This window comes from Schistosoma mansoni, chromosome 7 (genome assembly GCF_000237925.1).
Source record: "Schistosoma mansoni strain Puerto Rico chromosome 7, complete genome".
NCBI lineage: Eukaryota > Metazoa > Platyhelminthes > Trematoda > Strigeidida > Schistosomatidae > Schistosoma > Schistosoma mansoni.
Genome location: NC_031501.1, coordinates 806678 through 868285, shown reverse-complemented (window position 1 = coordinate 868285; position 61608 = coordinate 806678). Strand labels below are relative to the sequence as shown.

The following is a 61608-nucleotide window of genomic DNA, read 5'->3' as shown; positions in this document are numbered from 1 at the left end:
ATAAATGGACCTCAGATTTATGATTCATAATTCGCCAGGGGATACAACACAACCACCAATAACTCATCCACATATCCATTCAATGTAACGACCACATACACTGATCAACTACACTACACTCCAGTCTCTACATATCACTCATTATTCATTCACACAGCCAACAGATACATAGATAGATATCAGACAACATCAATCAACATATCCGACTGAATCCAGTGTCTGTCTGATCACCAGATTGCTTCTTCATTCAGGCAGAACTGCAGTTCAATGCAAATTCTCATTGTCCATTAGTCGTCATTGCACTTTTCCACTAGTCATCATGAACAGATTGAACGTGGTGTACATGTCTGTTGTGGTGGTCGGTGGTGATATGTTTACTTGACGACTATGTGTTTGTTCGTGTATCTGGTTGTGGATGTGCACGTGGTATTGTGACTGTGTGTGATTGGTGTATGCTAATGTTTGACTGTCCTCCATATGACTGGTTGGTTGTGTTGATAGAGACAGTGTGTGGTTGGATGTGTTTCATGTGGTCTGGTTGTATGGTGTAGAGGTGAGGTGATGTGAGGTGATGTGATGTGAGGTGATGTGATGTGATGTGAGGTGATGTGAGGTGATGTGATGTGAGGTGAGGTGAAATAGACTGACAGTGTGTTGGATAGTGATGATAGTTGAGTTGATCAAGTGTTTGTGAGATAGTGTGTGGGCATAATAATGAATTGATGTGAATGGGAACAATGTGTATAATGGTAGTGTATGTAGTTTTGGTCGGTGGGATTGATGGATGTTGTAGTGGTAGAATAAATTTTAGTAGTATTAGTGATGATAGTTGAGTTGTTCAAGTGTTATCTAATATTATGTAGACATCAATGTCAGTAACGATGACGATAAATATCATTTCTTTGTTTGTTTGGAGTTAATCGTATTGAAGTTCTCAATAAAATGACATCATAATCCTGATGGGAGATCTAAATGCTATAGTCGGATTGAGGAACACAGGATATGAAGATATAATTGGACTACATGATCTGATTGGCAGGAACGAATATGTTGAGAGATTTGCAAATACATGTGCATTCAACAAATTGGTTATAGACGGCACAATATGTTCACACAAACACATACACAAATCTATATTGATCTCAACGGACCACACCACAGAGAACCAGATTGATCATATTTGTATCAAAAACATTTTTGAAGGACAATTGAAGTTGTGAGAACCAGGAGAGGAGCTGACATAACTTCACATCACCATCTGATTGTGGCAAAGATGAAACCGAATCTAAAGAAACACTGGACAAACAGCATTACAAAGGTTCAATACAGCTTTTCTACGAGATACTAACAAACACAATGAATTCAAGATATTTCTCAACAACAGATTCCAAGCTTTACATGATCCACTGAAAGAGGGAACTACGATGGAGGACAAATGGAAAGGGATCAAAGAACTATTAACTTCAACGTGTCAGGAGGTTCTGGGACCTAAGAAGCATAATCATAAGGAATGGATCTCTATGAGAACCCTGGAATAGATTCAAGAAAGGAAGAAAATGACAGCAATTAACGAGTCGAACACGAGCAGAGGAATTCAAGACACAAGCAGAGTACGCAGAAGGAAACAAACAAGTGAAGAAGAGCATCAGAGCCGACAAGCAAATATACATGGGAGAACTAGCAACAACGGCGGAAAAAGCTGCAAGGGAAGGGAATATAGATTAACTTTATTGATACAACGAAGGAACTCTCTGGGAGATATAGCGAACCGGAGAGACCAGTCAAGGACAAAGAAGGGGAGATAATCACGGAGATTCAAGAACAGAGGGGCAGAATACTTCGAGGAACTGCTGAATAGACCAGCTCTATTGAATCCACCGGACATCGAAGCAGCACACACTGACCTTCCTATAGACGTCACTCCACCAACGATCGAAGAAGTCAAGATGGCCACCAGACAAATCAAAAGTGCGAAAGCGGCAGAACCCGATAATATACCAACTGAAGCACTGAAGTCAGACATTGAAGTAACTGCAAACATGCTTCACCTTCTATTTAAGATTTGGGAGGAGGAACAAGTGGCAACGGAATGGAAACAAGGATACCTCATCAAGATACCAAAGAAAGGAGATCTGAGCAAATGTGAGGATTACTGAAGCTTCACTTTGTCGTCAGTTCCAGGAAAAGTTTTCAATAGTGTTGCTGAACCGGATGAAAGATGCAGTAGACGCCCAACTTCGAGATCAACAGGCTGGATTCCGTAAGGATCAGTCGTGCACAGACCGAATGGCGACACTACAGATCATCGTGGAGCAATCAGTTGAGTGGAATTCGTCACTATACATCAACTTCATTGACTATGAGAAGGCGTCTGACAGTGTGGACAGAACACTATGGAAACTTCTTCGACCCTATGGAGTTCCTCAGAAGATCGTTATCATTATCCAGAACTCATACGACAGACTACAGTGCAAAGTCGTGCATGGAGGACAGCTGACAGATGTACTTTCAGTAAGGGCCGGAGTCAGACAAGGCTGTCTACTCTCCCCCTTCCTCTTTCTTCAGGTGATTGACTGGATTATGAAGACCTCGACATCTGAGGCGAAGCACGGAATACAAAGAACAGCTCATAACTAAGTAGACGATTTGGACTTCGCAGATGACCTAGCCCTCCTATCCCCTACACACGAACAAATACAAACGAAGACAACTAATGTAGCAGCAGTCTCTGCATCAATAGGCCTCAACATACACAAAGGAAAAAGCAAGATTCTCAAATACAACACCGAGAACATCAACCCAGTCACACTTGATGGAGAAACTCTTGAAGATGTAGAAACATTCATGTACCTAGAAAGCATCATTGATGAACAAGGAGGATCTGATGCAAATGTAAAGTCAAGGATTGGCAAAGCAAGGACCGCATACCTACAATTGAAGGACACATGGAACTCAAAACAACTGTCAACTAACTTCAAAGTGAGAATCTTCAATACGAACGTCAAGACAGTTCTACTGTACGAAGCTGAAACGCGGAGAACTACTACATCCATCGTCAAGATGGCTGTAGTGTCAGTTGATATGTTAAGCCCGTATACTTTATTCTAGCTTCTGGAAAAGCCAATTTACCTACCCATCATGAGTCAGGTTTTGACCTAGTTAATTATTCACATATTAACCCTGACTATTTTTATATGAACGTATGTGTGTACACTTCTCTTCCTATTCACCGTGTATGTAACTTATTTTTTATCTGACTATAAATATCGATTAACGCTTGGTTAAATTGAGTTGGCTTACCCGCCATCTCCAATGCGTGTCATTTTTGCTTCACTCTCTTCTATTCGCTTCATCCCTCTGATTTCCTGTCGAGATCAATGAGTGTACAAAATTTATGTATTCAAAATCCATTCTCGTATTTGACTTATTTAACTCCGTTATTCACGAACGCAGATTAAGTCATGTATTACATACGAGGATAGACAGGATGTATATTTTGACAACAATCATTCGTACGATCTCATTGGAGTCAGATTAAGGCCTCTACAAGTATTTATAAACAGTTGTCTACGTGAAATACTCAATATTTACTGGCCGGATACTATCAGTAACAGCATTTTATGGTAGAGGACAAACCAGCTTCCAGCTGATGAAGAAATTAGGGAAAGACGTTGGAAATGGATAGGACACACATTAAGGAAATCACCAAACTGCATCATGAGGCAAGCCTCAACTTGGAATCCGGAAAAGAGGAAGTCCAAAGAACACAATACGTCGGGAAATAGAAGCAGATATGAAAAGGATGAATAACAACTGTAAGGAACTGGAAAGGTTTGCCCAGGACAGGGTTGGATGGAGAATGCTGGTGTTCGGTCTATGCTCCTCCACGAGGGGTAACAGGCGTAAATAAGTAAGTCCCCTATATTCACAGACATATTTTGGCTTGACCTTGTGTAAATGTTATTTCCTATTTTATGGTGCAATGCGGTCTGTTTGGCTGGTATATAAACCAAGTATGTTTGAAATAAATAATTTGAATAGTGAAAACTGGTATTGGTGTTCTGGACTCAACAAACAGGGCCAGACAGAAATAGGATCAATAAGGACATCAAGCTGCTCATACCGGTCGATACGTCATTGTTATAGCACAGTATTAAGTCGTATTCTGATCAACGAGTAAATCACGTGATAAGTAGTCGGGGTTAAAGTCACAACGGTTACAAGTGAAACGCAAGTCTAGTTGCTTATTAATCAATCAATGAAAACTATCAATATGATTGATAGTTTTCATATTAATCAGTTAGTCGGTCATTTCACACGTATACATTTGAGTACTTAGTTTCAGGATATACTAAGGATTGGAGTGATTTATACTACTAGGTTGATAAAACTATTTTACGTGGAGCAGAGTTCGAACTCGAAACTTGACAGTATAAACAAAGATGGGTAGTGGCTAGCAGTGGAATCCAGGACACGCGTTTCATCCTATTTGGGACTCGTCAGCTGGATTTATCTGCATCTCAGAGTTGGTGTTCACTCTGGGACTCCAGCCCAGTACCTTTCGCTTCAAACGAAGATTCGAACAAACAATATTAATTGAATTTGACAGTATAAAGTTTAAAACTCCTGACAGTTGAGTTATTGCTTCCGTTCAAAATCTTACCACACTTTATCACTCTCATTTATTATTATTCTTCTACATGAAAGATTTTTTTCTGGTCAGCGTTTTTTTAGCGAGTTCGTTTTTCTACGGGATGGGGTCACTGACCCCATGCCCAACCCTCCTCCTTTACCTGGGTTTGGGACCGGCAGTAACTCTAGAAGAGCTACAGGCGGAGAATGCTGGTGAGCGACCTATGCTCCTCCACAAGGGGCAACAGGCGTAAATAAGTAAGTAATTACATGGAAGAATATCGTTAATCTCAGAATAAATTCATTTCAACATTATTACATCTACATCTATATATAGAGCAATAAACTCATGTGTTGAGAGAGAAAAAGAAGTTACAAAAGCGAACTGTTTTCAAAACCATAAGCAATAGATACGTTGAATATCTGAAAGGTATAACATGCAAAAATAAACACATAGAACGATGTAAATTCTTGTTTCATTGATACCGGATAAGGATCAACAATGATTAGTGTCAAAATATTGTTTTTTATATGTTGAGAGAGAGAAAGTGTGTGTGTGTGTGTGTGTGATCACAGATCTAATCAGCCTTCTTGTTTGTTGAACCACCACTTTCTAACATCTGAAGACGATACTAAAAAAACAAGAACAAAGAATTTATCATTTAAAATAACTAATTCTAATTTTTATTATGAGAAGGGGTTTTGTGGAGATTTAGTATTTTCATAGTTGAAAGCGTGAGTCAATTGAAGATAGATCACCATGGAAAACCTGGAAGCACTGGATGGCCGTTTCGTCCTATTATGGGACTCCTTGCTTTCAACTATGAAAGTACTAAATCTCCACAAAACCACTTCTCATAATAATAATAATAATCATATGCTCACTAGTGACTGAATTCGAGAGGTAAATCCATGAGTTCTACTGAGAAGCAGTGACCAGTGGGATATGAACTCACTGAAGACAATCAGTGAACGGTTGATCAACTTCGTGGATTGGTTGGAGTTAGACATAAACACCATGGGATGCCGGCTCAGTGGTCAATCGGTTAAGTGCTCTGGCACGAGACTGGTAGGTCCTGGGTTTGAATCTCGCGAGGCGAGGTTGTGGATACGCACTGCTGAGGAGTCCCATAATAGGACGAAACGGTCGTCCAGTGCTTCCAGGTTTTCCCTGGTGGTCTAGCTTCAATTGACTCACGCTTTCAACTACTAAAATTATTTTGTTGACTACCATCAATATATATATATACAATATTAATACTGTGCTATAACAATGACGTATCGACCGGTATGAGCAGCCTAGTATCCTTATTGATCCCCTTTCTGTCTAGCCCTGACTGTTGAGTCCAGAACACCAATATCAGTTTCCACTATGCAAATCATTTATTTCAAACATACTTGGTTTATATATAGATATTCATTGAATGAGTAGTTGACGAATATCATATTTGTTTAGTCTTTTTAATAATGATCGAATTCTATCGATCATTTGGGTTGTACTTAACTAGTTTACTTAGTGATTAATTAAGTACAAATCTTTATACAACAATTATAAGGAGTGAAATAAAATAAAACTGCAATATGAAGAAGCTACACACATTGTAATCTAGTTTAAACAATTTATGATAGCGAATTCAACAATTGAATCATCATTTAGTGTATTTTTATTTATTTATTTACAACACATAAATATTGGTACAAGGGGGCACCAGATGCATATGCGCCACACAAATCTCATTTGATTTGTGTGAGGGCTGTGATACTGCCCAGGTGCCCAAACCGAACCAGGTGGCTTTCTTAGGGGGCTACAACCGGAGCTTTTGACCTAAAGGTCTAACCCACAAGGCAGTGGAGCATCGTAAGAAGATGCAGTCCCGTGGTAGCCGGTGACCGACGATTGATTCATACACCATTTGTCCCCTCAGGATCCTGGAGCACCATTGGTTTGGAATCAGGGTTTTCCAACTCTCTTAGGTCGACCCTCCGTGTTCACCAACCCGGTTAAAGCGTCGGGCATTTGCTTTTCGTCCTCTCAATTTCGTAAACAAAACCCCCGCCACGGGAAGGCAGTGAGTAAAACTTCCCTTGTTGAGGCTGTATACGCGTGGCCACGTGAGAGCATTTCGAGAGGGAGAACGAACTCTTCCTACTCTCGGCCGTACCAGGGCATTTGGGGGTATCATTTAGTGTAACCTGAATATATAAGAAAATAAACCTTTGGAACCAGGAACTAAACTACAAGCAAACTAATATGATCTATTTATTCATTTACTTATTTCAGGTATATGTAAATTGTGGCACCAGAATAGTATACTAATAATACAAAGAAAGAGGTAACATTCTAAGGAAAAAAAAAGATGAAGAACGAGTCATGTATTTGGTCAATAATATTTAATCATAAATAAAATTGAATTTCTGAAAAAGTTACTGTTATATCCTGGTGAAGACATAAGTACGGATAACTTCCGGGATCTATTAATGGACGATTATTCTACAAATATTCTTATTGTATAACTATTGAGTAATTAGATTGTCTATATCTATATTCATCCTATTATAAGCTTCATTTCGACCTATGGATTATTATTATACGATTTACTGTCCCTAAATTATATTCAGTTTATTGATTATTGTATCCCACGTTCACAGCCACATTGGGCTTGATCTTGTACAAATATTATTTTCGATTTTATGGTGTGATGTGGTCTGTCTGGTATGTAAACCAAGTATGTTTGAAATAAATGACTTGCATAGCAGAAGCTGTCATTGGTGTTCTGGGCTCAATTGGAAAGGCTAGGTGGATAAAGGACCATTAAGGGCGCCAGACTGCTCATACTGGTCGAACGTCATTGATTTGGTACAGTGTTAATATTAGACAAGTCGTATTTTGATTACTGGATGAATCACGTGATAAAAGCCGGACATAATATCATAACGAATTGGCAACGGCCTTCTTTTATAAAGTCATAACAGTTACAATCAAAATAGTTTTCTTTCTGCGAATACAATCTATCTTATGTTCACGAAGAATATAACAGAAAACTACGACTTTTATTCTGAGCTACCTCAGATGACGTCATTTGCTGCCAAGTCGCACAATATCTAAAGGTCCCAACTTAAGAGTCATAAGAGATCACAAACCGTATCTGTAAAACAGAGCTATCCTTCATACTATTATATCAGATCCTAAACTGACCACCTATTAACATACATTTCAAACCCTAATATGCTTTGATATTGTATTGAACGAGAACACAGGCGGGGACAATTAAATGCATTTCAACACAAAATTACTGAATCTTTTGGTAAAATCTGAGAAGCATTCAGTAAACAATTCATTTGCAAAAGGTCAATCAATCGTCTCAGACTGCATTTTTTCTTCGCTTTCACACCAATCATCCACTGTTTTCGTTCTCTTCTCTTCAATCTTCTTGACCTCCTGCCATCAGGCATTTAGTTACAATTGAAGATACATACTACATATAACCGTCAACATCAGTAACACACACCACAATGCGACCTCCATATTCTCTCATATAGCCACTCCCCTGTAAGTCCTACTCACTGCCTTCCCGCAAACCGGTTGCTGTTCACGAAGTCAAGAGGACGAAAAGCAAATGTCTGGATTTAAACTAGATTAGTCGATACAGAGGATCTACCTACCTACCTACCTACCTAGGGTAGTTGGAAAAATCTGATTCCAAACTAATAGTGTACATGGGCTTCAAGATCCTGACGAAACAAATGGAGTATGAACCTAATATTGATCACGAGCTACCATGTGATCGCACCTCTTAATATTTCCACACTGTCTTGTAGAGTAGGCTTCTTGGACAAAGGTTTATGGAATGGCCTCTAGAAAAACCAACTGCTTCAGTTTAGTCAACCGGACAGTATTCCGGCCCTTATACAAATTGAGCGACTTTTGTGGCGCATATATATTTTGATGCCCCTTTGTATCAATGTTTATGCATTTAAATAAATAATAATTAAAATAATACACGGTAATTTTATATAGTTGAGATCATGAGTCAATTGAAGCTAGTCAGTCAGTCAGTCACAACGTAGAACTTCGTACGTACGTACATCAGTTCGAGTTGCCATACCACATTAGCACAGAGATGCAGTTGTCGATTCAAATCCCATAGTGGTAGAAGTAGTAGGAGTATAATCAGAAATCCAAAAGATTAGGGTTTAAAGAAATTAAAGCTAGACCACCATGGAAGCACTGGACAGCAGTTTCGTCCTATTGTGGAACTTCTCAGCAGTGCGCATCCACGATTCCGCCTCGCGCAGTGTTGAGGAGTCCCACAATGGGACGAAACTGCTGTCCAGTGCTTCCATGGTGGTCTAGCTTCAACTGACTCATGATCTCATGAAATCCCCTTCTGATAGCACACAGTATTTAGTGAAATATATTTAAACCATCCCTATTACCACAGGTCAAAGTATTTCAATTAAATATTTTAAAAAGCTGTTGATTACTTTGTTGTAGAATCATTACAAAACATGAATATCTCTTTGTAACTTACTTGTAGTTTTTGGCATTCTTGTGTGACACGATCGTATTCAGTATTAGTTTGAAGAGTTTGTTTCTTTAAAGTTTCTAAATCTTGTTTAGTTCTTTGATGAGCTAATATATATAGATATATAGATACAAGATTAAGTGAAAGAAAACATTCAACTCTAATTAATAATTAACTCAAAAGGATAAAGTATTATTTACAAAATGGTTTCCCACCTAATACCATGCTCTTACATGGCCACGTGTATATAACCTCTGCCAGCTAAGTCCTACTCACTGCCTTCTTGTGGCATGGGTGTTGTTTATGAAAATGAGAGGACGAAAAGCGAATGTCCGGCGCTTTAATCGGGTTGGTGGACACGGAAAGTCCACCTAGGAGAGTTGGAAAACCCTGATTCAAAACCAATGGTCACATGGGCTGGCTCCAGCATCCTGTGGGAGCAAATGGCGTATGAACGAATTCTTGGTCACCGGCTACCATGTGACTGCATCTCCTTACGATGCTCCACTGCCTTGTGGGTTAGACCTTTAGGTCAAAGGCTCGGAGTGTAGCCCCCTAAGCAAACTACCTGGTTCGGTTTGGGCACCCGGGCAGTATGACAGTTGGCACGAGAAATAGCCACAAGGTTTCCTGGAGACTGTCTGCAACTACCTACCACATTATCCGTTTGGAGTTCCCCCGATTACTGTGATTAATTGTAAGAAATATTGGATGATACGACTCAGAATCAGTCGATAATGTACAGATACATTTAGGTCTTCATTTATCCCTAGACCTTAGAGTTTCCAAACTGTGTTTATTATCTTCTTATTTTGCAAAATAATACAAAATACACAACATATGTGACCATACAGTTCAAGATCAGAACTAACCTTTTTCTTCAGATTCAAATTTCCTAGTTAATTTCGCCAATTCATCTTTCAATGCTTCTACAGTATCAGGCTAATGAACAAGAAAGGGAAGAATTTCACAGATTATAGAAAGCTATATTTAAATTATATGTAAAGAAATACATATATTTTGTGATTTGAAAAACACTTTAAACAAACAGGGGGTTCAAAACTTTAATTTCATATACGACGTTTTGTAGTTTTTACTAGAACTGCTAGTTGCTTAGCACTAACAGTTAAACTCGCCCAGAATAGATCATAACTAGAGTCCAACAACCTCACCACAATTCACACCGAAGCACACAGTGAAGCAAAGAAAGCTAGCTCCCGATTGAACCGACATGAATTTGATCTTGGCCCCTAGAATCGTTCCTCCTCTCAAAAATACGGGTCCAATTTGCTAGCTTCTTTTGCCGACACCTCGATTTTCAAAGGCTGTATACCTTAAATAGCTGCTGTAGATATGAGTATGGGATGCCAGGAAAATTAAATTGCCTCTCCTTTTATTGCTTATGGTCTACAATAAGGTTTTGGATACTATAAAGGTGATGCTTTATGCAAACTACTCCATGTCTCTGGACAAGCCCATTTTAAGGAGTGGGTAGATTGCTGGCAGAGAAAAAAAGACTCTTCCTAGAACTCTTACCGATGTCTTTGAGGTCGATCGCGCGACCGCACCGGGCTCATTTAGAATCAAATACCCAAAATACACCAATCTTTGTGGTCAAGGTCGGGAATATTAACTCGATTTCCTTTCGGTACAGGGGGCTACAATGTAACAGTGCTTTGCAAATCCCGCAAGTGAATAATGTCAGAAACCCCGCCTCAGTTCTGATTTATTTAAGCACATAAACATTGATACAAAGGGGCATCAAAATATATATGCGCCACAAAAGTCGCTCAATTTGTATAAGGGCCGGAATACTGTCCGGTTGACTAAACTGAAGCAGTTGGTTTTTCTAGAGGCCATTCCATAAACCTTTGTCCAAGAAGCCTACTCTACAAGACAGTGTGGAAATATTAAGAGGTGCGATCACATGGTAGCTCGTGATCAATATTAGGTTCATACTCCATTTGTTTCGTCAGGATCTTGAAGCCCATGTACACTATTAGTTTGGAATCAGATTTTTCCAACTACCCTAGGTAGGTAGGTAGGTAGGTAGATCCTCTGTATCAACTAATCTAGTTTAAATCCAGACATTTGCTTTTCGTCCTCTTGACTTCGTGAACAGCAACCGGTTTGCGGGAAGGCAATGAGTACGACTTACTAGGAAGTGACTATATACGTGTGGCCATATGAGAGAATATGGAGTGGGAGAGTGGACTCTTTCTACTCTCGACTGTATCGGAGCATTTGGAAGCATTCTATAATCTTAACAATAACAACTGTGAAGTACAAAGTAATTAATGTATAACTAACTAGATTACTTGGTTAAATCAATAAGACACAAAAAAATTTGTGTGGCAAGTTTGTGAAGATGGTGGAATTGCACAGCTTATATCATGAATTGACTGCAGCGAGACGACCAATGAAAATCAGTAGGCATTTCATACTAGTATGGAGTTTCACAGAAGTATCGAAGTGCGACCTCACCGAGAATCATATTCAGAACTGGTAGGTCTGATCATGAAACTGCCTCATTGTCCTTCCAGAAAACACTACTAATACAAAATTCAGATGGAAATTTTCCATATATAACTAACAGTTTGTTGTCAACCTTCGATTTGATTGGTTGTTTTCGACACTTGTTTTATTATTTTAGTAAAGTTGGATAGTGTTTAGCAATGGAATCCATGATGAGTGTTTGTTTTATCTAGGACTCACTTGCATGCCAAAAATGGATTGGTCAATTAGTCCTTAATATCATAAGAGGAAGATAAAAATATTTACAAATCGAATTCATACTCATTGCATAATCCAGTGGCTATTTGGATTCGGTACCTGTACCTCTGTGGATAACGGTTTGGTACTGGGGGCAAATGGTATTGAGTTCAAATTTCAGTGTGAAGATCAATACTGGAATGTAGCTACATCAGGCTGATGAATCCTAAGAAGGACGAAACGCATTTTCTGGATTCTACTGTTACTTATCACTAAGCTGTTTATAGACACCTTTAAATTAATCGTAATATTGAAGCGACTCGCTTAGGGTGCACACATACCAAAAAAAGAGACTGATCATTGACAGTCCTTAATAATATCAATAAGATATTATTTGTCCTATCAATATCCTATCAAGTAGCTTCCCACTTGACGTGATCCTTGACCTTATTTAAGATTTTTCTAATTAATCAATAGTTTGAATAGATTTCCATAGGTTTATTAAACACTGGTTGACCTGAATACCAAGCTTCTAAAAGTGTTGTCAAGACCGGAAAATCGATCGAATGGATGTTCAGGTGATAACGAGACGAGTGTAAACAACAAGCAGTCAAGGTCAAGGGCATTAGAATAAGCTGTTATGCATATTTAAAGAGATTAAAATACATTACTATGACACATTTGGAATTTTCTGCTATCAGCTTCCAGTTTCAATTATCCGACTATCTAATCTCACATCTAAATGATCGTTAATGTTGTTGATTGTATCCATTGCTAAATGTAAGTGCATCTTATGTGCTCACTAGTCTGCCAGCTTACTTTTTCTCTTTCAAATCCTTCCAAATATTTTGCTCGCTACACTTCCCCTGTAGGTCAGATGTGATCTTAATAATAAATCTGATCAATCAAACATTGGCTAAAAGATAGGAACACATCGTTAGTTAAGATGTGGTTACATCTTTTTAGATGGGGACATACTATTGATTAGAAGTGTGGCTTTATCTTCTAAGGAACAAATGTGCACATATATTCTCGATCCTATTTTGTCAATAAAACTTTCTTCTCATCCGATTAGTTGGTCTAGACTTGAGTATAGAAAGCTTGTGTACATCAGTATAAGTACTCGGAAAGCCACACAACATAATAATAAAGGCTGAAAGTTACACATTGCTATCAGAACCTTGCGCTAATAATGTTATCTATAATGCCAATGAGAAACATTTATAGTCCAACCAACCAGCTTATGTAACATTTCGATGATAATAAATAAACTTACATATATATCTTCCGTATCACTATCAGTGACTTTTGATTGATCTAACAAACGTTGTGCTGCTGCTGTTGCACTTTGAGCTTGTTTAATACTCGCCTCTTCGGAAGCTGACATTTTGGCATGTTCCGAAAGTAAACTGACAAGACGATGTAGTACACTTGAAATATGAAAATCAGTTACAATCAGATATAATGAAGGTTTAGAAAAGAAATAATATGAAACAAAGTCATCTTCTTATAGGTATTACTGTATTTCAAACAATGGTGCCTAGAATTTGAATAAAGAATACGCGTTTCATCCTGTTTAGGACTCATTAGATGGATGTAACCACCGAGATTGGAACACAGTACCTTTCACTTCAAGACACTAATCAACTGCAATCCATAGAATCAACAAGAACATTCGAACAAACATTACAAATGATTTAAAATTCACCTAGTTGCACAACTCAGTGGCTATTCACATTCAGTTTAGAAGTGGTTATCTGGAATCAGTAGCTCAGTAGATAAGGTATTGGAGACTTGAGGCTAAAGGTACTGGGTTAGAGTCCCCGTGTGAACACCAAGACTGATACAAGTAAATCCATCTGACGAGTCCCGGAGCAGGATGAGACATGCATTTTAGATTCCACGGTTAGTCATATACTATATCCACTAATTGTATAAACTGTTTGAAAAAAAAACGACATATTTTACGTGACAATTACAGAAAAACATTGGTTGAAGTTGGAGGTGAGATGGGAAATTCTTCAGTTTTTTTTTCTATAATATTCACAATTCTAAGAAATTATCCTACCTCCATCGACTTTTATCAATCAACTTCTAAGACATCGTTAATCTTGACTAATTCTTCTCTTGATGTAACTTTCTGTGTATCAAATTCCTAAGCTAAAATCACATCAGATGGTAAAAGAAAAATCAAATTTTAATTAACTCATCCACCAGGTACTTGAGTATGAGTCTCCTCTTAAGTGTGAGAGCTAGTGATACTACTCGATTGCCGGAATCGAAGTAGGTGGAGCGAGATCTGGATCTGAGACCTAATGGCTGAAACTCGAACATCTTTCGGTAGAACAAGTCTTTTAGAGCCTACAAGTTGCAATCAATAGGAGATTAGGTTGAAACTAAGAATTGTAGTAATGAAGTGATAAAAATAATTCTGTTACACTGACCATCATATATTAAAAACAAACGGAGGTAGAAGCACAATGGTTATGACAAAACAAAAGCACAATTAGTAGACTACAGACGAATAACGCATCGCTAGTGAGTTGGCTTTTATAATAAAGGTGCCTAAATTATTTATTTATTTATTTATTTGAACACATAAATATTGGTAGAAAGGGGCACCAGATATGTATGTGCTACACAGTAACAATAAGAATGTGAAGATATGAATAATGTAAGGTGCGTATAAGAAAAAGGGGAACAATAACGAACAGAAATTAGTATATGATAGTGAAATAATAATAATGATGGGACAAGCAGTTCAGTTAGCAAAGGTAAAACCAGAAAGAATTCTTCCAGTTAAAGAAGATATGTTCATTTATTATGAAGAAAGCAAAATCAAAGTAAAATAGGACCGCCACCGGTTTCTATTCCGAGCCATATTTGATAACGTCTCTAGCCACTGTGTAGCACCATTTCTAGGACCCCAATCAGGGAACTGGGAAGGACCAACAGAAGCCAGCCCTTTGTAGCTTTCTTTCATACCACGACACCATGTCATACACTGACCACCTTTCCGCTTTCTCCAACCAGTCCCAGCGTCGGTAAATAATGCACGACGTGGAATTCTCTGGGACGACACTCGTAGAACATATCCAAGGGATCCAATCGATTAGTGCTGTCTCAGCCCTAGCGCTTAATGAGACAACAACGCCAGCAAAACCAGACGAAAATGCCACAGGGCCCCCTGATAAACGCACGTAAAACAAGCTTTTCAAAGTGGCAGATAGAGAGCGAATTTGTAGTACTTCACTAGAGTCTTGAATACGGGTCTCGGATAGACAACAGACGTCGATATTGACTTTTTAAAGACATAGCCAGCCCCAACTGTTGTCCGATCTGCATTAGTGTGCGAACGTTGAAGGAAGCCAGTTTGAATGGTGTACGTGGTTTCAGAAAGAGTGTTTCAGCATTCGTATTCGGTGGTAACATTCAACTTTCGATCAGTCAGTGACTGGAGATCGTTTAGGTAGGACAAGGTTTCCACCATGGGCGAGCTGTTGTATAAGTCAGAAAATAAGAATACACAATACAAAAGATCTTGTCAGAAGGCACAATTCATGATCACCTAGATGAAGACTGATCTTAGTAAGCTGTATTCCAGTACCCGATATTCCGACTACAATCTAATCACTGGTATCATTAAAAGTTTGACTAAAAATGTTCGATGGCAATTAATTTATACATTAAAAGTTCGCCTTTGGAAAAGGTCAAAGTAAAATTAAGTGAAAAAAAGCTAACTTACAACCACACGAATAATGAAAATCCAGTGATATAAAAATTACGTTGAGCACGGAACATACGCATCAAGTAAAGAGATTCTGTTTCTGGACGCATTTCATGAGGATGATCTTTAATTGAATTATAGGCTTGTCTCAGTACCCATACATTACGAAGTGCTTCTATGAACAAAATTTCAAAAAAATCGATAACACTTATAAGATGGTATTATGTACACAAATTACAAACAAAATATTCAAAACAAAACAATCACTATACACCCTTGAATAGGAGGATTATAACTAACAGTCAAATTCGAGACTTGTTGACTGAATTTACCTTCATTCTGAAGCTGATATTCAGGATACTTAGATCTAAATACATCTAAACGATGAGTCCCAAATAGGACGAAGCGTGTCACCTAGCTATAATCTATGTATTCTAAATAACTGGAGAACAAATGGCTATATTAACGCAACAGAGACAAGATACATATATCCTAACAAAGATTGATCAAAAATCAATCTCGAATAACAGCAATGGGATAATACAAACTCTTAGTAATAATGATATAAACATACAATTGAATATAACATCATTCTCTTAGTTAACCATTTCATTTTTCGATTTCCCTCAAATGCCCTGGTACGGTCAAGAGTGAGGAGAGACCGATCTCCCTCTCGAAATGCTCTCACATGGCCACACGTATACAGCCTCTGTCAGGAAAGTTCTACTCATTGCCTTCTCGCAGTGTTGTTTACACAATTAAGAGGACGAAAAGCCAATGTCTGGCGCTTTAACCGGGTTGGTGGATACGAAAGTCCATCTAGAGGAGTTGGAAAACCCTGATTCAAAACCAATGGTGAACATGGACTGGCTCCAGTATCCTGAGGGAACAAATGGCGTATGAATCAATTGTTGGTCACCGGCTACCATGGGACTGCATCTCCTCACGATGCTCCACTGCCTTGTGGATCAGATCTTTAGGTCAAAGGCTTAGGGTGTGGCCCCCTAAGAAAACCACCTGCCTCAGTTTGGGCACCTGGGCAGTATCACAGCCCTCACACAAATCAAATGAGATTTGTGTGGCGCATATGTATCTGGTGCCTCTTTGTACCAATATTTATGTGTTTAAATAAATAAATAATAAATCATTTCTCGATTACAATACTTCTTAATATCCCATACTATATACCGAAAAACTATAACTGTACATTGAATTGACTAGGTACTTATTAAGTTACGAAGTCGTAGAAAGGTTTGTTCAGTTTTTGTTTTAATTTTGATTTCATACAACAACGTCATTTCGAATATGATATTTCATCATATTAATTTAACATATTTCCTTAGCATTTTTGGAACCGTTAGGTGTCTTGTACTAGTTATCAATTCATTCGATATTTAGGTATAATAAGTTGTAAATTACTTGAGATGAGGGTCAATGTAGAAGCCTGATATGTATGGATTGACCCAATTCGCTATATGAAATTAACGCAAAGAGTTGAAAATAACGAAATCAGTAAAAATGGCATGAAGATAACCTATTATCAATGCTTCATCAGTCAATCAGCCATTCATATGCAACGTAGAACCTGGAACGCACGTCCATCAGTACAAATTGTGATACTGCATTATTTTATTTTTATTTAAACACATAAATATTGGTACAAAGAGGCACCAGATACATATGCGCCACACAAATCTCATTTGATTTGTGTGAGGGCTGTGATACTGCCCAGGTGCCCAAACTGAGGCAGGTGGTTTTCTTAGGGGGCCACACCCTAAGCCTTTGACCTGAAGATCTGATCCACAAGGCAGTGGAGCATCGTGAGGAGATGCAGTCCCATGGTAGCCGGTGACCAACAATTGATTCATACGCCATTTGTTCCCTCAGGATACTGGAGCCAGTCCATGTTCACCATTGGTTTTGAATCAGGGTTTTCCAACTCCTCTAGATGGACTTTCGTGTCCACCAATCCGGTTGAAGCTCCAGATATTCGCTTTTCGTCCTCTCATTTTCATAAACAACGCCCCCGCTCCGAGAAGGCAATGAGTAGAACTTTCCTGGCAGAGGCTGTATACGCGTGGCCATGTGAGAGCATTTCGAGAGGGAGAGCGGACTCTCCCCACTCTCAGCCGTACCAGGGCATTTTGGGGCAATAGGTGTATTTAGACTATATATAAAGGTAAGACTGTCATGAATAAACCATTAACAAGTGTTAGAGGGAGATTAGTACTTTGTGATAAAACGCACTTTCTGTAGTTGAACTGTTGAGGGAAAGGAGAATCCAAAATAACGTAACTTCTACGTCTGGTATTTAACAAGACATAACTAAGCAAAGTGTTCAAGGACTTAACAGATTTACAACTCTGGAATTTATCTTATTCAACTAATTACCTAGGCTGCCAAATGATTTGATACTAGAGAAACAAAACAAAATATTTCAGGTATGGGAAATCAACCCCAGTTAAACAAAGAGGAGTAACAGATGACACTCCGAAAGTATCATCAAGAATTCCTAGACACTGATTCTTATTTGCCCCATGGGATAACTTCAATTTATATGAGTCCTCCAATAGTAATTTGCATTTAAATGCCAATAAAACCTATGATATACATTTTACAAATTTCCGATCGGATTATTAAGAATAAATCTTACGGCCTTCTCTTAGAAGATTCGCCTGTCAACTCTTTATCTCAAATATCAACCTGAGTAACCAACTAACAATAGTTTCACAGTTATCTCTAACCAAGCATGATATAAGTAATGACATCCGTAACATCAATCCACGAGCTGAGATGTAGCCTTACTTACGCCTGTTACCCCCGATGGAGCATAGGCCACCAACCAGCACTCTCCAACCCACTCTGTTCTGGGTCTTCCTTTCTAGTTCCATCCAGTTCTTGTTCATTCTCCCCATATCTGTCTCCATTTCTCGGCGTAATGTGTTCTTTGGTCTTCCTCTTCTCCTTTGCCCTTGAGGATTCCAGGTGACGGGTTGTCTTGTGACGCAGTTGGCTGCTTTCTTGAATGTGTGTCCTATCCACTTCCTGATTTCTTCCTCCTCTGGATTCTGGTTCGTTCTCTCCCACAGTAGGTTGTTGCTGATAATGTATGGCCAACGGATCCGAAGTATTTTGCGTATACAACTGTTAATAAACACTTGTATCTTCTGAATGATGGCTTTCGTAGTTCTCCAAGTTTCCGCCTCATACAATCGAACTGTCTTAACATTTGTATTGAAAATTCTGACTTTGCTGTTGGTTAGCAGTTGTTTTGAGTTCCTAATGTTCTTTAATCGTAAATATGCTGCTCTTGCTTTGCCGATCCGCGCCTTTACATCTGCGTCAGATCCACCGTGCTCATCAATGATGCTGCCCAGGTATGTGAAGGTTTTTACATGCTCCAAAGTTTTTCCGTTACGTGTGATTTGATTGGTGCATGTTGTGTTGTATTGGGGAATCTGAGATACAGTCTCAAGATGATAAAATACATTCCTGAGACCATCGGTTGTTTATCATGTACATTTAGTCGATAAGCTTTGACAATATTTACAGCTTTTTGTGAAAAATGAAACAAAAACATATGTTTTACTTACCAGCTAACACGCATACCAACATTACGAGAAATAAACGAAAATAGAATGATGATTTTTCTGAAATCTTCTGGATTATGCTGAATTTGAAGAATTTGCTCCATCTATTTCAAAACAAAATGATAACTAACTAGACTTGGAATGTATGTAGATCTTACGTTTGTGATGAGAAGAATGGAAGAATCATCAGCAGAACAACGAACATTTCACTATACAAGAACGCTACAACTATATGCCACAACATTTTTAATTCTTTTAAAAAAGAGAAAAGTGGAGAAAAAGCAAAACAATAATATTACATGACACAGTAAGTGTAACATATGGATTTAAAAAACGTCAGGTAATTTTATAATGATTTCTTTATGAAATGTTCATTTCTATAGCGTTTAAGTGATGTGTAACAAATAATAATGTTTACAGCGTATGTAGACAAACAAACAAGACAAATATCTTTGAGAATAAAAAATAAAATATAACACAAGTAAATTGAGCCCAGAACAGAAATGCAAGACAGCAGTATTGATAATTTCATCACTATTCTCGATTCAAGACAACCTGTAAAATAAAACGCACCGAGTATGGAATTGAGCTTGTTACAACGAATTACTTAGCAAAAACATCAGAGTGTAGTAAAATAGACCATACACTGGATTTCTTTGGGTAAATATGGCGTTCCCATTAGAATTAATCGGTAATCCAAGTCCTCGGCCGTATCAGAGTAAAAGAAAAAGCACACAAACATATTCTTACTTTGATGTCAACACATTCGAACAACTCATATATTCGGAAACATCACAAAATGCACGGTACTCTTTGTTTGATTCCTTTGAATGCTCCACATGTAATGCATAAATACATATTAAGATGCCAACTATGCAAGAGGAAGACATCAGTTTCGATGTTTCGGCAAACATTTCCTGAGCTTCTTCTACAGGAAAGCAGAAAGATAAACTGTTACCAGAATATCTATACAAGCATTTTTATTAAAACACTTGTTTGAGGCTGGCACTATTAGGATTAGCTACAGCGTTTCAGACTACAGAAGATAGAGATGACAGCTTGCACCAACTATGATCAGACAACTGTTGCCAGCGAGAACCACAGACCACCGTAAAGAGATGTCCTTAGGCCTGATGATCACAGACTAACTAAATGACGGATGTGTATCCTAACCAGTCATCGACTGAGAAGATTGACAGATCACTACTTCTAGAGAATATGTCTGGAAATCGGTCGTACCCTAGTAGAAGCACATGTTGAAGTGGGCATTAATGAGTCCAAAATACTTACAACGGGAAAACTTGAAAGAACTCAGCAAACGGATGGAAATATCAAAAGTGTCTGAGGAAGGACTGTCTTAGCAGCTAGTTGGCTACAAATAGGCTTTTCGTTTCAAGTCAGGTCCACAGGACCTCTAGTCCGCTACAAAAACTTTAGTGACGTATGTTAACAGCTTAGAAAGAAATACTAGTAAAAGCTAATGAACCAGTAAATTGTTATGCGCTTGGAAACTCACTTAGGTGAACAGTGAACAAATTCTACGATATGGTAGTCACCAGTGGTAAGTATGCCTACAACAAATAGAAAAGGTAGATGTGATAGTTACAACACCAAACAACCCATTTTTTTACAAAAAGAGGGATTTTTTAAATTTTAAGAACCAAATAATAATAGATACTAGCGAAGTATATCTTAAACAACAAGAAACAAATATGGTAAGTCCTACTGCACTTTGCTTACAAACGTGCGAAAACGCTATTGGCCAGTCTCTTCCGAAGCGTCGAGATTCTTATAAGTGGCGCTGGTATTTAAATGGTTCAAATGGTTGAGGACGGAATAGAAGAAGCTTTCGCTTAACGGGCTTCCGTGTCTAGTAGTAGTGGATCACCAATACCTCCAGGCAAAAACCTAGGTATAATAACGATAATAGAGGAAAAAAATAATTTAGTAAATCATAATAATATGTTATCCTTAGTCCTTCAGAATAAGTCAAGTTTCCTCTTAAAGGACTCCTGGGAGGTCGCTTGGACTAGCTCAGTCGGCAGCGAATTCCAGCACTTGACAACTCTAACGGAGTAGAAGTTGTGTCTGCAGTCTGTTCTGCTATGTAGGGTCTCCAATTTCTGGGTGTTACCTCTTAGATTAGTGTTGTGACTAAGCTTAAGAAGATGTTTAAGGGGATGACCAGAAGTGTTAAGGATACTGTAAGTCATAAGAAGATCACCTCTAAGACGCCTGTACTCTAACGGGTAAAGGTTAAGTGATTGGAGGCGCTCTTCGTAAGCTTTGAATTTGAGTCCCCGAACTGATATCGTGGTTTGACGTTGTATACGTTCCAGAGTGTCCTTATCCTTTTGGAGGGAGGGAGGAAATACTATGATTCCATACTCCAAATGGGGACGAATAAGACAGTTGAAGATTATGTGGAAGATCGGCAGTGGGCTTCCTGTAGATGACCCCAACTAGACACCTCGAGGTGGTAGACAAAATTACTGAGCACCAAACAGACTAATCAAGATTGAGAAATTCTTGGTTGTGAAGTTGGTGCGCAAACTCAAAATACCTGTGGCATCTTCACTATCTCATACTAGAATTTCCTACCTTGAATACCAACTTATGTGATGATATGTCCCATAATTTTTTTCTCAGGCTAATTGTTATACAGATTATAGAGAAGAGGCTCACAAGCATCAATTTAATAGACTTGAGTCGAAACTTCACAATATCCATAAAGTAAGCACTGACTGGAACCCGTAGTCAGATAAATTCTACCAGATTAGCCTTCAAACGCTTTTAAGGAGAAGCTGAGTCTTCTACAGGAAAAAGCCTCAAGAACTGATAGGTCCACCAACTTTCTCTTTTTATTACTATCTTTGGTATTGACTTATTGCTTTTTGCTGATGATGTGAAACTTTGGAGAGAGATACGTAATCATAATGATATACTAGTACTTCAGGAGGATCTGACCCGACTTCAAAGTTGGGCAGACGACAACAGACTTACCTTCAACACTTCAAAGTGCAAGGTAGTCCATCTGAGACATGTTGCAGACTATAGTTATAACTTAGGTAACTCCCCTCTAGAAGTTTCCCAAGTCGAAAAAGATTTAGGAGTGTTGGTACCCTACGACCTGAAATCGTATGCGAACTGTGACAAAAACGCCTCTCAAGCAAACCTTGCACTGGTAACATTGAAGCGCATTTTTGGCCAGTTTGACGGTAGAACCTTCCACATAATCTTCAACAGTTTTATTCGTACCCATTTAGAGTATAGTTGTTATAAAGTAGGCTTGTGGAGCACCTGGTTCGAACTATGACCTTGGGAAATCGCGTTCGTCGAGCTTGTTCCAGAAGTCAGAATTTACATGGCTTCACCCTCAGAGCAAGATTCTGAAGAGAGAAAAAAAGAAAAAGAAACTGAGGGGTAGCAAGGCATTTGGATATGAATGATAACCAATGCTTAACATTTATTAGTGGAACAGATGGAGGTATGATAAATTATTAGATTAAATTAGTACTATCTCATGTTGCAAGAGTGAACTGTGATTAGGGGCTCCAGAGGAGAGAATGCAGTAATAAAGAACAATGAGTTTTGATATTTATCAAGGTGGAGTAGGTTCCAATGAAGGAGGGAAGTCAAGGTTGGGATGAGGAAGAACAGAGAGTGCATGTAGAGAGTAGAGTGTTGAGTAAAATAGCAACCATATCCTTTACAGTCTGTTTTTTTTCATCATCCGATGCCTGCCACACAGTTTTCATGTAAAAGTCCGAGTTAGCATGTTAAAGGTTGTCTTAGTAGAATAGTTAATCCAGCACAAAAATTAGAAACATGAGTCTGAATGGTGAGTGTAGGAGAACAATCTCAATATCACATATTGATTGACTTGTTCTCATCCATAAAGAGCCTGATACAAACAAAATGTTCTGCCCCACAAACACGGGTGGATTGAAATCATCGCCCCCACCATCAGTGCTTGCTGGTCAGTAACTCCACCCTCCCTCCTTTTGTGATGTCAGGCTCATTTACGCTTATTTTTTCGATACATATCATACCTCACACAATGCTCCGTGTTTCACATCCTGTTGGAAAACACTATTTCTATAAGTACCATGTTACAAGCTTATCAGACAGTTACAAATTATGGACTGTGGGTAAGGCTTCGATGAAATGTTTTTATTGACTATATAGTAAGAAATAAGTATATAATTACAATCCGGGAATCTTAGAGAAAATATGAAATGCAGTTGGCACAATCTGTAATCAAGCAGTATAAGAGACTGTTCCCGTACAAAAATTACAAAACAAGGTTGCGGCATTAGATTCCCAACCTAATTAACTAAGGGTGTGGATCCGAAATGACAAGATGAATAGGAAGAATCAGAGGCTATGGTGAATTATTTTGAGGCAGCTTTCACTCAGGAGTTTCCTATAGACGAAGAACTAGATCCGAATACGAAGTCAACAAACCATCTACTCACCTTGGATGTTCATCGAGATGATGTACTTAACTACCTTAACACTTTAGACACGGAAAAGTCAGCAGGACTGGATGAACTACACCCCGAAATCCCGAAACAAATTGCACAATATATTGCAGCCCCACTGACTGTGATATTCAATATGTCACTTGACGAAGGTGAGTTGTCTACTGATTGGAAGGATTCAGTCGTCACTCCAATACACAGAACAGGACCAAGACAACTTCCATCAACCTACACACCTCTCAGCCTTACCAGTGTTGTGGTTAAAATACTGGAAAGAATAGTCAAAAAGACCGTAATGACACTTATGGGAACCAACAACTTGTTAGACATAGAAAAGTATGGTTTCACAAAACGTTTATCTTGCACAATCAACCTCCCTATGGCAAGGTAGCAATAGATAGAGCCTCTAGACAATGGAAAATCAGTGGATATGGTCTACATAGACTTCACCAAAGCATCTGATAAGGCACCAACAAATAGACTACTCTTGAAGCTAGAAAATATTGATATTGCCGGATCTCTCCTAAAATGACTTCAGGATTTCCTAGTGGGTCATGGAAAGAAAGTAAGAATAAATTCCAAGTGCTCAACCTGGAGACCAGTACTGAGTGGAGTACCTCTAGATTCTGTCCTAGGTCATTTAATTTTCATACTGTGTGTAAACGAAATCCCAAGGGTAGTTGAGTGCCCAGTATTACAATATGCTGATAATGTAAAAACCTGGCGAGAAATAACAGGAGACGCGGATGTATACGCACTTCTTGAGGACTTAGATATTGTGATTAGTTGGTCTAAAGACTGGCTGGTGCCCATCAACGCGGCCAAGTTTGTCTACATGCACTTTGGGGACACAAAGGTAAATAGGTACAACATAAGGCAAGTGCTTGTACCCTTGGTCCGGTCTCACAAGGTCTTGGGGTGACAGTGAGTCATAATCTTATGACCACCCCACACTGTCGGGAGGTTGCAGCTAAGGGGTCTAGAACCCCAAGGGTTTAAGAACGGACATTCATGAAGTTAGATACTACCATGTTCACTACAGTATACACAACGTTACTGATAACTAAGCTTGAAAATAGCATTCAGGCTTCAAGCTCCTGTTCAAAAGGTGACTAGGATATCCTAGAAAACGCACAGAGAGCATCTGCAAACGCATCACAGTGAACCGACACTATTGTACTCGTCTTACATGGTATCTGCAATGCAGTGAAAGCTGACATTGAGTACACTGCAGCTCAACGCGTTTATGGAACGACACTTTGACTTGCGGGAGAATTCGTGGAACCTTCGTCTTCTTTAGTGAACATGGATCTAAACTACTACATGAACAGGCTTACAAACGCAATGCGTTCACTTAAACTTGTTCTTACTTGACTGTAGTCAACTGATGTTTTCGTTCAACCTGACTTATGATATAGAACACACGTCTCTGTATGTCGAGACCCATACGACGGCATACGAAGGACCCTTCAGTGAACTTCAGTGTGAAACTATGTATTATAAAGTCGATAAGAACAGAACTAACGATAGCATCAGCATCGAGCACATCAAAGCAGTATATTTAGAAGGAAACCCTACCCACATCGATGTTCCTTCGGTACAATCGAATGTCACGTCTCTTACACTTATGATACCTCATCCGATAGCCATCACTCACGATGATACTTTGACAGTATCTGGAAATGGACTCGAAACAACACATTCTGGAGGGAGAGTAAGGTTTCCAGAACATTTAGTGTACGTATCGTTAAAAAATGTTTTTCAAAAATAACAAAAGAACATTCGGTAATGATCGTTTATTCGTTACCCCATGAGCATTGGTTTAATTTCGTCTTTTTTGTGTCTTTACACGAGCGTAATTCAGCATGCACTTACATATCGTTTTTTTCTTTTCCGAAACAGCTGGAAAGGATGAGAAAAGCACGACGAAGTTTACGACGAACCGAAATTTTTATTGTATCTTGTTTCTTTATTACTGTATTGCACTACATGGTTCCTTACCTCAACTCAACTCAAAATACCTGTGGCATCTTCACTATCTCATACTAGAATTTCCTACCTTGAATACCAACTTATGTGATGATATGTCCCATAATTTTTTTCTCAGGCTAATTGTTATACAGATTATAGAGAAGAGGCTCACAAGCATCAATTTAATAGACTTGAGTCGAAACTTCACAATATCCATAAAGTAAGCACTGACTGGAACCCGTAGTCAGATAAATTCTACCAGATTAGCCTTCAAACGCTTTTAAGGAGAAGCTGAGTCTTCTACAGGAAAAAGCCTCAAGAACTGATAGGTCCACCAACTTTCTCTTTTTATTACTATCTTTGGTATTGACTTATTGCTTTTTGCTGATGATGTGAAACTTTGGAGAGAGATACGTAATCATAATGATATACTAGTACTTCAGGAGGATCTGACCCGACTTCAAAGTTGGGCAGACGACAACAGACTTACCTTCAACACTTCAAAGTGCAAGGTAGTCCATCTGAGACATGTTGCAGACTATAGTTATAACTTAGGTAACTCCCCTCTAGAAGTTTCCCAAGTCGAAAAAGATTTAGGAGTGTTGGTACCCTACGACCTGAAATCGTATGCGAACTGTGACAAAAACGCCTCTCAAGCAAACCTTGCACTGGTAACATTGAAGCGCATTTTTGGCCAGTTTGACGGTAGAACCTTCCACATAATCTTCAACAGTTTTATTCGTACCCATTTAGAGTATAGTTGTTATAAAGTAGGCTTGTGGAGCACCTGGTTCGAACTATGACCTTGGGAAATCGCGTTCGTCGAGCTTGTTCCAGAAGTCAGAATTTACATGGCTTCACCCTCAGAGCAAGATTCTGAAGAGAGAAAAAAAGAAAAAGAAACTGAGGGGTAGCAAGGCATTTGGATATGAATGATAACCAATGCTTAACATTTATTAGTGGAACAGATGGAGGTATGATAAATTATTAGATTAAATTAGTACTATCTCATGTTGCAAGAGTGAACTGTGATTAGGGGCTCCAGAGGAGAGAATGCAGTAATAAAGAACAATGAGTTTTGATATTTATCAAGGTGGAGTAGGTTCCAATGAAGGAGGGAAGTCAAGGTTGGGATGAGGAAGAACAGAGAGTGCATGTAGAGAGTAGAGTGTTGAGTAAAATAGCAACCATATCCTTTACAGTCTGTTTTTTTTCATCATCCGATGCCTGCCACACAGTTTTCATGTAAAAGTCCGAGTTAGCATGTTAAAGGTTGTCTTAGTAGAATAGTTAATCCAGCACAAAAATTAGAAACATGAGTCTGAATGGTGAGTGTAGGAGAACAATCTCAATATCACATATTGATTGACTTGTTCTCATCCATAAAGAGCCTGATACAAACAAAATGTTCTGCCCCACAAACACGGGTGGATTGAAATCATCGCCCCCACCATCAGTGCTTGCTGGTCAGTAACTCCACCCTCCCTCCTTTTGTGATGTCAGGCTCATTTACGCTTATTTTTTCGATACATATCATACCTCACACAATGCTCCGTGTTTCACATCCTGTTGGAAAACACTATTTCTATAAGTACCATGTTACAAGCTTATCAGACAGTTACAAATTATGGACTGTGGGTAAGGCTTCGATGAAATGTTTTTATTGACTATATAGTAAGAAATAAGTATATAATTACAATCCGGGAATCTTAGAGAAAATATGAAATGCAGTTGGCACAATCTGTAATCAAGCAGTATAAGAGACTGTTCCCGTACAAAAATTACAAAACAAGGTTGCGGCATTAGATTCCCAACCTAATTAACTAAGGGTGTGGATCCGAAATGACAAGATGAATAGGAAGAATCAGAGGCTATGGTGAATTATTTTGAGGCAGCTTTCACTCAGGAGTTTCCTATAGACGAAGAACTAGATCCGAATACGAAGTCAACAAACCATCTACTCACCTTGGATGTTCATCGAGATGATGTACTTAACTACCTTAACACTTTAGACACGGAAAAGTCAGCAGGACTGGATGAACTACACCCCGAAATCCCGAAACAAATTGCACAATATATTGCAGCCCCACTGACTGTGATATTCAATATGTCACTTGACGAAGGTGAGTTGTCTACTGATTGGAAGGATTCAGTCGTCACTCCAATACACAGAACAGGACCAAGACAACTTCCATCAACCTACACACCTCTCAGCCTTACCAGTGTTGTGGTTAAAATACTGGAAAGAATAGTCAAAAAGACCGTAATGACACTTATGGGAACCAACAACTTGTTAGACATAGAAAAGTATGGTTTCACAAAACGTTTATCTTGCACAATCAACCTCCCTATGGCAAGGTAGCAATAGATAGAGCCTCTAGACAATGGAAAATCAGTGGATATGGTCTACATAGACTTCACCAAAGCATCTGATAAGGCACCAACAAATAGACTACTCTTGAAGCTAGAAAATATTGATATTGCCGGATCTCTCCTAAAATGACTTCAGGATTTCCTAGTGGGTCATGGAAAGAAAGTAAGAATAAATTCCAAGTGCTCAACCTGGAGACCAGTACTGAGTGGAGTACCTCTAGATTCTGTCCTAGGTCATTTAATTTTCATACTGTGTGTAAACGAAATCCCAAGGGTAGTTGAGTGCCCAGTATTACAATATGCTGATAATGTAAAAACCTGGCGAGAAATAACAGGAGACGCGGATGTATACGCACTTCTTGAGGACTTAGATATTGTGATTAGTTGGTCTAAAGACTGGCTGGTGCCCATCAACGCGGCCAAGTTTGTCTACATGCACTTTGGGGACACAAAGGTAAATAGGTACAACATAAGGCAAGTGCTTGTACCCTTGGTCCGGTCTCACAAGGTCTTGGGGTGACAGTGAGTCATAATCTTATGACCACCCCACACTGTCGGGAGGTTGCAGCTAAGGGGTCTAGAACCCCAAGGGTTTAAGAACGGACATTCATGAAGTTAGATACTACCATGTTCACTACAGTATACACAACGTTACTGATAACTAAGCTTGAAAATAGCATTCAGGCTTCAAGCTCCTGTTCAAAAGGTGACTAGGATATCCTAGAAAACGCACAGAGAGCATCTGCAAACGCATCACAGTGAACCGACACTATTGTACTCGTCTTACATGGTATCTGCAATGCAGTGAAAGCTGACATTGAGTACACTGCAGCTCAACGCGTTTATGGAACGACACTTTGACTTGCGGGAGAATTCGTGGAACCTTCGTCTTCTTTAGTGAACATGGATCTAAACTACTACATGAACAGGCTTACAAACGCAATGCGTTCACTTAAACTTGTTCTTACTTGACTGTAGTCAACTGATGTTTTCGTTCAACCTGACTTATGATATAGAACACACGTCTCTGTATGTCGAGACCCATACGACGGCATACGAAGGACCCTTCAGTGAACTTCAGTGTGAAACTATGTATTATAAAGTCGATAAGAACAGAACTAACGATAGCATCAGCATCGAGCACATCAAAGCAGTATATTTAGAAGGAAACCCTACCCACATCGATGTTCCTTCGGTACAATCGAATGTCACGTCTCTTACACTTATGATACCTCATCCGATAGCCATCACTCACGATGATACTTTGACAGTATCTGGAAATGGACTCGAAACAACACATTCTGGAGGGAGAGTAAGGTTTCCAGAACATTTAGTGTACGTATCGTTAAAAAATGTTTTTCAAAAATAACAAAAGAACATTCGGTAATGATCGTTTATTCGTTACCCCATGAGCATTGGTTTAATTTCGTCTTTTTTGTGTCTTTACACGAGCGTAATTCAGCATGCACTTACATATCGTTTTTTTCTTTTCCGAAACAGCTGGAAAGGATGAGAAAAGCACGACGAAGTTTACGACGAACCGAAATTTTTATTGTATCTTGTTTCTTTATTACTGTATTGCACTACATGGTTCCTTACCTCAACTCAACTCAAAATACCTGTGGCATCTTCACTATCTCATACTAGAATTTCCTACCTTGAATACCAACTTATGTGATGATATGTCCCATAATTTTTTTCTCAGGCTAATTGTTATACAGATTATAGAGAAGAGGCTCACAAGCATCAATTTAATAGACTTGAGTCGAAACTTCACAATATCCATAAAGTAAGCACTGACTGGAACCCGTAGTCAGATAAATTCTACCAGATTAGCCTTCAAACGCTTTTAAGGAGAAGCTGAGTCTTCTACAGGAAAAAGCCTCAAGAACTGATAGGTCCACCAACTTTCTCTTTTTATTACTATCTTTGGTATTGACTTATTGCTTTTTGCTGATGATGTGAAACTTTGGAGAGAGATACGTAATCATAATGATATACTAGTACTTCAGGAGGATCTGACCCGACTTCAAAGTTGGGCAGACGACAACAGACTTACCTTCAACACTTCAAAGTGCAAGGTAGTCCATCTGAGACATGTTGCAGACTATAGTTATAACTTAGGTAACTCCCCTCTAGAAGTTTCTCAAGTCGAAAAAGATTTAGGAGTGTTGGTACCCTACGACCTGAAATCGTATGCGAACTGTGACAAAAACGCCTCTCAAGCAAACCTTGCACTGGTAACATTGAAGCGCATTTTTGGCCAGTTTGACGGTAGAACCTTCCACATAATCTTCAACTGTTTTATTCGTCCCCATTTGGAGTATGGAATCATAGTATTTCCTCCCTCCCTCCAAAAGGATAAGGACACTCTGGAACGTATACAACGTCAAACCACGATATCAGTTCGGGGACTCAAATTCAAACCTTACGAGGAGCGCCTCCAATCACTTAACCTTTACCCGTTAGAGTACAGGCGTCTTAGAGGTGATCTTCTTATGACTTACAGTATCCTTAACACTTCTGGTCATCCCCTTAAACATCTTCTTAAGCTTAGTCACAACACTAATCTAAGAGGTAACACCCAGAAATTGGAGACCCTACATAGCAGAACAGACTGCAGACACAACTTCTACTCCGTTAGAGTTGTCAAGTGCTGGAATTCGCTGCCGACTGAGCTAGTCCAAGCGACCTCCCAGGAGTCCTTTAAGAGGAAACTTGACTTATTCTGAAGGACTAAGGATAACATATTATTATGATTTACTAAATTATTTTTTTCCTCTATTATCGTTATTATACCTAGGTTTTTGCCTGGAGGTATTGGTGATCCACTACTACTAGACACGGAAGCCCGTTAAGCGAAAGCTTCTTCTATTCCGTCCTCAACCATTTGAACCTTTTGAGTTTGACAACGCTTCAACCAGTAGTGAAACCAAAAGTCAGAATCGAGGGTATTCGAAGATATATTTGACAGGCTATCAATATATCGAGAATCAACTGATCTAGGCTGACGAGTGATTGCAAAGGATGTTGAGCACTGCATTCTTAATCGTGATATGGTGCACATGCATGAGTGAGAGCCTTCAGCTAGGTGAGTCCATTGAAACTAATGTGGTCAGCATCCAATGTCGATAACTTAGAGAGCAATCGGTTCCGAGGAATTGTTTACGGTTAAAGATCACTTCCCCCTAGTGGGGTAGTGATAACCTTAAGAAGTAGCTAGCCAGAAGTTTAAACCCAACGAGTTTGCCTTTGGTAAACATTTGTCTGATAGCATGTTGTGTTTAGCAAGGTCCGGTCGTCCTTCCTTACAATAAGGAACCGTGTAGTACAATACAGTAATAAAGAAACAAGATACAATAAAAATTTCGGTTCGTCGTAAACTTCGTCGTGCTTTTCTCATCCTTTCCAGCTGTTTCGGAAAAGAAAAAAAACGATATGTAAGTGCATGCTGAATTACGCTCGTGTAAAGACACAAAAAAGACGAAATTAAACCAATGCTCATGGGGTAACGAATAAACGATCATTACCGAATGTTCTTTTGTTATTTTTGAAAAACATTTTTTAACGATACGTACACTAAATGTTCTGGAAACCTTACTCTCCCTCCAGAATGTGTTGTTTCGAGTCCATTTCCAGATACTGTCAAAGTATCATCGTGAGTGATGGCTATCGGATGAGGTATCATAAGTGTAAGAGACGTGACATTCGATTGTACCGAAGGAACATCGATGTGGGTAGGGTTTCCTTCTAAATATACTGCTTTGATGTGCTCGATGCTGATGCTATCGTTAGTTCTGTTCTTATCGACTTTATAATACATAGTTTCACACTGAAGTTCACTGAAGGGTCCTTCGTATGCCGTCGTATGGGTCTCGACATACAGAGACGTGTGTTCTATATCATAAGTCAGGTTGAACGAAAACATCAGTTGACTACAGTCAAGTAAGAACAAGTTTAAGTGAACGCGTTGCGTTTGTAAGCCTGTTCATGTAGTAGTTTAGATCCATGTTCACTAAAGAAGACGAAGGTTCCACGAATTCTCCCGCAAGTCAAAGTGTCGTTCCATAAACGCGTTGAGCTGCAGTGTACCCAATGTCAGCTTTCACTGCATTGCAGATACCATGTAAGACGAGTACAATAGTGTCGGTTCACTGTGATGCGTTTGCAGATGCTCTCTGTGCGTTTTCTAGGATATCCTAGTCACCTTTTGAACAGGAGCTTGAAGCCTGAATGCTATTTTCAAGCTTAGTTATCAGTAACGTTGTGTATACTGTAGTGAACATGGTAGTATCTAACTTCATGAATGTCCGTTCTTAAACCCTTGGGGTTCTAGACCCCTTAGCTGCAACCTCCCGACAGTGTGGGGTGGTCATAAGATTATGACTCACTGTCACCCCAAGACCTTGTGAGACCGGACCAAGGGTACAAGCACTTGCCTTATGTTGTACCTATTTACCTTTGTGTCCCCAAAGTGCATGTAGACAAACTTGGCCGCGTTGATGGGCACCAGCCAGTCTTTAGACCAACTAATCACAATATCTAAGTCCTCAAGAAGTGCGTATACATCCGCGTCTCCTGTTATTTCTCGCCAGGTTTTTACATTATCAGCATATTGTAATACTGGGCACTCAACTACCCTTGGGATTTCGTTTACACACAGTATGAAAATTAAATGACCTAGGACAGAATCTAGAGGTACTCCACTCAGTACTGGTCTCCAGGTTGAGCACTTGGAATTTATTCTTACTTTCTTTCCATGACCCACTAGGAAGTCCTGAAGTCATTTTAGGAGAGATCCGGCAATAACAGTATATGTTTTAAATTGTAGATCATGCCTGTAAAAATGACGTGTACCTGCTATTGCAGAAATATATTATTATTATTATTACTTATTTCTTACCGACCTGTAGCGTTCTATAGTACTTGCTGTGCAAAAGCTGATGGCGACGTCACAGTATTTCTTTTCTCGTCTTTGTAAATGTAGAATATCCCGGGCTATTCAAGGATGACCATGCTTCTTCTCCTTTGGGACTGTCCAGAGTATATATGGTTGAGTTGACTGCTGTATAACTGCCTGAAATGAGTCCATGCTTCTTCCACTGATACCCCTGAATCAATTATTCAGTTTTCAGCCGATGCTTCGGAGTTGATCGCCTTCATATCTGCCTTCCATATGTTGAGACGAGCTGGTGCAACTAATTGACAGGCCATCTCAGCCATAAACTTGAAAAAGATGACTGCTTGATCACTTCTCCGTAGAGGTGGCAGGAATCTCATTTAACCGACGTCGTCAGGTGTGTTAAGACTAACTTCAAGAGGGACGAGGAGCTTCGTAGGTCATATCTGGTGGGATCTCTTATGTACTGGGATAAAGTAAGAGAAATTGTGGTTTCAAACATTTTCTATCAAATGGCGTTCTAAGTTTACCTAGTATATATACAGTGCATTGAAGTCGCCCACTATAAGGGTTTTACCTCTATTACACCAGGAATTAAGTTCGCTTAGGAGGAAGTCGTCTACCACACATTTTGGAATGAGATAAATTACAAATAATTCAATATTTTGCCGTCCACATTTCAGCCTGCAACGCACTAGTACTTATTTCCCTGAATCACATGCCACTGTCTCAACATATCGTATGATTAAGGTACTTTCTGTGTACAGGATGCATGTCTCTTTATTTACATTTCACCGTTACATTTATATTCCACGTTAAAATGATAATTAGTGCGTATTCACTAGTTTTGTCTCTGTTCACCTCCGTCTAGTCGTTACATTTACCCTTGCCTAGCTATACTCCTTAAGCGATTGATTTATCTACATTTGGCATTTGTCTTCTCTTAGCTCTTGTAGTTTGTAACATGGAGGATCACATATTGCGATAAACCGACTACCTGTCGATAAAATTGACATCTCGCGGTTGCAGAACTTCTTCTGTCATGGGACAAAGGTATTCACACAAATTTTAAGATGTATATACCTTCGATTAACTGTTCTCAGTAGAACTAGTACAGTCGGATAGCTAAATTAGGAGCCACCGAAATGTGGAGACCATGCCTGGAAATCAAGAAGCAAATGCACAAAAATCATTTGAATCACACAAGCCTGACATCATAACGTCAGATATTGAACAATTGAAATCATTAGTTTTGTTTGTCCAAGTTTGCGCATTAACTCGTGAGTGCCTGCTGTAACTGCGCTTCGAGAATCTGCTGGTTGGTGACATGGTTGGTTTCTTGTTCCGTTAACTATGTTAAAAGGCTGCTCGTGCATTTAAAAAGTTCGCCCCTCTTTATGACCGAGTTCTGGTCCAACGTTTTGAGGCTGAAACCAGAAGTAAAGGTGGGATCATGATACCAGAGAAAGCTAAAGGCAAGGTTCTTGAAGCAACTGTGGTTGCACATGGTCCTGGATCGAGAAATGAAGTAAGTTATTTATTATTAATTGTGCTTTCTGTAGAAAGGTGAAGTTGTCCCTGTGTGTGTCAATGTTGGTGACAAAGTTTTCCTTCCTGAGTACGGTGGTACTAAAGTCGTACTGGACGAAAATGTAAGTACTGTTTAAATTAAGTAGAATGTTTGCAGGAGTATTTCCTTTTCCGCGAAACTGACATTTTGGCCAAATTCGAAAATTGACCGGTGTTTTAGATCTAGTCCCCACACCTTTGTACACTGATTAATCAAATACCATAGTTTTTCATCTGTAATAAATCTTTTCGCATATTGTATTTGGGTTATTGCGGTATGTCGCTTATCGTAGACACCATTCATGTAGTTGTACAAGGTTTACGTTTACTGGAGTGATTAAGGATGTTCAAGACTAGTCACTCAGGTTTAGCTGTTATGTGTACTGAATGCTGATTGTGAACATGTAGTTTTAAGAGCAACTGGGGGTAACCGGTTGTTACATGCGATACTCAGTCTTCATTGTATTTCTATCATAGCATTGCCATGGTGGTTCCGAATATAAGCAACTCTACACCCATATATTTGACATACGCTCCACAAGACATGGCTTATTTACGAAGAGCTGGTGGTAGGATTGGTGTTTACCTGCTTACGTTAAGTGCTTATACAATCGACGCAGTGTGTTGTTAGGTTGCTTAGGATTGCACAGAACTTGTATCTACCCCCCTTGATACTTGCTGCGTGATTTAACGGTCCGCTGTAGTGTTTTCGTGTAGTTCCATTATGTGGTTTCGAATACCTAAGGCTTTCGAAGGTATGGTTGGGCTTTAGCCTTAACGGGCTGGTTACTTGGCAGTCTGCTGCGATGTAATTTAGATTGAATAGGTGTTTATTACTCAATGTCAGCCTCCTATCGAGACTTTACGGCAGCTAGCACAGCATTCTAGTTGTCACTTTGGAATATGTGGTGTTTCATTCCGTTATTGCTCTCCCATAATTGATAAACATTCATACTGAGTGGCCAATATCGTTACTCGGTTTTACGCCTTGCAATCATTCATGTGAACAGCTGTAGATGGTTGCATAGTCTTGTACTTGTCTATGTTGATAAGACTCCATATATCTCGATTTCGCCTCAGTGATACAAACCAACTTGTCATATCTGGTCCCTTTTAGGAAGTGCGACAAGAAACTAGAGATGACGTTAATTCACTCCATACTATCATTTTAAAACTTGACGTATGTACACTAACTTCATAAATATAACGTCTCGCGAATATTTTTCGTAGGGGATGTACGGTGTTTCATTCCGTTATTGCTCTTTCATAATTGATAAACATTCTTACTGAGTGGCCAGTATCGTTACTCGGTTTTATGCCTTGCAATCGGTGATGTGAAGAGCTCTAGATGGTTGCATAGTCTCGTACTTCTAGTGGTGTATTTTGTTGGTAGTTTCTAATACATACAGTAACGTTTTCCATTAATCATGGACGTAATCCAAGCACCTATAATTTTGTTGACCCTTCAGTGGTTAACTGTCAGTCAGCTTAAAGCAGCGTGAGACCGTCAATCAATGTGCTTCGAGCTAACTTACTGTATCACGACAAATGCAGGTGGACAAAAAATGCTTATTTTAGTAATGCTAATGATAGCAAGGAAAGATCAGACATAAACAATATTACTCGTACAGAAAGAATGGATTCGTAGGATATAGTGTTCATAAGGAAAGAATGTGAATGCACTTGGGTTGTTGGACTGATTTTGAGAAATGTCACCCGACTGATGGTCAGGACGATCACATATGTCCCAACCAGGTTTTATTATGCCTGAGAGGTTTTATGGACTTTTACTTTAGTGATCTGGCCATCCTTAGCTTTCTTCCATCTTGCTACAGTCTGCGTAAACTGTATTAATTATGGTTTAAAAAAGCGTGACGTTTTGATTACTTGTCTATGTCGATAAGACTTCACATATGTCGATTTCGCCTCAGTGATACAAACCGACTTGACATATCTGGTCCCTTTTAAGTAAATCAATTTTCTGATGACCAATGTTAATAATTACTTTCCACAAGCATACGGGTTTACTGTTTGTATAAATTAGTTTATTATATTCCTGGCCAGTAAACTGAATCACTTTCAGCTTGTTTGCCAGGAATTACTTCCGTCGAACATTTTATCTATAAAGTAAGTTTATATCTGTAACATAAAATGGGTCGCATATACTACCGATGGCGCTTCTTGTTTTTGAGGAAGTTTATCAAGGAGACTACAATCAACTGGATGATCTTAACTGAAATTAAAAATAGTTGGTACAAACGATATGATGTTTCACTGGTTATTAGTGAGTCAGTATACAAGTCCAAGTGTAAACTACGATCCAGCATAATCCATAACTAGTTCTGTAGTTTTGAAAATTCTTGAGAGATACTTGTAAAAGAAATGCCTAGTTTTGTTACATAAAAATCATCAATGCAATTAAATATATGATGCTAAGTTAAGTGTCATGTTTGATATTACGAACTGATCTTAGACGACTACTGAGAAATAGGAAGCACTGAATATCAATTTCATCTTAGTATGGGACTTATCAACAGTTTACACATACAACCCTACTATGAACATTATTTACGTCATAAGTACGAACTTCTACCCAATTTTCACTAATAGATAAAAATAATAGCTGAATCGTAGTCTTGTCTTCTAATGTTCCTAATTATTATCATTAGTATTAACAATGTAGATTAAAGAAGAAAATTATACTGAAATCTTAGTTTTTTTTTTCTGTCAGGAATAACGTAATAGGAAAGAACATGTCATACATTACATCGTAATCTAAAATAATGACTCTTTATGTGGTCACTTTTGGACAACAGTTTTATGGAAAATATCCTGATTTCCTTTAAGTTTTGAAAATAATATTGAGATGAAGATTTTTGAAGTTTTTTACAGCACGTTCTTATTTGATTCACTCACAATCAGCAGTATATTAATAAATTAGTTCAATAGTGTTTGTTATTTTGAGCTGATGTAAATTGAAAAGGCACTTAAGACTAACGTTCATTAAGTATATAATTCGTTTTAGATTCGTAGCTTTGTCATAATAAGCTAATAAGTGTTTATTTAGTAGGTGGGATTCTTACAGTATTAAATACGAGATAGAATGTATTATAAGTTTATTTTATTTAAACACATAAATATTAGTACAAAAAAGCACCAGATACATATGCGCCACCCAAATCTCATTTGATTTGTGTGAGGGCTGTGATACTGCTCAGGTGCCCAAACTGAAGCAGGTGGTTTTCTTAGGGGGCCACAACCGGAGCCTTTGACCTAAAAATCTGATCCACAAGGCAGTGGAGCATCGTGAGGAGATGCAGTCACATGGTAGCCAGTGGCCGACGATTGATTCATACGCCATTTGTTCCATCAGGATACTGGAGCCCATGTGCATCATTGGTTTGGGATCAGGGTTATCCAACTCCCCTAGGTGGACTTTCGGTGTCCACCAACCCGATTAAAGAGCCGGACATTCGCTTTTCGTCCTCTCATTTTCGGAAACAACACCCGTGATGCGAGAAGGCAGTGAGTAGGACTTCCCTGGCAGAGGCTATATATTCGCGTGGCCATGTGAGAGCATTTGGAGAGGGAGAGCAGATTCTCCACTCTCGGCCGTACCAGGGCATTTGGGGGCCCTTTGTCCTTAATTTTGAAGTTGCTTTACTGCACAAGACAACATTTCAGTAGACTTTTGTTACAACCATGCATTTAGGGAGTTTTCATGCTGAGGTATTTTAGTATCCATGGCTTCTTTTGTCGTTTCTGTACAAATCAAAGTGTAACTTATATGTGAAGCACCTCTGTGTCTGTGCTACTTGACTGCTCAAACTTCAATAGTTAAGATAAGGTACGAACTCGCAATTCATTGGTTGATAGTCAAGGAAAAATTCTAAATGTGGTTCACCGTGTGATACCATCCAAGTATTTTCACATATCTCATAAACATCAAGTGAAAAATGTTGGTTGGCAGACATTTATTTATTTATTTGAACACATAAATATTGGTACAAGGGAACACCAGATATATATGCGCTACACAAAACAATACGAATGGGAAGAGAAAAAGGGGTAAGGTGCATATAAGAAAAAAGAACAACAACTACAGGTTAGTGCAATAATAAGAGAAATAGTGGGGGAAACAGAAATGTACAACCAGAAGATCTCTTTCAGTTAAGGTCGTTATGACCACTTTATGAAGAAAGTGAAAGAAGGTTACAGCAATATCACCACTGGCTTCTATTCTGAGCTATATCTGATAACGTCTCTAGCCACTGTGTTGCACCATCTCTCGGACCCCAACCAGGGAGTCGTGAAGGAACAACAGAAGCTAGCCCTTTGCAGCTTTCTTTCATGCCACAACACCATGTCATACACTGACCACCTCTCCGCTTTTTCCAACCAGTCCCAGCGTCGGCAGAGAATGCACGACGTGGAATTCTCTGCGACGACATTCTTAGAACATGTCCAAGACACCGAAGTCGGTGTTTCAAGATAGTGACACCGTTTGGATTATCGTCTCTGCGTGCGAACACACGATACCGAACCTCTGCATTACTAACATGGTGTTGCCACTGGATGTCAGCAATCCTTCGGAGACAACGATGATGAAACGCAGTGAGTCATCTAACATCCTCAACTCGGAAAGGCCAGGCTTCACAAGCATAGAGCAAAGCTGCTCACACCGACGCGTTGTTGATCCGACCTTATACAGCCAGACTGACATCACGATGGAGCCAAAGATGGCCCAGATTGGCATAAGCCGCTCTGGCTTTCACTGTACGTGCATCGATCTCATCACTCACACCACCGCCAGCATATATATATATATATATATATATATATATATATATATATCATCAAACTGAACCGCGAGTTTCGGCCCTATCTTGTGATCCTGAAACCGAAGAGACAAGTAGCAGATCAACGAACACGTGTGGGTTTCGCAAATAAACAAATGATATGATTCCTTGTAGTAAAAGAACTATCTTATTTAAAAATTCAATTCACAGTCCTAATGTATATTGTTCTCGGAAGTGTCTCACTTGTTATTGGAATTGTGAGGTATGAGATTTGCTTCGTTTCGGCCCATTCAGTCATTACAGATGTGCAAAATGCGGAAGAAGGGATTTCGCAAGCGAAGAGAACTCTTACCATATTCTACTATTTTCTGTTCTAAAAATAATGAATTATATTTAATACGATGTCCAAATCTATCTCGAATATTTACGCATTGGTGTATATTGATCTATGTATATCTATCTATATGGGTATCCCAAGTAGATTAACAGGAATGATTGAATTCATTGTCAAATTTAATAATGACATCCTGGTGTTATTTTACTGGTGTATCTTTCAAATGGTTGAATGTTGATTGGTTAACTGATCTGAAAATGTTTGATCAATCATTTAGAGTCATTTGTGATCAGATTTCTCTCCTGATGGATGTCGATCACATGTTAACACAAACATGCGTAACCAGTCTTAATCAACTTTGTGGGGACTCGAGAGAGACGAAGACCTTCACTGAGGTGTCGGTCATCTGATTTATCAAGCTATTCGATATATAGCCTATTTTCCAAGAGGGGGAGGTGGTGTGTTCCATTCAGCTGCGAATCAGAAATCTGTCAAGTGATAAGCGCACGTGGTTGGTCAAGAAATGGTTTACATTTTTTAGGACTTGAGACGTACACCAATGGTAGTTTAATTTTCTAAGGGATAGATATATATGTATCTGAATGAGCACTCACGGTCTGATCACTTTAATCAATGAACTCCCATCCTCGCTATTAGTCTTTTCACTCGAGTAGCTTGTTGGTCTCGTGTGTAGAGAGATTGGATACTGTATGTCACAACAGATGCAAAAACTGATTTATGCCTGACAAAAATTCTCTTTATATGACTACAATGCAATGAACGTTATTGAGTTTGTTTGCATATTCTGCCTTCACGCTCTTCTCATTCAACTCGATTTTGTGTATTGCTTTATACTACTTGCAAATTTTCAGTAAACAATTGAGTTTCTAACAATATACGTGTGATGTAACTCATGTTTCTTTGTTGTGTAACATCCTACAGTACCTACATAAACTAATACCATTTATTGCATTTAATAGCGTAATTACATTCTTTCGAATATTCCAACAGTTATTTCGAGTATTTTTGACCCTCCTTAAATCTCAGAGTAAACAGAACAACTTCCATATTCTTATGCTCTTACTTCCCATTTTGGTTATTGATAGTTATTATTGATCAGAAGGGGTTTTGTGGAGAATTTGGTATTTTCATAGTTGAAATCATGAGTCAATTGAAGCTAGACCACCATGGAAAGCCTGGAAACACTGGACGGCCGTTTCGTCCTATTAAGGGACTCCTCAGCAGTGCGCATCCACGATCCCGCAAATGCGAAATTCGAAACCAGGACCTACCAGTCTCGCGTCGGAGCACTTGACCGACAGATCACTGACTCGGCATCCTTCTGATCTATAATCATGTGCTCACTAGTGACTGACTTCAAGAGATATTTCCTCGAGTTCTAGTGGGAAGCAGTGACCAGTGGAGTTCTAGCAATTCTGTTGTAGAGATATCAACTCACTAAAGACAATTGGTGAACGTTTGCTCAAAGTCGTGGATTGGTTAAAGTTAGACATTAACACCGTCGGATTCCGGCTCAGTGGTCTAGAGGTCAAGTGCTCTGGCACGAGACTGGTAGGTCCTGGGTTCGAATCTCGCTAGTGCGGGATCGTGGATGCGCACTGCTGAGGAGTCCCATAATAGGACGAAACGGCTGTCCAGTGCTTCCAGGTTTTCCATTGTGGTCTAGCTTCAATTGACTCATGATTTCAGTTATTATTGACATAATACATAGATACCGACTGTCATTTATATTATCGTATGTTGTGATTGATCGTAATGTAATCAAAACAAGAATTATTTCTCTTTTCAGACACATAGACATTTTATTTGCCTCACATACCTCATGAGTTGAGGTTTGTGACTAATTTATCCATATTCTTTAATAACAGAACTGTTCGTTAGATAAATCATTCTTTCTAAATCTCGATCTCATGCGTATCTTAACCATGTAGTTGGATGTGTCGATAGAATTAATAAAATTTCTAAATTGTAGCCGTACATAAACGTATTCTGGGAATTTGACAAAATGTTATGTAGAAGCCCCCAAATGCCCTGGTACGGTCGGGTGGGGAGAGTCCGCTCGCCATCTTGAAATGTTCTCACATGACCACACACAGCTACTGCCAGGGAAGTCCTACTCACTGCCTTCCCGCGAAGGGTCTATTGTTCACGAAATCGAGAGGAAGAAAAGAGAATGTCTAAGGCTTCAAACAGGTTGGTGGATATGGAGGATCTGTAGTTCCGTTCTTCGATAATCGTTATAATACAAACCTTAACGGTGCATAAAATCAGAAGGCAAAGAGAAGCGGCAGCTACAGTTTATTGTCAGTTGACGCAGGCCAGAAAGCTATAAGCAAATGAGCAAATATCAGCGAGCGAAGCAAAAATGAAACGCATTTGAGATGGCGGGTAAGCCAACTCACTTTAATCAATATTTATAGTCAGATAAGCAGTTACAGATAGTGATGAATAAGATAACAAGGGTACACACACCTACTACCACCACCATTAAATTAACTACTTCTATGAATCTGGTGTTGATCTTGTTGTGCTAACGAGGTATGGCAACTTGGACCAATGCATATATGTGCCTGGTCCTACGTTGTAGCTGACTGACTGACACACCTACGCTCATATAAAAAATAATCAGGGTTAATAAATGAATAATTAACAAGGTCAAAACGTTACTCATGATGGATAGGTAAATTGGCTTGTCCATAAACTAGAATAAGGTCACAATTGATTGATCACTGGGTGATGATCAATGTCATGCGTGTCAAGCCGATCCCACTGCATACCTAATTGTAACTCTGAGAGAGAGGCTGAGGTATTTGAATGTGTTTAACACATGTATTTTTTTAAAAAACTACCCATTCTAGCAATGTTCAAATATTTTGAGTGAAGAACATCATTACAGTAAAATCCGATGCTTGAATTATAATCCTCGATAAAGATTACAATGGAATAAGAACTCACCAGCTACATGGATGAAAAATGACCCAAAATTCTATATACAACTCAGTGAATATGGAAAAACCACAACCGTCCTTTATTATTTGTAAAATCAGTAGTAGGTCATGGTTTCGAATCTCGGGAGGCGGGATCGTGGATGCGCACTGCTGAGGAGTCCCATAATAGTACGAAACGGCTATTCAATGCTTCCAGGTTTTCCATTGTGGTCTAGCTTCAATTGACTCATGATTTCAACTATGAAAATGCTGAAATCTCCACAAAACCCCTTCCGATCACAATGAGTAATTAAAAAAAACTATGCAAAACAATATGTACTTTCTCCGTAGAGGTGAATGGTAGCTAGCAATGAAATTCAAGACACACGTTTCGTTCTGTTTGGGATTCGTCAGATGAATGTACCTGCATTCCAGAATTGATGTTTGCCTCCAGGGCTCAAACCTTTTACCGTTCGTTTGAAACGCCATTTGGCTATTGAGTCCAAATAGTTACTTTCTTTTCATGCTCCTTTCAAGAAATGTCTTCAGTGGTTTTACTCTAAAAGAAAGACTTTCATTTAATAATCAGATTTAAGCATCATTACTTAGAAATAAGCAATTATTATTCTTGAGACTTGATATCCAAGTATTCGATGTCTTAGAACCGATGAAAGATAAAGTATTTGTTACACTTCTTTTGCAATGAATGAAGTCTGATTCTTCTTAAAAAAGTGATTTTCTGTTCAAGTTGCTAACATGTTAAACATTGGTCTTAACCTTAGTATTTCTGAATGAACATAAAGCAAAAGTAAACTATAGGAACGATCCTATTTAAAGTTGTTGTTTATGTTTTTGTTGTATTGTGGTGTGCTACTGATATCGATAGATATAAGTAGTTTGTGTCATCAATCGAAGGTGAAATGCCTAGTGGCACAAGGTTAAGATCGAGGAGAAGAGAACGAGAACAGAGAATGATTGGTGTGGAAACGAAAGAACAATGAAGTCTGAGATGATTGATTGACATTTTGCAGATGAAGTATCTACTGTATGGTTCTCAGATTTTGTATTCAAATACATTCAGTTGTCTTTGTAAAAATGGCTCATTGGCAAACTCAAGGAAGCCTAAAAAAACCCAGAAAGAGCCGAAGACATTCTATCCAATCACCGCTAGAGGAACATTCCAGAATGTTGACGTGTAGCTTCTCTATTGGATGAACAGGACGGATCCCCAAGCGCTTATTAGCTGTCCGAGATGATGATTTGCTTTCGGTCAAAAACTATAAATACATGCGATTTTCGTACTATATTTGACACTGTGTTGGGAACTGCATTCCTACTTACTAGTCTTCTCTCTTGTGACGTTACGGGTTAGATTGTCCAAGTAGTCTAGTAGTACGTGGCATAGCAAGGATCAAAGCTCCAGATATAACAGTCCCCACCTATGTTATCGTTCATTACAGTGTAAGTAATAATTACTGATACCATTATTATATTCATGTCTCACTACTAGTAAGCTCTTATTTGACACAGGAATAACTGTTGTCATCTAATTGCCGTCCACTTATGAAGTAGTTATGCCTATATTGTAATTTCTTAATTCTGTTAATGTGCAGTAAGGCTTTTACTCTATATCACTTTGTAAGGCACGATCAATAAACAAACCCACCATTGACAACACTAAACGTTCACTATGACCATGTTAGTCAGACTAATTATTGGAAAGTTCACTAAACACAAGTTTTTCGTGATCTTAGTTATCAGGTTGCCTGAAAACAAGTTAATCTAATCATCGACAAGTGGAAATTAACACTTCTTCAAGAGTGATAATAGACATGTCCTCTACCTACAGCATTCAAACTAGGTACAACGATATGATTCGCGCGAGACCGAAGGTTCTCTGTTCGAGTCCCGCGTGTGGAATCATGGATCCACTCTGTTAAGGAGTCCCATACTAGGATGAAAAGACCATCCAGTGCTTCTAGGTTTTCTATGATGATCTAACATTGATTGGTTCATGATTTCAACGAAATAACGAAAAGAATGTTGAATGACTGGACTCCTGTTAATACATTGAGTGAAAAAATTTAGCAGGGGTATTAAATCAGTTTGTTGAGGAGGCCTATGAAGGACCATATTAAGCTCTCATATAATGCTTGTCGACATCTACAATGTAGTATCCACTTACAGGATCCATGACTACATATCATAACCTTAACACTACATACACAGGAGGTCACCCTCAGCGACCCTTGCAGAACAGACAAAACAACTGAATGTGCTGGGTCTCGAACATCCGACCCATTAACCAGAACTATTTTCAACGCTTATCGACTGGAACAAATAGAATCCAGCACAAATATCAAATTTGTCATCATCAGATTCTTTACTAGCCTTAAAGACTTCGTTAGTCACTTGCATATCTATCTTCACTTAAACCATGTCTTCACTGTCATCAATGGATACAGCAGCATCCAGACATACATTTCTCAAAGGATCACTTGTACTGTTGACATTTTAAAATCACCTACTTACTGGAGATAATAATAAAGGTTAAACTGACCTGGAGTTCAAATAAACGTTGTCGCATATCGAAAACATCTTGGGTGTTTATTTTCTTACCGTAATTTTCATACACAAAATTAATTACAAAAACAGCTGAATCTCTGAACATCAATAAAGGACAAATCGTACTCTTCAGCTCGGCTGTCAAACAATGAAACCTAGAGTTGTTCTCATAAGTAGTAAGCAGTAACTTGTAATTACAAGTAATTGACCATCTTGATACTGAATAAAAATACTGAACAAATGTATGAATGTTACCTTTGAACTATAAAGCTGAAATATGTGCATTTCTTAAGATCAGATGAAGTATGAGGTCACGGACCGTCCTTATGACCTTTGATCTCTGGTTGTTTGTTAATTGATAAACTATTCGTAGATAAACTATCTTAAATAAACATTTTCTACGTACATACTCATTCATCCATTGTTTATTTTTTAATCTATTTAGTTGAGATAAGCTTTTTGTTATATCCTGGTGAAGACATAAGTACGGGTAATTGCTGGGATCTATTAATGGACTATTATTCTATATATACTTATTTTTCATAGTTGAAATCATGGGTCAAATTATACTAGACCACATTGGAAAACCTGAAAGCACTGGACGGCCGTTTCGTTCTATTGTGAGACTCCTCAGTGGTAGTGCGCATCCACAACCTCGCCTCGCAAGATTCGAACCCAGGATGATAATATATTCTTATTCTGAGTGATTAGATTATGTATATCTATATATTTATCTTATTATAAGCTTCATTTTGACCTATGGATTAGTAGTATACGATTTGCTGTCCGCTAAATTATACTCAGTTTATTGATTATTGTCTCCCACATTCACAGCCACATTTGACTTGATCTTGTACAAATATTATTTCCTATTTCACGATGTGCTGCAGTCTGTCTGTCTATTAAATAAACCGAGTATGCTTGAAATAAATGATTCGCATAACAGAAACTGTAATTGGTGTTCTGGACTCAATTGGAAGGGCTAGGCGGACAAGGGACCAATAAGGACGCTAGACTGCTCATACCAGGTGAACGTCATTGATTTGGCAGTGTTAAGATTAGACAAGTCGTGACACTTTTGCTATTTTTTTTTTGTGTTTTCCATCATGTAAACTGTATTTGATGGGTCTCTGCTTGTATATGTACATCTTGATTGGATGGCTTTATATTGTTCATAAGTACATGACTGGGATTCAAACTTAGTACCTATGGATTTAAACACCATCACATTATCTACTAAGCTACTTGATGTAAACACAAACTATAAAACTCATGTAAATCAAGCTAATGGATTACAAATATGGGAAAACATTATATCTTTGATCTCAATGATAACGTCAATCCAAACAGATCTAGTTTATATACACCTTAGTATTGTTTGTTTGAATCTTCCCATTGACGTTTAGGACTGCAACTGGATAGTCTCTAATTGGCATATGTGCATACTGTGCATATTGCGTCGATATAGCCTTAATTCACAAGTATTGTAAGCAAAAATGGATAGTGGCTAGCAGTGGAATCCAGTTGGACGCGCGTTTCGTCCTATTTGGGACTCGTCATCTGGATGTACCTGCACCTCAGAGTTGATGTTCACTCTAGGACTCGAACCCAGTACCTTTCACTTCAAACGCCATCGCGTTATCCACTTATCTACTGAGTCCTGATAGCCACTTGCTTGTGCAATGAGGTGGAGTTTAAATCCACTTGGTATTATTTGTTTGAATCTTCCCATTGATGTTCATAGGACTGCAATTGATCAGTCTCTTATTGGCATATATGCATACTGTACGTATTGCCTCGATAATGTCTTCATTCACAAGCATTATAAGTAAAGATGGTTAGTGGCTAGTAGTGGAATCCAGTTTGACACACGTTTCGTCCTATTTGGGACTCGTCAGCTAGATTCAATGAACGAAATTATCAATGTGAAAACTTTATTTATGTTACTAATTAAAACAATCAACTAAACTTTCATAACTTCATTGTAAAAAATTTACTTTAGATGTTGCTAAAATCTCGTTAATAGATATGTTATAATAGTATAATAGTATATGTAAGTGAATTTGCTTAGTCTTATATATTATTAAGATGAAAGTATTCCATTAGCACATATTATCTTCTAGATTAAACAAATAGTCGTTGTTATGGATTATGGCCCGAGTGGATGCCTTGATAACGTATGACGTGATAAGACTGCCAATCAGAGAGCAGCGAATTATCGATTGGAACAGGGGCACGCGAAAACCGTACGAGCAGTCTAGAATACTTTTCGGTCCTGCTTCTGCCTAGTCCAGCCAGTTAAGTCCAAAACACCAATAACAGCATCTGCGGTATGAATCATTGTAATTCAAACATACTGAGTTTATATACCAAACAGACTGATCACATCGTACCAATAAAATAGAAAATAACATTTGTTCAAGAGTTAGCCAAATGTGGCTGTGAATAGGGGGAGCAGTAACCAATAGACTGGGTATAACTCAGGAATGGTGAATTGTATATTAATAGTTCGTAGGTCAAAATAAAGCTCATGATAAGGGGAACATGAATATGAATACTTTAGTTATATAGCGATTATACGATAAAAAATATATGCACAGTATTAGTTCATAAATAGATCCCAAAGTTACTATTCACAATTCTTATTGGGATACAACAGTCGTGAATTCAAATGTAGCTTGACATTTCAGCATAATTTGAAAATTATTCAGTCTTCTGATATCGTCCATGTTTAATATTAAGGTCATCTTTTTGATGCCTTCTTCCAATACTCAGCGCAGTGTGTTCTTTGGTCTTCCTTTTTCCATTTACCTTCAGTATTACAAGTTAGCACTTGCTTCTTGATGCAGTTTCGAAGATGATTCCATAAGATTCTCCCAGAGTTATTTGGTAACACATAAAATACAAATACACAGGTAGAAGCTTGGACATTGTTTGTTATCGTTTAGTTCTGCGCGTTTGATTTGGTCAATAGATTCATATGTATAATATAAAATTAACAATTCAAAATATAGTGTCATGAACAAGAACACAGGGGGGGGGCTACAACCAACCCAACATTACACAATATCTTAGTAAAATATAAGAACCAAACAATAAATACTTCATTTGCAAGATATCAGTCAATCGTCTCAGACTTCATTATTCTCTCGTTTTTACACCAATCATTCTCTGTTCTCGTTCTATTTTCTTTGATCTTCTTAACCTTGTGCCATCAGGCATTTCAATTTCGATCAATGCTACATACTACTTATATCTATTGATATCAGTAGCACACACCACAATAACATATAATATAAAGAAATATATCAGATATAATGCCATAATGATGAAAACAGATATAATCTGTAAATGAATATAAAACTATATACATTAATGATCGATCAAAATGTGTCCATTATTGAATCATTGGCGGCCTGTTTAAACATCTGGGCTACCTGTTCCTGTCATCTAGATATTTCACCAAGTTATCTAATTTCGTTTGTTTTAATACATCATTATGTCTATTAATCGCACAACCTATTCAGGAGCGTTTCTCAAAAGTGTAAGACCTTTCGCTGTAAAGGTTACAGAAGGCTTAATCAGAGATATCGTGGTTGCTGGCAATATGCAGCGAGAAGAATGTACATTATCCAGATGTCGATTGACTGGGCTGCTAAGTTCTAACTGGCGATCACTCGATATTTATCGTCAGAAAGGACGAAGAAGTAAGAAACGGAAACTTGTTGAAGTACTTTGTGCTGAGGATTCTATATTGTACCAAAAATATAATATTGAATAAAGCTAATAATAATAATAAAAAGTAATAATTGAGAATAAGTAGTGTATCAGCATCAGTTTATATAATGAATGACAATCAGTGTATTCTAGAAACAGTGAAGGTTTACTTTAACTGCCTATAAATTATACCTCCCACAGTATGAAGAATTGACACTGATACACAAATGAATGTGTAATGAAACATAAAACTGAATAATCATCTACATATAAACATACCGAATATACTAACATGTGTATTCATGATGTGTGTAATTTCAATTCACAAAACCACAGTATTTCTATGTAGTTAAGTACTACAAAAGGAAAAAGTAATAATAACGGTGATACCTAATAATGATGTGGATAATAATACAATGTAATAAATTCATTTTGTATTGTTTGTTTGAATCTTCCCATCGATGTGTTAGGACTGCAACTGGTCAGTCCCTAATTGGCATATGTGCGTATTGCCTCGATATAGCCTTAATTCACAAGCATGGTAAGCAGATATGGATCGCACAAGCAAGTGGCTATTAGGACACAGTGGCCGAGTGGATAACGCGATGACGTTTCAAGCGAGGGTACTGGGTTCGAGTCCCAGAGTTAACATCAACTCTGAGATGCAGGTATATTCAGCTGGCGAGTCCCAAATAGGACGAAACGCGCTTCCTGGATTCCACTGCTAGCCACTATCCATCTCTGCTTACAATGTAATAAATAGTAATAAACTAGAGTTAAGGATTCCTAGCTTTTACCCAGGCGGTCCGGGAGAGTTTACAGGCGAACATAGCATATTGAAAGCACTGGTACTCGTCCACTCACCTCATTTAAGCAACGTTGAGCCCGGTCGGTACTTCCATGGGTGACCGGCTGGGAATACAGGGTGTCGTCGGCTTTTAAAACTTCGCCTGTAGCTCTTCTAAAGTTATTTCCGGTCTCAAGTTCGGGTAAAGAAGGAGGGTTGTGTATGGGGTTAGCGACTTCACCTAGTAGAAAACAAACACGCTAAAAAAACGTTGATCAGAAAAAATAATTCAAACTATGTAATTAAGGGCACATAAAAAAGATTTTATACTGGTTATTTTAAAAAAAATACGAACAAAATAAACGTAGAGTTGTGATGTATATAATTTAAATTTATGCTACATGACTAACGAAATAAAGATGAGTAATTATTACAATCGTAAGGAATGAACTATAAAGAAACTATCATTGAACAAAAACAGAACCAAGTGGATAATTTGTATAAAAATTATTCAGTAAACATGATGTCCAGGTTTGTTGTTCGTGGCTCGATGATTTCACTTCGACTTGGATGAAGGTACGAATATGCCATGAATATAAATGTTTCATTTGACTCTGTATATTACACCTAGGCTTACGTCATATGTGCGATGGTGGTAGTGATAAGGTTATGTTGATTGAATTTATTTCAGACAGACATTCAGCATGAAAAGAGAGTAAGCGAAGTGGAGAAGGCAATTTAGCCAACTCGTTTTGGTAAAACGTGACTCAGTGATTATGGTCAGATGAAAATAAGCTACACACGTGATGAATAGAGTAGGAAGTACACACAAACACGCTCATATAGAAACTACCATGGTTAATAGGTAAATGATTGACAATATCAAAATGGGATTCAAGAAGAATGCGTGAATCTGTCTAAAAGCTAGGATAACCTATGTGTGCTTGACATAATATTAGGCACTTCATATCTATTGATCTGTGAACTTAGTGTTATCGGTTGGTTTGACGTTGATTTTATTGTTTTTGAGTTTGCAAGTTAAGATTTTTTCTGTCTACCTTTAGCTTTTCTTGATCTAGCTGTTTGTCTGATAAGCCAGGTCTTAGTTTCTTTATCAAGACATTTCCCTCCTGTCAACATTTTTGGGTAGTGTCTTTTTTAATCGTTTTGTGACTTTGTAGAATTCCTCTTACGGTGTAATTAGTGGGTTTCTACCGTGTCGACCCAAAAAACATGAGCTGCAGGTGTTTAAGTGTTTGGTTATCTGGTTGTGATACTTATTCTTACAAATAAGTGTTGATTCGAGTTTCTGAATGGTCTGTCAAAACCTTTTGTACCTATCTGCTTTTTATCTTCATAATTATCTCCTTGTCCTCGTAAAACTAGGGTTGTAGTGCAAAATAGTCCCTTAGATATTCAGTTGGTGTCTTCTTTGGTCTTTCCACAGATTTTGAGTGATAGCGGTATGGATTGGAATTATAGACTACGATTTGTGGGGGCGTTTAGTGTGAAACCATGGTTTGATACCCAACAATTAAGAAATTCTTGAACCATAGGTTTTGCTGATATATCCTTTGTTTAGGATGCTGATGGTCATCTGGTCAACGTTATGACTGTCATAAATATGTGAGTAAATGAATAAGATGGTGGAATGAAACCGAAAGTGGATAAGTGCACTTCCTGAAGGCGCCTGTTGGTCACTTAAACATTTTTGTTATATAGAAGTGTTGATTTTGCCCCAAAGATAAGGCATCTGCCATGATATTATTGTTCCTTGGGGAGCACGACATGTCTTATGAACCATGAGACGGAGTCTAACTGTCGAGGTTTCGTGGTCCATGTTGACCGTAATACATACTGAAGAAATGGTACAGACGTTTCTAATCTCTCACTATGGTAATCCCACGTTATTGCGCTAGGAAAATGAGATGTTTGACCAATACTTAAGTGGCCACTATCTTGAACTCTAAGGCGCCGTGTCATGTTTGGACTGACAATAGACTTTTGAGGAAGTAAGAAATGTAATGATCTCGTTGACTTGTCGCTGCGGAACTGCTTCTGCTGCAGTTCGCGAGGCATCTGAAAATGAAATAAGCTGAGTTGTAGGATTCAAGTCATATGTAATAGAAAAGTGGCATTAGATATAATCTTCTCGAACTTAGAAACGCTAATTTTGTGTCAGGTAAGGGTTTAAAACATTCAGGATTCTACCTTTTATTAGAGTTGTATCTTGCCAGATATTTTAATGGTTACGGATCCTGGGAACAGTTAGGAAAAAAATCACCAACGAAAGCATGTTAATCCTTTAAAGCTGCCGTGGCGTTTTAAACGAGTTAAGTTCATACCAGCTAGGAATCACGTTGACTTTCACTCGTAGAGGTTCAACAGCTAGTCAATCTTTACGAAGTCTCTCAAAATCTAAAGTGGAGAAGCTGATTACATACTTTGATGTGTTAATCACGAACCCGTAGCTGTATAATGTATGGACTGAGACGAGTAAGTGCTGTGGATGCCCTTCGTTCGAGGAACTAGCAAACAGAATATTGTCGTCATATGCACTCACGAGACGTAGTTCCATCGAAAATTTAATCACGGATTGTCAAAACACATGAGCTGATCTTTTCAGTTTACACAACATTATCAAGGATTACGACTGATCAAAAGTTCATATGGAGGTTATTTTTAATATCTTCACGTGTCATCTTAATATGATGGTAAGTATCTACGAAGTCTGATTTTGAAAAAAACCTGTTTTTTTGTATAACTTCAAGAATATACAGCGAAATTTGGGGATCGTGTATTTGTCTGGTAAGATTCATTTATTCAGACGTCGGTAATCCCCTGACGAATATCAGTTGGAATCATTCTTGTGTGCCATATGAAACGAGTAAGCTCACTGACTGTTTGAATGTCTGATGTTGCCTAACTGTATATTATTTTCGAATCTTACTCTTGCGATACCCAGTTTTCCTGAGGATAGCCCACATTGCACCGCATAAACTGGTTTACCAGAAGTATACATGTGGTGTTTTTTATTGTTTTATGTGCGGTCGGTTTAACAGTCCGCTTTTGCGATTCTATAATACTCAAATAGGAATACAGTGAAAAGACAACTTCCAGGTCAAACTCTTTGAACACTGTCAGTTTTACTGATGGTAATGATGCCGTCTACTGAAAGCATATTCCTCATGTTGATTAGTTTTCTTGTATATAGGTTTACTAGCAAGTTGTAAGTACTGAGGAAACAAGATCAGAGAATAGGCTATTTAGATTGTGCTACCATGAAAACCCATGAAGAACCTTTAGGTAGTTCTCGATCTAGTATTAACGATAACTCTTTGTGCTCACGAATAATAATTTTGCTGGCCAATGGAATACAAACTTGCTTTCTCGGATGTCTTAACTATAACGTTTTATTAACAGTGGTGAATGTAAGTCCAGGTATCCAGGGCAAGCCAGAATGAAGCTTTACAGAACCGTTGTCAACGTCTATGTCATCATTTTCCTTATATATAAGATATACGTGAAAAATAAGTATTTTAGGCATGATGATGAATAACTATATCAGTGTATGTGCTATGAAAATGACAAGAACAAAATCAAATGTTTTGTTCACCAACAACTTTGTGGCCAGTAACAGTGTTTGTACAAATCAAATGTAATAATGAAATATGTGTGCGGTGACAAAAATAACTTAAAAACAGGCTTCCTTTAACTATTTTCACAACGATTTCAATATTCGTTCTATAGACTGAAATATTCTCATCAAAATTAATTACCCAGTATTGTGGCTTTCCACTGGAATTCGCTTTAGTACAAGTTCTTTTTATTCATGGATTTTTAACCTTTCAGATAACCAGTAGAAACTGAGGGAACATAGCTGTTCCCTTCTGCTTTAAGGCACTATTAGAAAGCCAGAGTTTCTGTAGATAAAACAATGATGTTTTCACCCACTTAACTGTGCATTCTGGGCTCATTTTTACCTGTCTCAAAATTTTGTGGCTATCAATTGGTTAAGTACATCTGAGAGTTCCATGGATTATATGAAAGCACGCGCTTTCGGTCACTTTGTTGTTCATTTAGTGAATTAGCATTGAACTTGAGAGTGCAGTTGTCATACGACATTTCTTTCACAGACTTAAGATTTACGACACTGTATTTCGCATTCAACTTGTTGGACTACGTTACGTCGCAAATGTCAATAGTAAACGGTTGAATATAACCCTAAACCTACTATTATTATCTGAAGTACTGTCCAATGCTTATCATATAATCGCTGAGTACATTAATTCTAGTAATTTGCCATTGAGAGAGTTTTATCAGGAGTTTTAACGTTAAAAATAAGGCTTTAGCAAGTAAAATAACGTAAGTGCTGATTTATAACGATTTTAAAAATACTAAGATGCAATTAAAATCCACGGAAACATCAAGTGGTGAATTATAACGTATGCCTATGATACTCATTGGCTAGGGGTACTTATAATATCGAGAGTACTGATTTTTCTTGATGGATTAGAAACTTCATAGCTCAACTTCCCAATCTGAAATGTTATCAACAGTCTACTAAGTGTAAGGTCGGTAAAATGTCACTGAATATCGAACAGATCATTGATCCCTGTCAAGGTCAAGGATAGTCAACGCGCATCAATCAATCATATGCCATGAACTGGCCCATGCGGCAGTGGTTGTCCTTTCACTTCTGTACTTTTGTGGTTGTACCTTAACTAATATATTCTTGTAATAACGTCCTTTGTGTTGTACAGTCTCCATAGCGTCCATGATCCTTTGATGCGTCGATGGTTCAATCCACGTAAGGGCTGGTCGCGAGGTGTGACTTCAGCGTTAGTTGGTTCGTCACCATTCTCGTCTAACTCTAATAGGCCCCTTCAATCATTTCGACATAGACCACCAACAAAGATGATCTTACACTGGTGAGCAAGACTTCGAATAACGCAGTCTATCATTATGATCTTTTTTATTGCATTCTATACTTATTATTTTCATTTTTAACTTCGGCCATCTTTATCAGTTTCTGTGAACATTCGTTGCTTCATATCAGTGTTGATTAGTATTTCAACTGAAATAATTAGTTCAATCGATAGAACTAACCAATCAACTACGACTATAATCGACTATCGTGGTTCTTTAACAAGCATTAGCAGCATGTAAATGCTCCTGTGTAATATGTCTGTTAAAATATCAACCACTCGTAAGTATAGCCTCAAGGCAACACGAACGCATATCTGTTTGCAACTTATCCACTTGTATAACCAATACAGGATAAACTGTCGATTATTAAATTCATCTTTCTGCTTATTCACTATCAACTAACTACTATCAGAAACTATCTACTAGAATATTTTACTTTCTTGACCACTGCCTGCCTAATTTCCAATTGCTGAGTTTCATGGCGAATCAGAGAATACAAATGCTAGAAATTTGCGGTGAGTTTAAACTATAAATTTCCTGCAATGTTGGATCTTGTTTAGACTGTTTCGCCAGGCAATGCTACGTTTTGGCTCAAATTAAATTTGGACGTATACCAATTCAGTCTACAACGCTTCGTTAATCTACGAATTTATACAGCAAATTTCAATTACTTGGGAGCAAGAGTAAACCAGGCGAGTTTCACAACTGTGTTGAATAATTTCGTATAATGTTTATGATGTCTAATAACATGCCCACTCACGCACGGCTCATATAGACAAACAGGAAGTAGCTCACGCGTTCCAAATTGAAAGCATAAACTGCCTATACACGAATGCCGCGAGCTTGCCAAACAAAATGGATGAGCTACGTGAACTTAGCAACGCTAACGATGGCCACCTGATAGGAATATCCGAAACTTGGATAACGTCTCAGTTTACGGACCAGGAGTTAGCAATAACTGGGATGCCTTTATTTCGCAGCGACAGAAAAACAGGAATGAGGGGTGGGGTAGCACAATACATACGGTCATGCCTGGATGCTCACCAACTTCACAATCAAGAGTTTCTCAATCTTGATGAGTCAGTATGGTACTCAGTAAGATTGTCTACCACCTCGAGGTGTCTAGTTGGGGTCATTTACAGGAAGCCCACTGCCGACATCGAGTATGACAAACGTCTGCTGGAAGGATTAACTCGCTCTACGCGTCTCGGATTTTCTCATATCCTGATTCTAGGGGACTTTAATCTCCCTAGAATCAACTTCGTGGAACATACATACATTGGTGGTGCCAACTCTACTGAGGCTCTGTTCTTCAACCTTATCGGCGACCTGGGATTATTCGAAAATGTGAAGTCGGCAACTCGTTGGAGAAACAGTCAAACGCTGTCGGGCTTAGACTGGGTATTCACAAATGAAGAATTCCTAGTTGACGACCTCTCAATCCTGGCTCCCCTGGGGAAAAGTGATCACGTCGTCTTATCATTCAGCTTTGTCAGCAAAGCGGAGCTACGATATCCTACTAGCAACAAGCGCTGGAACTTCAAACGGTTGAATATGTTAGCTTTACAGGACTATCTACAACAGGTGGATTGGGATGTTCACCCTCAACTTGAAGTGGATGCTCATTGGGATTTTTTACTGCACACGATCTTGTGTGCTACCGAGCATTCACTTCCTCAAATGGTCCCAAAAAGCTACAAGCAACCCGTCGTTTGCTAAGCCGCAAAAGGCACTGTTGGGCTGAATATAAACGAACTGATAACAACGGCGCGTACAGGCAATACAAACATATAAGGAACATATGCACAAAGGCAATAAGAGAAGACAGGCTTCAGTTCCAGGCCAAGCTTATCGATAAATTTGTCTCCAATCCGAAAAGCTTATTCCGTTGCGCAGCTTCTCTTCGACAAGGCAAAACTGGAGTTTCCCAACTGCTAGGTCCTAATGGCCCGACCAATAACGACAGTGATGCCGCTAACCTTTTGGCTGAACAATACTCCCGGACATTCCAGCTGACCCACATCAACCATACTGACGAAAGCTTCACCTGCACCTGTACAGGACTTTCCGAAGTGGACCTGAGTGCTGACCTGGTGCTCCGTAAACTGCAGCACCTAAGAAAAGACACTTCTCCTGGTCCGGATATGGTTCATTCCGCTGTATTGAGGGAAACAGCTTCAATCCTGGCGACACCACTTAGCGTGATGTTTGCACACTCGCTAAGCAGAGGCAAACTACCGGAAATATGGAAGCTGGCCCACATCACACCAATTTTCAAAGGAGGTCGACGCAGTGAACCCTCAAGCTACCGACCAGTGGCCCTTCTCTCCATACCTTCCAAAATTATGGAATCCCTAGTATACGACGGTGTACTAGAATACTTATCATCCTCAAAGTTCTTCTCGCCTCAACAGCATGGTTTCAGAAAAGGTCATTCTTGTATGACCAACCTGCTGACTGCGGTGGATAGATGGACAACCATCCTTGATCGCAAGGGGAAGGTTGACGTCATCTATCTGGACTTCTCAAAAGCTTTTGATAGGGTCAACCATGCATGTCTTATCAAGAAGCTTGGACGATTGGGTATAAAACCCCCTTTGATTGATTGGCCGTCTTCATATTTAGAAAACCGACACTTTGAGGTCAGGGTTAACTTCACTCTCTCTCAGGCTATGGAATGTCCTAGTGGGGTCCCCCAGGGCTCAATACTAGGACCTCTTCTCTTCTTGATTTATATTAACGATCTTCCTCAACAAGTTTCATCTAACTTATTGCTTTTTGCTGATGATGTGAAACTTTGGAGAGAGATACGTAATCATAATGATATACTAGTACTTCAGGAGGATCTGACCCGACTTCACAGTTGGGCAGACGACAACGGACTTACCTTCAACACTTCAAAGTGCAAGGTAGTCCATCTGAGACATGTTGCAGACTATAGTTATAACTTAGGTAACTCACCTCTAGAAGTTTCCCAAGTCGAAAAAGATTTAAGAGTGTTGGTACCCTACGACTTGAAATCATATGCGAACTGTGACAAAAACACCTCTCAAGTAAACCTTGCACTGGTAACATTGAAGCGCATTTTTGGCCAGTTTGACGGTAGAACCTTCCACATAATCTTCAACAGTTTTATTCGTCCCCATTTAGAGTATGGAAACATAGTATTTCCTCCCTCCCTCCAAAAGGATAAGGACACTCTGGAACGTATACAACATCGAGCCACGAAATCAGTTCGGGGTCTCAAATTCAAACCTTATGAAGAGCGCCTCAAATCACTTAACCTTTACCCGTTAGAGTACAGGCGTCTTAGAGGTGATCTTCTTATGACTTATAGTATCCTTAATACTTCTGGTCATCCCCTTAAACAACTTCTTAAGCTTAGTCATAACACTAATCTAAGAGGTAACACCCAGAAATTGGAGACCCAATATAGCAGAACAGACTGCAGACACAACTTCTGCTCCGTAAGAGTTGTCAAATGCTGGAATTCGCTGCCGACTGAGCTAGTCTAAGCGACCTCCCAGGAGTCCTTCAGGAGGAAACTTGACTTATTCTGAAGGACTAAGGATAACATATTATTATGATTTACCAAACTCTTTTTTTCCCTCTATTATCGTTATTATACCTAGGTTTTTGCCTGGAGGTATTGGTGATCCACTGCTACTAGACACGGAAGCCCGTTAAGCGAAAGCTTCTTCTATTCCGTCCTCAACCATTTGAACCATTTGAATGTGATGTCAGTTTAAGGAATTGTTTTACTACTTCGATTACGCAACCCTTTCATAGTACATATTCGGTTTGTGCGTTACGATGTCATCAGATTCAGGACTTGAGACTGACTATTTAACATTGACTCGCTTCATTATACAAGAACAAAGAAAATTTCCGTCTGCTACAGGTGAGCTGACACAGCTGATGAATGGCCTGCAAACAGCTATTAAGGCTGTTTCAATGGCTGTTCGTAAAGCAGGGATGATTAACCTGTAAGTTCTTTAATTAGGTGATTGTACAGTTTGTTTATCACTTCACAATGACTTCATTAAACTTCTGGTGGCAATTTAGTCTGAAGCTGCAGATTTTGGGCGAAACTCACTCCATTATACATCTGACGTGTGGGTATATTCGCTGAAGACAGTGTCACCACTTTTCAATTCGCAATTGCACGGTGTCAAAAATATAAGTGGTGGCTACCAGCAATATTTATGAAGACAGTTTGCAGAAAATATGGGACTGTGCAATATTTGGTTCTAAATTACTGCATGTAGCTCTGAATAGTTGTTTACCGCGACTAATTGGCAACTGTAAAAACATTACTCTCCCCAGTATTTGTTTGCAGCCATATTTAACTCTTTACCAGGGGCAGTACGGCATTAAATTATCAAAAAAACCTGAGGATTAGACCTTGGATTTTGTCGGTCATAGGTCTTATTGACTAGTATAATAGTCCTTATAAGGACAAATTCGGAAACTCTATACTTATCTTGACAAATGAAATACATCAGAACAAAGTTCGAAAATGTTGCTGTCAAATATTAGGAAATATTCTCGTTTTTGGTGTCTATAATCTGTAACTGGTGGTTCACCAAAGACTGACTGGTCTTGGTTTGTTCACCTCCTTTGTATGGACCAGCGAAGTTAATGCTCTGGAATCATGACAGAAGAATTTTGGAAAATTTCTCAGTTTTATGATTTTTTCGTTGGCTTACTATCGTCACACACAGTCAAACTGTTAAGTGCCTATAAATTGACCATAGCGTTGATTAAATATGTTTACTTTAGGGTTGTTTTGTGGTAAATATCATTTCTAAATTAAGACTAGGGTTTTGAAAATAATTGGGTTCTGTGACCATTGGAACACTGTATATAATAACAAAACTGAATGATTCCTACTCTGGTATATTTCTTTTCCTATAATAAATTTATCATCTAAAACGAATATGTACAAACACATGGCCAGTGAAATAAATTATGTGCTTCGGGTCATTTCCAACAGTTTCTGTATGAAGGACGGTAATCCATCATGAGAACTTATTTTCGAATCACTTAATTCATTTAGTCTTATGAGCAATGATTACAGTAGACAACTTGGGTAAAAAATAAACAGAATCAACTGAATAGCAATATTTAGGACAAAAGTACTATTATACTAAATGTGAAAGTTATCTCTAATACAATGGGATAACTATATTTGCTACTGAAGTCAATGTTTTCTCTGAAATTTGACGTTTTTTAGAGTTAGTAGCCCAATAATTTACTGGCGTTTCAATGATTACTCACAAAATATTTTGAAAAAGCACTTCAGTAAAGATGTACCATCTGAGTGACGTTTTTGTTTTATCTTATGCCCTGCGTGCCCTGTTAATGTTGAACGTGATAATAGCGGTAATTAAAATACAGTGAGTTATCGATCAGACGAATGACACATAAAACTCGTTAGAGCAGTCCAGAGTACTTGCCGATCCTGTTTTCTGCCTAGCGAAGTCGATTAAGTCCAGAACACCAATATGACTCACTTATTTCAGATACTGGGTTTATATACAATACAGACATACCATATAGTACCATAAACTAGAAAATAACATAACAAGATTAAGCCAAATGTGGCTGTGAATAAGGGAGATAGTAATTGACACACAAGGCATAACTCAAGAATGGTAAATTGTATAATAATAGTTCATAGGTCGAAATAAGGCTTATAATAATATGAGCGCAAATATGAATAGTTTAGTTAGTTAACAATTATACGATAAAAGTATCGGTATCATATTGGTCCATAAATAGTTCTCAAAAGTTACCATTCATAATTCTCTTCGGTATTTAACAGTTTTAACTAAGAAAGAAGTCGATTTTATGCAAAATTTTAACTTATAAGTCTAGTTTTGTTTAGTAGAAAGAATAGAAAGCGAAGGAAACTGATTTTTCTAGGTATTGATTATTGAATACTTCATTTACGGATATTTCATTGTACTAGAAATTGGAATGATAATATTCGTTTGGTATACATTTTTAAATATATCTCATATCTAAGCCAAATAATCTGAAATTATAGCCTTTTTTGGATACAAGATTATCAAAATACATAATAAAGGATACTCACATCAGCATTTTGAGTATGTCATAGTTTCAACGAATTAACTGAATTGATTATCAACAACTTGACCTTGAAGTTGGCCAGGGTAAAAGGAGCAGCTATACATATTTTTTTTGGATGCAAAGCTCTGGCTTTTTGATCCTAATAGCAATCGCCTCAGTCGTCTTCAGGATTCTCAGTCTGACGGAATTAGGTAGACTGCTGTTAACACGATATATCATTGTGAAAGATTGCTCAATGTTGGCTTTATGTCCCGTCTGAACTAAATGGGCTAAAATAGAGCTGTTAACCGTTTTGACTACACCTTTGCTTAACCACACTAGGAGGTGCTCACGAGCCCGAGTATGCAAATTCCTAGAATATCTGCCTATATAACTTGCCCCACAGGAGCAGTTGAATTGATAGATACAGAAAGAAGTGGCCAACTTCAGGGTTAACTTGTTAATAATCAATTTTATAATATGGTGACATTAATCTGATTAATGGTCATTTTTATATCCTAAAATTAACTGAATTTCCAAGAAATTGTTTCATTTTCCTAGTATTGGGCAGTATATTGTTTTGTGTGCTCCTTTAGAAAGCCATTCATTCTTTGATTTGTGGGTATGTTAAAAATAAATCCCTGCTTTGGACCAAACCAACGTATATTCATAAGTTTGCAAACAATTGTATGGCAATTTACATCAACTGTATGGTGGCTGCTTTCTAATTTTGTCTCGTCTGACTAGTGTTGGAGACGGATGAACAAAGTTAGGGAAGATCAAACTAAAACATAGTATCATTCCATAAAGTGACTAATGTCCTGTCTGAGCTATGTTGGTAGATGCAAAATAATTGGTTGGTGTCCAGGTGACTATCATAACCAATGGTTGGAGACTCAGTGTGAAACGGCTCAGAATCGATTATAACGACGTAGATGTATACATTCATTGTTTTCTCCCTAAATTTTTC

At 38.4% G+C, this 61608-nt stretch overlaps 3 protein-coding genes across 3 annotated transcripts in view; 2 read left to right on the top strand and 1 right to left on the bottom strand.

The window, feature by feature from the left end:
* Window positions 1–4247: 4247 nt before the first annotated feature.
* On the bottom strand, window positions 4248–20957 carry Smp_175660 (B-cell receptor-associated protein-like protein; the record flags this gene model as incomplete). Its single annotated transcript, XM_018798570.1, has 9 exons — window positions 20928–20957; window positions 20704–20758; window positions 19346–19439; window positions 19191–19291; window positions 15616–15772; window positions 13147–13300; window positions 10031–10100; window positions 9165–9265; window positions 4248–4265 (listed from the first exon to the last, which is right to left on the bottom strand). Exons 3-9 carry the CDS (start codon window positions 19429–19431, stop codon window positions 4248–4250), a joined length of 687 nt encoding a protein of 228 aa, XP_018653499.1. The 5' UTR covers window positions 19432–19439; window positions 20704–20758; window positions 20928–20957.
* A 13189-nt stretch (window positions 20958–34146) lies between these two features.
* Window positions 34147–34743, top strand: Smp_097380 (putative groes chaperonin). Its single transcript, XM_018798569.1, has 4 exons — window positions 34147–34245; window positions 34279–34443; window positions 34478–34567; window positions 34603–34743. The coding sequence occupies exons 1-4, from the start codon at window positions 34243–34245 to the stop codon at window positions 34651–34653; spliced, it is 309 nt and encodes a 102-aa protein (XP_018653498.1). The 5' UTR covers window positions 34147–34242; the 3' UTR covers window positions 34654–34743.
* A 23633-nt stretch (window positions 34744–58376) lies between these two features.
* The window catches only part of Smp_097370 (fructose-1,6-bisphosphatase-related), a gene marked incomplete at its 5' end in the record, with an annotated part of 20441 nt that continues 17209 nt past the window's right edge, over window positions 58377–61608 (top strand). The window contains one exon of the mRNA XM_018798568.1: window positions 58377–58549. Coding sequence (XP_018653497.1) covers window positions 58377–58549 — 173 coding nt within the window. The remainder of the gene's footprint in view (window positions 58550–61608) is intronic.

Excerpts from the sequence above, each read along its gene's own strand:
- Smp_097380 (XM_018798569.1), top strand. Across the intron at positions 34,444-34,477 it reads GTCCTGGATCGAGAAATGAA|AAAGGTGAAGTTGTCCCTGT; the intron begins GTAAGTTATTTA and ends TGCTTTCTGTAG. Across the intron at positions 34,568-34,602 it reads AAGTCGTACTGGACGAAAAT|GAGTATTTCCTTTTCCGCGA; the intron begins GTAAGTACTGTT and ends GAATGTTTGCAG.